The sequence below is a fragment of the Ursus americanus genome, chromosome 10, assembly GCF_024610735.1.
Source record: "Ursus americanus isolate L20-20 chromosome 10, mUrsAme1.1.p, whole genome shotgun sequence".
Classification (NCBI taxonomy): domain Eukaryota; kingdom Metazoa; phylum Chordata; class Mammalia; order Carnivora; family Ursidae; genus Ursus; species Ursus americanus.
The window spans coordinates 18,925,440-18,997,528 of NC_142136.1; the positions used below are offsets into that span (position 1 = coordinate 18,925,440).

General features: G+C 37.2%; 1 long non-coding RNA gene and 1 pseudogene across 1 annotated transcript; one reads left to right on the plus strand and one right to left on the minus strand.

Moving 5' to 3' along the window:
• Nucleotides 1-11,340: 11,340 nt before the first annotated feature.
• Nucleotides 11,341-48,226, minus strand: LOC148109335 (uncharacterized). The gene is made up of 3 exons (XR_015725853.1): nucleotides 48,074-48,226; nucleotides 17,578-17,695; nucleotides 11,341-14,929 (listed from the first exon to the last, which is right to left on the minus strand). It is a non-coding gene; the product is annotated as an uncharacterized LOC148109335 (long non-coding RNA).
• Nucleotides 32,916-35,463, plus strand: LOC123801022 (heterogeneous nuclear ribonucleoprotein A1 pseudogene; annotated as a pseudogene).
• Nucleotides 48,227-72,089: the final 23,863 nt, after the last annotated feature.

Sequence of the window (72,089 nt, forward strand, 5' to 3'; positions counted from 1 at the left end):
GTAATGTATAGCACATACAATGAATAGTATATTGCCTCTTTGAAAGTTGCTCAGATTACATCTTAATTTGTCACAAGAAAGAAATTTTGTAAATAACGTACATTGATGGATGTTCTGTCTAGGTTTAGGCAGGTAAGTGTTAGTAGGAAAAACTTCCTGGGCTTCTGAATCAATGTTTTCTTGCTTTTCAAATTAGGAGTCCTATTTCATTGCTTTATTTTGTACGTCAAAGAATGAAAAATAACCAATACGGAGACAGTTGCACTCATTTAGCAATTATGTTTGGCAAGGCAATTGCCAAGGGATATTGTCGGAAAAGATACTGTACCTTCACACGCAACTACATGCAAGTATAGTATTATAGTACATAAATATGCTTGTTACCACTGGAAAACATTTAAGTCTTTTCTATGTATCTAAGCACAGTTGTCATTTTTAGAGCATTTTTAGAAACATCTCTATTGTAAGTGTTCTTATACAAATTCTCTACATGCATATATAGTGGTCGGTCTTTAAGCTCCTTGTGTGGTACATTGAAAATGTTATGTCAGTGAATGGAAGTTATACAGACTGTGCAATACATGTAGAGGGAAGAACATTTGCGATAAAGATGCTTCTAAGAACGCTACTTGCTTACTCTCTTGAGAGCAGTGTTAAATTGGGCATTCATTCTTCACCGAGGAACTGATCTTTTAACCATGAGTGCTTGCAAATAGTGCTAGCCAGGTTCCAAGGTCTCTTGTGTCATCATTTATTGAATCTATGCAAAGCTCCTGGTCAGTTTTCTTTTACAGGCTAACATCTCTTAAACAACACTCCCTGTAGAGTTTGGTTTAAATGTTTGAGTATAACCATAAGTATTGCCATTGTTGTGGTTCTCATTGTTGCTGCTGGAGCAAGTTCTGCTAGCGTTGTTACACTAGCTCATTTGCTTTCTTCCTCTATTTGTTCGTGATACTCGTCTCCCAATTAGTGGCAACCCACTTTAAGAAAATAACTTTTTAATATGTTTAAGCTTTAAATACACTATGGCGCATCAATGAAGGTCAAGAAAAGAGATCAAAATTCATGCCCTTATTTTGGTAATCTAGGTTCAATATTTTCTATATATATAACAACTGTGGCTAAGCAAGTGAAAGGTTGGTGAAATTTTACGGGAGATTTTTAAAATAAATGTATGTGTAATTTAATTTATGTCATAGCTTATGTGGTTCATATAACATTTTTGCCATTTTTAAAATTTAGTATGTTATGCCCATTGAGTTGAACTTAAGATAAATTTATAACATTTTGTATTTGCCATAGTGCTTAATAGTTTTAAAGTCTAAAAAAAAAAAAAAATCGATCAAGGAAGGAATTTTTTTTTTTTCCTACAGAGTTAAAAAAAAAAAACTTTGGCTTCCTTCTAGAAGCTGCTATTCATATTGACCTATCATCTTAGGCAGACAGAAATCTTCTGGGGCGTGAGGAACGGAGGATGACCAACCTCTCTGGAAAAACTCCCTTCTTCGTGGTCTTTTGCTTCCTTTTAAATTTTTGTTTATATGCTTGAGTGGTTTATATGCCCACTTCCCTCTTTTTACAGTAGTATGATACAGAGCATAATAAATGAAGTCATAGCTAATATTTCAAAGGTGGATATGAAGTTTTTCCAGTAGTACAGATAAGAGGAATTTTCAGGTATATTAATTTGGCTTTTTACAATTATACGTAACTTCAGTGTGGGTCCATGAAGACCTACTACCATTCGAACATTTTGAAATCTGTTTCATATTGAGTAATTTCCTATCAGTAAATTACCTTATTTTTCTATTAGACACATATTGACATTAATTTCCTATTGCCAAGAATTTTATTGGCTAAAATATGGAATTTTGAGAGTTTGCATCCAAATAAATCGAATTTATTACTTGTAGCCTAAAGCATGATTTCTTATGAAGTAGGCGTTAGAGCAGTGATTCTCAGCTGGGGCAGTTTTTCTCACTAAGGGACATTTGACAAGATCTGGATGCTTTTTTATTGCATACTTGTGCACGTGTGTCTGGAAGTGCTGACATCTAGTCCATAGAGGCCAGTGATGCTGCTAAATGTCCTCTGACGTACAGGTAAACTCTCTACGAAGTTGGTCCCAAATGTTAATTGTGCTGAGGTTGAGAAATCCTGTATTACTGTGATTGGATATTAAATTAAGTTTTTAATTCTTAACTCAAATATTTTCTAAGATAAAAATATTTAAGGCCTTTTTTGTGGCATGAAAAATACCAGTCAAGAGTGCAGATCTAAATTTTCTACTAACTAAATTCATATAAAAGTATAACACAAGGATAAATCACTTAAACAGCATACTCTAAAGAGCAGACTTCTTGGACTTGGACTTGGTATTAAGGGAAAAGGAATTCCCTTCCCTAATGAGAGAGAAAAAACATCCCCCCCCCAGCCACCCCAAACAAACAAACAAAAAACCCCACAAAAACAAAAACACAGAAACCAACCTAAATATAAAAGACATTACGTTATTTCTCTCTGTGGCCCAGGGATCGTTTCATAAAGCTGTTATTTGTTACAACCTATTTTGATTAAACATATCTTGACCTATCTTGGAGTAAAATTTCATTAGTTTACAAAACACACACCCTAAAATTGATAAAGCTTGAGAAGAAAGGTTTAAAATTATCATGTGGCAATAACCCTGACAAGGAGTTAAAGTATCTGTTCAGTCTTTCTTCAAAGAACTTACGAGTTAACTGATTATTGTTTAATAGAAAATGTTAAGCCCAGGGAAAGAAAACGGAAGGCAAAACTACTTTTAGTGATTTTGAGTTACTTTTGAGTTTACATATGTGAAATTCAAGAGTCCATGTTTTGAATCATTAATATCAAGTAAAAGAAAGTTATAGGCTGTATCTTCTGTCAAAAAATAACACAAGAATAATTGCTGTGAAAGTGATGAATTGACACCAAGCCATGGGAATATTTTTACAGCAAATGAATAGATTTCCAAGAGCTTCTGGTATTTGCTCATTATCCACATCTTCCCAAAATTCAATCAAGAACTATTATGGAACACACACAGTAATTGTCACTCTATTAGCTATAATATTTATATCTTCATCACAATTATATGGCCAGCTTCACAGTATTGTAAACTTTAGTAGTTCAGAAGGAAGAATCCCAAATGTTAACTGATAAGATGTAATCAAAAAGTACTCTCATGGCTGTTAATTATGTCTTTTCTCTAAAAGGAACATGATCCAAATGTGATGTTTTTGCCAGAGAATATAAGTGAGTTTTCCGGTGCCAGTATAAAACTCCATCAAATACTTCTCTGAAGTAACTGGATTAATATGCTTCCTTCAAAGGAAGAAATGCAGTTACTTCTACACTATCATAGGATATTTTATTCTATTTCTTGGTGGTTTTTTTTGTTAACACAACAGAAAAGAGTTTTACATTGCAATTTAATAGTCAATTTGTGTCTCTCCATTGCTGGACCATATTAGCAAAGTAAGCTATGTTTCAATGCTATTTGTCCAAACAGCCTAATTGAAGAAAGTAAGTTTCAATTGAGAATCTAGACTGCAACCGTATGTAGCCAACAGAAAGTGATCTGAGAAGCATAGCAAAGTTTGAAATTACATCCAATTGTAAAGAAATGCTCCTTCCTCTTGGCATTATAATCTGCTTAACCAGCGGTTTTTATTCTGAAAGCAAGGGAATGATTTATCAAATGCAATCTTTCTGAAGTCTCAGTGTATCTACTGAGTGATTACAGATGCTGTAATACAAACAGGGTCCTAGAGATACACCAGATCAATCTTCCCCAACCTGTCTTCCTTCCAACAGATACACAAAGGATGTCCGGAAAGGTTTCAGAGAACTGGTGTATTGGCCTCATAAGAGTTTATAAGATAAATACAGAGCTATATAGTACACCTAGAGAGCAGTTATTTATGGTCTTTGTCTTCTATTTCTTACATTTCCTTTTTAAACTGATGTAATCATATCAAATTGTAATATTTGGGATCACTATACTACTTCTGTATTCTGTAGTCTTTATTAATACTTAGAACTTTAGTCTGAATTGGTGAATATGTACTCTAGGAGGGTGTTACAGGATCTGTTTGTGTTCTTAATCTTAGGATTTCTAGATATTTTTATAGCATTCTTTAAAACCTTGGTTTTACTATAAACATATGTATTCATATATGAATACACATAATGAATATACACAGATGGGAGTACACTTAATGGAAAATCAGTCTTTGGGTGTGAAGGTTTATGTCAGCATTCCCAATACTAAGTTCAAGTTACACATGAAGTACCCCCAGCCTACCTTCTAATCTTATCTCTATACTCTTCTGGATAAATTCCCTGCATCTCTCAACACATGCCACACTTTCAAACTTCTGTGATTTCCCTAAAGCTGTTCCCTCAACTTGATTTGTCTTCATGTCCATCTCTTCCTGCCAACTTTTCCTACCCAGTTTGCAAAGCTTTACCTCACATCATATGTAATTCCTTTGAGGAAGTTGAAAGAGTCTCAGAACTATGATAAAAATAAACATCTTAGCACAAGAATCTTGTGCAAGTTACATTTCGCTGTGATTAGCCAAATGGGCTTTCAGCAATGAGTACTGGAAAACAGCAGGGGACGTTAGTGTGTGCTAATAGCAGCTTCTGGAATCTCCCATGTTCCTCGCTAGACACACACTTCATTGGCCATGGAATTCTGCCTTTCCCAGATGAGCTCCTGCCGACTTGAATAATCTGAGTGCATACATACCAAGATTTTTCATGAAGTTTTGAATTAGGACTTATTAAGGCAAATCATCTAGACCTGACACACAGGTTTGGGTTCAGTTTCTTACCACATCACTGGTCATGGTCAAAAGTAAAACTAAGGATACATGATGAACATACCATTCTTTTCCTGTTTTCTAGCCTTACACTGTAGTTCTCTAATGCTCCTTTCAAGCTGGAAATACTTAGGATATAATGTATATTTTGTCAACCTTGTCTTACACATAAAAATCAAGTAGAAAAAACTATTGTTCACATTTAATATAAAAGGTTATGTTATGTTATATATTATAGCAAGAATTATACAATTTTAACTCAAAAGCAGGAAAGTAGAGAATATTTCATTTTTAAAGATGTTTCCCTTTATAATACCCTGGTTCTAATACGTTACTATATTATATATGGCACAGTACCGGAGATCAGAAATGCTATTTTTAAGAGGGAAATTCTGAAATTATTCTTACTAAAGACTTTATGATTGTAGATTTCACTATTGAGCTTCTCACATTTCAGTGTGTACTAGAATATAGTCTCTACATAATTACAGGCTTTGTATTTTTGGTATGACTTTCCTAGTCTTCTGTATATCTAATGAGCTACCGTTATTTTCTGAATAGATCTAGCTCTTTAGAAAGAGGGAAACCCCTCAAACTCTAAACACTAATATTCTGCAATAACAAAAGAAAGGCAAACTTTGATTGCCTAAGTTACACCTTTTTTCCCCCATACTTGGTTAGTGAAAAAGAATGAATTATGGAGTAAGTCTGGAGGCTTTTAATTTCTGTACAGTAATTCAAACTAACAAAAAGGTTTAAGTTGGGAAGAATGAATAACTTGAGATTCATAATTGGCATTTTATTTATATATTTTAAAAGATCATAAAGTACTTAAGTTAATTTAGTCTCTTGAATAGGCATAAGTATATTTAATATTATTTGTTTTATTTAATATTATTTGTGTTTTAGGTTACCAGGTTTTACTTTAAATCTCAGGTGCAGAGAATTGATTGAACCTTCAGTCCATGTCACATTATCTAAGATGATCTATAAAGGGTTCCTCTTGCACCCCAATGCTACTTTATGCTACCTCACATGCATCTACTCGTAAAATTCACATATAGTTCATCTAAGATTTAGGTACATTTATTTACGCTATAAATCTTGTTTTCTTAATACTTTTATTCGGTAAATATGGATACATCTTAAAAACACATTTATTCACATCTGGCATATTCCATCTCATTATTCCATAATAGTCTGAAATATGTACCTATTGTCTTCAATCTCTAGTGATGAAAACATAAATGGGTCCAGGCTACCCAAGTGCCCCTGCAGTGAAGATCCTTATATGTGATCTTTCACTCCTTATGAGAGTGACCCCTGCAGTCACACTGGAAGAAGGCTAGCTGAGCCCCAAGGTCTACACATTCTTAATTTCAATAATTACTGGCAGATTGTTCTGTAGAAAAGATGTTGCAATAGAAACTCCCACCATCGGTGACATTTCTCCAGATTTATCATTTGCTATTATCGGACTTTTAAATTTTGTCTATTTGACAGGTGTGATGTAGTTTATATTGTGTGACTTTTCACTTTGCTAATTTCAGCCTTTTGGGTTTTTTTATATGCATATTAACTCCCTCCATTTTGGATTTCCTGTCCTTTTCTTTTAGATGTACAGTAATTCTTCTACTTCTAATATTAAAGACTATTAGATGTTGTAATTATCCCTCATTTCCATATATCTTATAAATACGTTGAGGCATTCTCATGACAGGAATTCCTAGTTTTCTTATGACATTTAACAATTTTCTTCACCTGGGGTGATATGCGACAGAAAAAGATCATGGCTGACTTATCTATATGATGCTATTATCTGCTTTCTTCAGACATTTCAGCATTCCTTGACATTAGCTCCTAGACTCTTTCCAGAATCACTACAGTATACTTTATCCCATCAAAGTGTCACACTGGCCATTTACCAGGGAAATTGGGGGCGGGGGTGGTCATAAAACAAAAGCATCTCTGTTTTGCAAGTATTTCTCATTTTTTATCTGCAATTTGGAAACTTGTATTTGCCTCCTATAATCACCAGGGTTACCTTCTAATGAGGGAGCCAAAAACCCACCAATAATTTGAGGTCTTTATAGAAACTACCACAGATTCATATGCATTTTTTTTAACCCAACCACTGTCAAGGATACATACAAGCAGTAAGTCCAAATAATGAAATTTTACTGTAAAATAAAAGCCCTTGTCATTTTCTTTTATTCTCAGTTAAATGTAATAAATTCCAAAGCTCCAAGACCTAATTAACCAATTACTTGTCCTCTGTTATGTGTGAAGCTGAGTCACTCATAAGTAGTCTTAAATACAAACTGAAATGAATTTTCCGTAGATATCTACAACTTATTTTAGTTAGAACACCTTTGTGTACTGAAAACTGGGACTATAATATGACTTAAAGGGATAGTACAGAAAAGCATTATTTAAAATAAGATGTAGAGATCTCTGTAACATAATTGATATTCAGTAAGTTAGAATATTTCATTTCATAGTTTTCCATTGGTACTTAAGTCAAAAACATGTACGTAATTATTTGAATCACACTAAAATTTTCTTTGAAGACATTGGTTTTACAGAATTTGTGCTTTGATTTCTATCTGCTACCTAGAGACATCCAATTTACGATTAAATGTTTAAGAGTTCATATGTCTAAAGTAGTACATTTTAATGAAAAATAGGTTTGTTAGAGAAATCACAGAAAATCTAAAGGATTTTTAAGAATTACTTAGAAAGTTATAACTTGCTTTTTAAAGTAGGACAAGAAGCTATTTAAATAGGATGGGAGGCCTTAGGGTGCAGTGAACATTTTAATTGCATATTTAATTAGAAATATGCTAGAGAGGTAGTGTTTAGTTTAGCTGAAGCTCATGGGCCTTGGCAAAACATTTTTTTTTCTAAGTAATATTTTCTTTTACCTTTATAGAAATTAGATGGAGCTGAATAGAATTTAATTTTGTTGCTATTCGTTATGAAAGGATTAGAACCTTTTATTTTCTTATGGAAAATAAGTTGACAGGTTTATTTTAAAGGCTTTTTCTCTTTTAATTATCCTTGAAACTTAGTACCTGAACATTTGACAGTTCAGGAAAGATTAAAATAGCATCTTGACTGTATAAAATATAATGTCTTTTATAGGTTTTTACTACTTAACCCAGAGCTTCAGTATCTGGGTGGTATCGCCACAAAGAGTTGAGAAGGTATGAAGCCTTTAAGGTGAAACTACCTGGACTGAATGGCTTTATGTGAAGGAGCTGTATTATTAGCAAGGCCTAATTAAAGATTCCTAGGTTTATCACATTGTACTGGACAGAAGTTTTTCCTATGATACGTTTAAGCCTGTTTTCTGCACTGTTTAATGCCACCTATTTCAATGGAGAACAGAAGCCGAGTGAGTCCATCTCTGCACGGTTTTTACTGTCATAGCATTTTCCATTCTGGGCAACGTTGGAAGCGTAAAACTACTCAAGGGGCTCTAGACTGTACCCAGTTGTACTTTTTTTTTTTATATTTTATTTATTTATTTGACAGAGAGAGACAGCCGGCGAGAGAGGGAACACAAGCAGGGGGAGTGGGAGAGGAAGAAGCAGGCTCGCAGAGAAGGAGCCTGATGTGGGGCTCGATCCCAGAATGCTGGGATCATGCCCTGAGTCGAAGGCAGACGCCCAACGACTGCGCTACCCAGGCGCCCCCCAGTTGTACATTCTTTATGTTATCCTGAGAGTTCCTCATTTACTGGAGGCACCTGTGTCAACTCTTATCATTATGATCTTTCAGGGGGTGTTATCTTTTCAAATGCATTGCTCCTTGTCATGAGCTACTGATAGGCAGCTGGGTGGTTGAGAAGATACACTTTCCTTCCATGATTATTGGCATTCCTCTGTCTCCAGGAAGTAAGTGTGCTCCTGGAGCATAAACCAAGCTACGTGGTACTGGGAAGCGTCAGAAAGGAAATTCAAGAGGTAGAATGCATAGCAATGGCAGAACTTAAAGAATTTGGCTCAATTTCAGTGGATTAAATAATGGGTTTCTGGGTTGTTGAGGATGTGTTATGGCAGGGGGTGTTAATTATGTTGAATGGTGTGTTAGGTTTCCACTTGCACAGACCGAGCAGCTTAACACACCTATTGTTATCTCATAATTCTGTAGGTGAGAAGTCCAAGTATGGTGTGTGTCTGGGTTCACTGCCTATGGTCTCCAAAAACCAAAAATCAAGATATTGACTGCACTGCACTCTCTCTAGAGCTAGGGGTCCTTTTCCAAGCTCAGGTGGTTTTAGCAGAGTTCTATTCAAGTATGTAGGACTAAAGTTGCCTTCCTTGCCACGTGGCCCCCTTCCCTTTTAAAGACAGCAATAAATATGTCCGTTATGCCCTTTTCCTTTGCCCAAATCTCTCACTTCAGAATCTGTCTTCACAGAGAACCCAGTCCCTTTTAAGAACTCAACTGATTGGGTGAGGCCCAAGATACTGCTTAAAAGTCAGTTGTGACATAACTTCCCAATCATCTGAGTAAAACTCAGTCCTGGAGATTATACAGGGCATGCACAGTAGGGGCAGCAATGCTGAAAGCCATTTTAGTATTTTCACTACTAAAGGAAGGTTCATTGTATGACATTTTAATAAGCTATACTACTATCTATATTCAATGAAAGCACTTAAAATGCATGCGTACATGTAAAGGGATGAGAATAAGGAACTCAGAGACTTAGAATTTCAAAGGTAATGTTTTCTCAAGGCCCATGAGCTTCAGCTAAACTCTACTGATCTAGAATTTTTCTAAAATACAATTAAAACAATTTGACACTTATTACCAAGTTATAATTGTCAACGCATGGTACTTAAACACAACCTAGTATCAGACTTATGAAGACAAGGAGTTTCAGTGTAGGAGGCCAGTGGCACTGTAGATGAGTAAGGAAAATGGGACTCAGTAATCGTAGCAGAACTCTTAGTTCAAAACAAGCAAACGAGCATGTATTAACCCCCTCTGGCATGCCTAAAACTCTGCTAACACTATAAAAGATACAAAAAGCCCAAGTCGTGACCTTTTTTCCTTAATATTGACTGGAATAAACCATCTCTCCACAAAAGTCACAAGTGCCTAATTATGCAGTACTCAGTGTAAATGCAGTGCAAAAGTAGAAAAAAATTAAGAGTTGAAATAATTTTGTTTCAGAGGCATTAAGTAATAAAGAGTGTGATCTGGGCTTTGAAGGATGACTGATACATAAACACACGCAGTGGAAGAAGGACAGTGTTAGAGGTTTTAGCCTCAACACAGAAGTGGGTTTTTCTGAAACTGATTGGACAGAGGATATATCTTGTGGACAAGTGTGTTTGAACAGAATGAGCGGGGATGGTTTGTCACGTGCTTTGAAGATCCTAAGAGGCATCATACACCAGAGAGCAGCCAGAGTGTGACATGATGAAAGTGGTGTTTCATAAGGATAATTTGGGGGTGTTGTGGACTTTATAGAAGCCTGTGGAAATGCCAAGGGCAGGAAAACTAGAAGGCCATCTCCACAGTGCAAGTTGAAAGCTCTTTACACGGGTAGTAACTGTGGAAACAGAGGAAACTGAAATATCACCAAGACTTGCTCCCAGAAGAAACAACTGGAACTGGGGACATCTAGTCTTTAACCAAGTTGGGACATGTTATCAACATCTTCCTGGTTGTCAGCCTGGTTGGTCAGAAGAAGGTTAGCACCATAAAAGAACTAGCTAGCTCCCACTGTAATTCAGTTTTGAAGACCAAGAGCCTAGTTATAAGCAGGCATGTTGAGCTTGAAAGGATGGCTCTTTATTCAAACATACACGCTCCACCCTAAGTTTCAAACACCACCAGAAATAGCCAAGTTCATGATTAGAGGTAAAGATTTTTAAGTAATTAGAGATAGAAGCCACAGGGACGAAAAACTTCATGGTGAACCTAAGTGAAAGGAAACACCATTAAAGATTTAAGGAAAAGATTTTGTGAGGCCATTTCTGTTATGAAGAGCAAGAAGCATCAAAAACCATGAGTGCAAAGGGAACAGGCAAATGGAAATCAAGAGGTAAGACCTAAGGCAGAGAAAGTAGTCCATTACCAGATGCTGAGATAAGATGGGGAGAACCAAGAAAAACCATTTGTTTCAGTTTTTTGAAAAAAGAGAAATTTTCATGTAATAAACATGTATGAGAGCCTTACTATCTAGTACTGATTGGGCCCGCAGATGCTCAAGAACAAAATTTAACAAAGATTTTTCAAGAAATCCTAGAAGTGGTAGGGTCTTGAGGTAATAACTGAGAATATATACCTACCACATGGTCTTTTTTTCAGTTTATTTCAACAAAACAACCCCAAGTTGCAAGCTTATTTACTACACCTATGTGTGCATGAAGCTTGCTCATTCTAAGATTCTCGGTCCATTTTTTTTTCTTAATACCACACCAAACATGCAGACCTGTGTTAGGCTTTTAGTGACCATGAATAACTAAGCAAATAATTTTTCTCCCATAGGTTTACATCCCTTTTGATGCCAGAAATTTTATTTGAGTACCATAAGCTACATACACCAAGAAATGCAAAGATCATTTTTAAAGGAAGGGAAACCATAGGCCAGCTAAAGTCACACCAACAAACCAAATCTTCAGGCTATTCGAACACAAGTGTCAAATTTGTCCTAAGTCTGTGTGCAAATCCCTAGGATTTATAATACTTACAGCAATGATTAATATATTTATGGAGCAATTAGAAGATGCTATTTACTGTTCAAAGTCCTTTACGTGTATCTTTATTGAATCCTTGCAGTGACATTAGAAAGCAGCAACTATTGTCATTTTTATTTTACAGATAAAGAAATTGAGGCAGATTACTCAAGTTCACACAGGTAGAAGACCTAAGATTTAAGCATTTTGTTACTATAACTGATGAGTATTAGCCAAAAGAAATTAGGGAGCTTTGTCTTCAAAGAGACTGCTTCTTTTGATGTTCACAGAATGCTTAGAATGAATTTGTAAACATTAAGAAATTAGAGAATTTAATAATTCAGTCCTTCCTTTCACCTATCCCCAGGGGGAGGGGGATTACCTAGTCCAGCATTGCCAAGAGACAGAATGGACATAATCAATTGCTCCTATTCACTACCATAGGTTTCCCTCACTCCCTACCTCCAAAGGGTAAGGCCTAGAGGATTATCAAGGTCCTTCTGAGGAAGATTTATCTGTCTAAATTAGAGTATGATAGCTACAGAAATTCTACCACAGAAGAGCTGGCCTTCTGGGCTGTATCACACGCACTCACACACACACAAACGCACGCACACACTCACACCACCTTTTCCCATTTCTCAAAGCAACCATCCACCATGAGGGAAACTTAAACTTGGCTAAGAACAACTTCCGCACACAAAGCCTAGCTCTAACTGAAGGGTGAAGATAGCTCCCATATTTAAGTTTTCACTTTAAAGCAAAGAGGGATGGGAGGAAGCACCGAAAACAGGTCTATTCTAGCTCCAGCAGCTTATACTGGAGTTTTTGTTGTCCCACATAATATCAAGTGTGCTTTTCTAAAACAGAATTGGATCCATTTTTTCCCAAAAATTTAAAAACCGTCTTGTTACCATTTTCCCCTGAGGTTATCATAGATCAAATAGATGAAAGTCACACTTCATTCGTACTATCACCTAAGCATTGCAAGGAATGTACATAAAAGATGAAATACTGGCGGGACAGGCCTGTAAGATTCTGAAAATAGAGTACTGCCAGATGATGAATGTCTGAAACAAATTTCTTATGATTTTGACTGTTCTCACTTGTATAGTTTGTATTATCATTGGAAAGTTTTTCTCTCCCTATTCTTTCAATCCTAATTCCAGCTGAAAGAGTAGCTATTTTCATTTCAAGGTTTAGAGCTTCAAAAACATCGTTTCTTATTTGAAGGCAAGACGGTTTTATATTCAAAAATCTGTAATTTAGGCTTCCAACAGACTCCAGGCAATAAACATGCTATTCTTTTCTCTGAACTCTTTGCCCCACATTTGGCTTTCGAAAATTAAGTTTGCCAGTGATGTAGACAGCTACAATGAACTTTAAAGTAGTACTTTTTCCAGGCAACTTTGAATGCCTAAGAGAAAAATCAGAACCCTACTTCTGTCAACTCACTGGGTTTCCAAAAAGTGTCAGGTACTGTGTCATTCTAAATCTAAACCATTACCGTCCTTCTAATAGGCTTTTGTCCTTTGACCCATTGCAGTCAGTTATGCAGTGAAAAACATCATCGGTACTGTCTCAGAGACACCAATCTAAGAAAGGCACTGCTAAACTGTTCTTATTCTTACACGCTTTAAGTGTAGATGAAAGCCCTTGGGCCATTCTCACTCCCCTCACTGCACAGGGACTTCGCTCACTCAGATTAAGCCTAAAATGGTGCTTTCCTTCAGGCTATTATTAAGGGATTCTATAACTTGAATAAACAATGACAAAATGTAGCACCTCCAAAACTGGAATGCATTTATTTTACGGAGGAAGTTAAAATAAGTCATGAGATGGTATTAAACAGCATTCTGGAAAGGCCACCAGGGGTTTCTGTTGGAAGGATAAGGACTATTGAATGACTATTGTCTGCATTTGCTCACTATATTCTTTCAATGAACAGGTTAGTATTTCTAAAACTGAAGTGTTACTTTATTGGAGAAAGTCAAAATATGTTATGATTTAGAGTTTCTGCTTTAGTATTGAATGTTAAGTATCTTAGAAGAAATGTACATCAAGTACTATGCACATACAAGCAGCTAACATTTGGCCTGAGGTCCTTTAACTCGGCTTTCATAATTGGGATGCCACTATTGTAATGTTTGCACCGTTATCAGACAACAGCTGTGCTGATAAAATCTGCTGAATCAAGGTCGTGATACCTAACTGAAATGACTAGTTACTAAGCTAGCAGAAACGGTTCCTAGTTTAAATCAAACTGATCCATTGCCCCCGGTTTACAAAGCAAAACAATCTATGACCCCAGGCCCCACCCCAAGTAGTTTATGTTATTGTAGTTAGGCTAGTGTGTGGTGTGGGAAGTTCTGTGTGGAAACCGTTACAGTCAGCAGAGTTTTCTGACTGTTCTATGAAGAATGGAGCCTGGATTAAGGCAATGCTTAGATTCTGAATTCAAAGAAAACATTTTCTCTCTTCAGAATATCAACGTAGGATGACAAGTAAATCTTAAGCAATTTTTCAATCCAACTTATTTTTGAGAGACAACAAAAAGCCCACTTCCAAAGTAACAGGCTTTGGAGAGTAATACTGACAGTATTTGAAGAGACAGTTTTCAGAAGGATTGCAGCGGAGGAGACAAAAATGACGTTAAGTGAAGCTCATACCTTAAGTTTCTGTTGATGTCACCTGTCCAACAGAAACTCCGACTTGTCTAAAGATTAGTTGTCTATTAAATTGAATTCCAGGATCTAGGAGGTACTTTTTAAAGCCAAGTAAACTTCAAGGCTTTTATCCTGTTTTTACCAGTTTGGTTAAAACTAAAAATTAATAGAGCTGACATTCATCACCTTTATGTTTTACAACAGAACAGAAATACTTGAAATTCTTGATGCCAACAGCCGTGTAACATTCGTGTTACCTTGGCAATGTTCATGTATTTGCAATGATGGTAAAGAATGACTGGTTAGTTATGTATGGAGGAAGAAAGTCTCTGGCTCGAAGACCTTTCCAGCAGAAGAGAGTTGGCATCATTATTTCTGAAATATGACCTTCCCCAGCAGCATTTCTAATTATACTCCCAAATTAGAACGAATACACTCTGAAAACCAGACTCATCATTGTGACTTACACTCTCAGTTCTGTTGGAAAGCGAACACTCATTGCAGCAAAAATGGTGTTAAGAATGGTGGCTTGAAAAAAGGCAGCCTTTTGAATATACCAATTCCCCTTGTTAGTAAATAACAGTGGCAGTAATTATGGGCCATAGAGATCCACATTCTCCAGCATGCTTTGAGAGAAATCCATCATCGTCAGCACTCTGGCCTTGGTAATGTTCTCCTTAGCATCAAGAGAGGGAGTCTGAACAAAAGTCATCTGTGGAACCAGAGCATATGTTTAATAAATTTCAAGCAGCTGTATAGCTTCTCCAACAAGCTCCTTTAGAAAGGAAAATAAAGGACATCAACGAATTATTTATGTCTATTTTATAAATTGGCAGTCCTCGGCAAGGTACATTTGAAAGGATAAGAACCACTACCAGAATAACATCACAAACTGGCTTTTAGAGCTTTGGGATTTATAAAATCTTTCAGTATTGTCCCCTAGAATTTTGTAGTCCTTTTTTTCTTCTTTTATTCTACTTTTTAAACCTCCATTAGTTCCAAGCTTCTTTTTTGCTATTTTTTTGGTATTTCACTAACTTTCATATGTGTTTACCCAGGTAATTTACATCATGAAGAAAAACTGGTGTCACAAGAACACAGAAAACAAAGGAAAAGGAGTAATCTAAGATTTTCCTTGGAAGTTCTCAGTGTTCTCATGAATTGTGTGTCTGGGCCTCATTTCAGAGGTCCCTGATACACAGCCATGACCTCAGACTATGCCGGTATTCAGAGCATTTTCAAAACGTTGATAGTTGTTATAACCTCTCCTTTTTCAGAGTGATAGTGGCAGATAGGGAATTTCCTTTATTTCATTCCCTTTAAAAGCACAGTGACATATAAACCCAGGATAAGATACTCAGCTGTTTGAGAATGATGCCAAATAGTTAGCATTACTTAGCATGCACTATGTACTCATGTTCATTCATGAAATCTTCACAACTCTGTGGTAGGTATCATGGCTATTGCCATTTTTCACATGAGAGAATGGAGGCACTGACAAGGTAAAAGAATTTGCCAAAGGTTACACAGCTAGTGAGTGGTTAAACAGTTCAGCCATCTACACCTATACCTTGAACTGCCTCCAAGCTACCCTTGGTTGCCTCTAAATAACTCCCTTGATTTCGGCCAAAATAGTCTTCCTGCTCTTACTTTAGAACAAATACCCAAAAGCCTTTTAATCATAATTGGAAAACACATTCATTCTGAATGTCATACTTGAGCTACTTGAGGTCAGAACCCTTGTTCTTGTTTGAGATTCTCTGGTATGAGGCAGGCACTCTACTGGACACAGGGGGATGGTGGTCAACTCAAGAAATCTCGTCCTTGCCCTCAAAGGGTCTGGTCTCAAGGACGGTACATTAGATTCTCAGCTTTAGCTATCATGTATCAGCATCATCTGGGAAACTCATTTCTGAGAGCCAGACACACCCCCCAAAATAATGACATCTGATTATCTAGGAATAGAATTAGTAACTAGAATAGGCTTTTTTTTTTCTTAAAGACCCCTGACAATTTCATGTGCAGCCAAGACTAAGAACTCTCATCTTCCACTCTATTGGTCAGACAGATGATACAGTCACAGCAAAAACAATTACAAAACTCAGTATGAAGTATGAAAAAGTGTGATGGTACATTATAATAGGTTTGGGATGGATGTAAAGAGATTTCTCTAGAGAAGCATCCATTAAGCTAATGCTAAAATAAAGAACTGAATGTAGTGAGATGAAGTCACCCTTGGGAGAGTTCCTGGAAGAGGGGAACATGTGGTTGCCCAGGCTTTAGCGTGTTCCAAGAATGGACAAGGGCATTATTGCCCGAGTGTGATGCAGTGGGTATCAAGCCATATGAAGTGAGTCTGAATATCGTCTGGTAAAATAAGGTGAAGGAGATCCTTGGTTTGATGGCCCTCTCCTGTATTTTTAATTCTCCTTCTTAAAAACTCTGTAGATAGCGTGCAGAAAAACAAAACTGAAAAGGTAGTTGCAATCTCAAACGAGCTTACTCCATTTCCCTCGTAAAATAGTCCTCTTGATTGGACATTTCACAGACTCTGCTTTGTAGGAAGCACAGAAGAGGTAGCACAGCGGATCCTAGAAGATGACACCAGAGATGCTTGGGTGCAGCCTGAGGGGCTGTGTGCAAACAGTAGAGGGCTGCTATCAAACAGCCTCTGTGGACTTCTGTCTCTGTTCCAGTTTCGGTCTTAAGAATGATTTCTATATAAAAACCCCTTCTCAGTAATAGCCATCGACCTGAATCCTTGGTTGTGTTATTGTCATCATTGCCCTCTACCCTTCAAAAATACCGTTGTCCACTAAAATATTGTTATGCCTCCCTGGAGTTGACCTCCAACCAGGTGACTGGGGCAGCCTTGCATTACTTTGGTCACCAAGTCATGCACTAAGTATTCTCAGCCTCCTGTCTTACCATGTAACAGAAGACACCATTCCTCCCTTATTAGCAGCAGGAACATATTGCAGAAAATTACTGGCATCTTGTTTGAGTCTTAAATCTATGGCAGGCAGTCACAAGTCTCCTTGATGTATGTAATCATTTCAAAGTCAGATGCCATTTTATTTTAAAATTTAGAAATTACCTAAACATTCCTCGCAATCTCAAAATATACATATGTGTAAGATACATACATATCTGTAATATATAGGTGAAAATTCAGTTTATGAAGAAATTTGATGCAAACTACTACATTTTAAGTTAAACAGAAAGGAACCAAGCATCAATTCAAGAAAGAAAATGTAGAATTGGCACAAAGTTCTGTGAACCGCCCAGAAATTTCATGTACCAGTTTATTCAAAACTGGAGGCCAAATGGGTTGGGAGGCATCATCTTTGGGGCTCTCACCTGCCCTGGCTCCCCTGCAGTCAGCATTTCTCAATGACCGGAATTTACAGTATTTCCAGGTGGAACTCTGTTGAACATGAAGCCCACGAACACTGGTGTGGCACAGGAGGACTGGATTCTGAGCATTTGGGGAAGACATATGTATGAGAGTTCTGGTGAGAGGCTTTGAGGACATAATCCTTCTTGGCTTGTAGGCTTTTGCCTGCTAACTAATCTTCCCCTCTCTCAAATTCTGCCTCCTTTCTCACTCATCTAAAATGCATGTTCCTTCTGTTGGGAAGGAGTTTTAGATCATGGACAGCTGTACCTCTCAGGAGTTTCAAAGGTCACAAGACATGGGATGGCTCTTCTAAGTTGAATCATAAGAAATAACCGCTTATTTTAGGTCAAAGAAAGGCCAAGTAACAGTTCCATAAGCTTCAAACTGTTATTAGTAAAGTAAGAATGAGGTTTAGTTTTCCAAGTTCTGGGGTCCTGTTCACCAATATTCAAAACATGGGATTCAGAATAGTTCTCTATGGATAGAGAAAGTGTTTAGGCCCTCAGATTATAGTGTGTACTTGGGAGCTTGAGGTCAGAAAGCCAGAATTAACTTGACCCCCAAACCCACTTCCATTTTATTCATACATCAACATTCATACATCAGCTGATGGCTCCTGATCTAATCAGGGTAGGAACCTAAGAAATTCAGGAAGCACCTGAGGCAGGAAGACAAAGGGCTAAAAATCATAAAGTACACGTAAATTGACGGGTGTCCTTTATGTTCCTCCTGATGGCCTCAGGAGCTCTTGTCAGCTCACTGTTCCCACATTAGGACACATGACAAAAGTCTATTTTTCTATACTCATGAACAGTTTTAAAGAAAAATGAACCTGCTTGTTTATATAATCAGTTCTTTTAGAATACTTTGTTTAGAATTAAGATTCATATGTGCTTCAACTTTCGGTGACCCTTTCAGACTGATCTGGTCTTCATTTTAGTGATAAGATCGATTACATTAGCTAAAATTTATTAGCTAAAATATTAGATTCTAACCTGCATGATCTAAATATTTCTAGAACCTTGCCTGTAAACAAGAGTCATTTGATATATACTTTTTAGTATTGGTTTGTCATGCAGAATATTAAATAATTTATGCTTAAACCCTAGGCAAGTGATTCAGAGGTACTAAGCTAATTTTCTCTCCCAAATATGCATGAAGTAGATTCCCCACTCCCACTTATAATACCTGCTAAAACAGAAGTGCAAGTTAATACTTCAAGTAGGTATTTTAAAGATATTTTAACTATAACCAAAGGAATAGGCCTCATTTTCTCATTTTATGCTCTTCATAAAGAAGAAACTTTGGATTTTGTTTTGAACTTTAAACATTTTAAGTCCAGAATCCTTTAGCTTATTTCAATAGTTAGCAAATATAAGCTAGTTGAAAAAAGTGACCTTTTAGAGAATTTTAATAGTTAAAATAGTTTGTGATGTCCCAGAGAAAATACAAACCCATTCTTTAACAATGTGAATTTGCTATTCTAACATTCAGCAAAAATTTCAACTTGGGGATATAGACATATTATGTTCTCCAGAAAAAAAGTTTATCCTAATGATCAGCAGTATTACAAGTTACAGTAATAGTATGATCTTGTACAGAAAATATGGTTAAAATTTGATATTTCAATTGAAAAATAAGGTATTTCAAGGAAATAAAGCAAAAATATCAATTACAAAAAATGTCATGCCTGGATTGTGGAATAGTATGATGTTTTATTATTTCTTCCTTGTTGTGGTGCTATTTTCTAATTATTTGAGTTTATAAAAAATAGGTGATTAGGGACTTTAGTCCCATTTATTTTCAGTCTTAGAAATGATAATAAAAATTTAATCTAGCCAACTTGAATTGCTACTTTTAAGACAATGCTTTCTCAATTATATAAGTTGTTGACAGATTTGTGTTTTAGTTCAGAAACCATTCTGTCACACACTGACAAAATTTGTAAAGGTCATGAAAGATATGTACCTACATGTAACAGGAAAATATTGGATGAGAACAAAAAAATTCATAATGCAAACATTTAAGAATTATTTCCTGTTATAGGCTTTTTGGCTGATTATCCATTATCTTCACAAATGAATGAAAATAAATTGTCCAGGAAAGAAATCAGGTGGGCAGGGGGAATGTACATCGTGCTCTTATTTTAAAATTACATTTAATTTTGATACCAAGTTAGCAGGTCATGTTTTGAAAATACTTCAATATCCAAATTCCTATACAAAGATCACAGGGTTTTAATAGGTTATGCCTGACACTGAGAGAATAATGTGTAATTTAGTACATAAATATAAATGATATTGAAGTTTGAGCAATGTCCCATATCATTGACTAGCCTGGTTATTGAGGACACTTGGTAAATTCTATTTGAATTTTACTAAAACTCTTAAAATATTTATATTTTCAATTGTATTTAATGCAAATAAATTTCTGGAACACATACCCAACTGTCATAAAACCCATGGATATATTATGGTATAGTAATTTAGAGACTTCCTGCTACATGAACCAGTAGCAACTGGGACTGTAGTAAAAATGCAGAATCTGAGGTGCCACCTGAGGCCTGTAGATTTGTACATGCATTAAAGCTTGAGAAGCACAGACATCATAACTCAGCAGTGAAAGGCTGAAAACTTTTTCTTTAAGATCAGGAACAAGACAAGAGTACCCACTCTCACCATTCCTAGTCAGCATGGTACTGGAACTCCAAGTCAGGGCAATCAGACAAGAAAAAGAAAAGGCAACAGAATTGGACAGAAAAATTTGTTCATATGACATTCTATAGACAAAATTCTGAGGAGTCCATCAAAAAAACTTAGATGCAATCAATGAATTCAGTAAATCTGCAGGATATAAAATGGATATTGAAAAAGCAATAATATTTTTAGATACTTATATCTGAAAAAGAAAGGATCCCATTTACAACAGTATCAAATAGTGAAATGAGGAATAAGTTTAACCAAAAAGGTGAAAAATCCCTATCCTGAGAACTATAAGACACTCATGAAAAAAGTCAAAGACAATACACATAAATGGAAATGTATCCCACATTCATGGATTGGAAGAATGTTGTTAAAATATTAAAACATCCATGCTATCCAAAGCCATCTATATAGTCAATGCAATCTCTGTCAAGATTCTAATGGCATGAAAACAAACCAGAACAACGATCTTAAAGTTTATATGGAACTAAGAAGATCCCAAATAGCCAAAGTTATCCTAAGAAAGAACTTGGAGGTATCACACTTCCTGGTTTCAAGCTTTGTATATATTGCATGCATATACATATATCCAGTATGGTACTGGTATGAAAACTGATACATAGGACACTGGTATAAGACAGTGTGTACTGGTATATAAACAGACACATAGACCAATGCAATATAATAGAAAGGCCAGAAATAAAGCCATGCACATATAGTCACTACCTGGGGAGTCAAGGCTCAGTGGAGGAAAAAAAAGTCTCTTCGATAAATTGTCCTGGTAAAACTGGTACTCACATTGAAGCCTGAGACTTGACCTCTATCTTATACCACTCACAAACATTTAAATCTTTAATCCATTTTGAGTTAATTTAAGACCAAAACTACTAGATGAATATACAGGAAGACAGATTCTTGATATGGGTCTTGGCAATGGATTTTTGTATAGGACATCTAAGGCGTAAGTAACAAAATCAAAAACAAGTGGGATGGGGCACCTGGGTGGCTCAGATGGTTAAGTTTCTGCCTTTGGCTCAGGTCATGATCCCCAGGGTCCTGGGATCAAGTTCCGCATCGGGTTCCCTGCTCACTGGGGAGCCCGCTTCTCTCTCTCTCCCCTCTGCCTCTCCCCCAGCTTGTGCATGCGTGCTCTCTCAAAATAACATCTTTAAAATAAAAATTAAAAAAAAGTAGGACAAATTAAACTAAAAAGCTTCTGCACAGCAAAGAAAATGATCAACCTATGGAATGGAAAAACATCTGTAAACCATGTATCTGATTAAGTAGTTAATATCCAAAATATGTATAGAAGGCATACAACTTAATAGCAAAAAAATAATCCAATTAAAAATGAGTAGAGGATCTGAATAGACATTTTTGCAAGTAAGATATACAAATGGCCAACAGGTTCATGAAAAGGTATTAACCGTCACTAGTCAGGAGAAATGCAAATCCCAATCAAAGGGACATAGCCATTCTAACAGGTGGGGCATGCTGCCAAGATGTGGAGAATCCCACTGTTAGTGGGATTGTAATTTGATATAGCCACTATGGAAAACCGTATGGAGATTTCTCAAAAATAGAGCTGCCGTATGAACTAGTAATTCTACTTCTGGGAATATATCCAAAAAATGAACACTATTTCAAAGAGATATCTGCACCCCCATCTTCACAGCATTATTTACAATAGCTGAGACCTAGGAAACTGCCCCATCAATGGATGAATAAAGATGGGATACAAAATGGGTACTCATTCAGCCATAAAAAAGGAAATCCTGCCATTTCCAACAACACAAATAGACCTTGAGGGAATTATACTTAGTGAAGTCTGACAAATACTGTATGATCTCACTTATATGTGGAATTTTAAAAAAAACAAACTCATAGAAAAAATATCAGATTTGTTATCAGAGTTTAGGAGCAGGTAAGTGGATGAAGATGGTCAAAAGGCACAAACTTCCAGTTATAAGTATTAGAGATGTACAACATGAGAGCTATCACACTGATGTATATTTGAAAGTTGTTGAATAGATTCTAAGAGTTGTTATCACAAGGAAAAAAAATCTTATCTGGGAGAGGAATGTTAAGCATATCATGGTAATCATTTCATAATAGAAGTCAAATCATTATAGTGATACCCTAAACCTATATAGTGCTATTTGTAAATTACAGGTCAGGAAAACTTGAAAAAAAAAAATCTTGAGAAGCACTGGCTTAGAGCTTGGACTCTCAGGTTTGAACCGAACTTCTAAATCCTGATTTCATCCCTTGTAAAATAAGACTAAGGATACCTTCTACCATTTTGCCTATTCCATTTCGGAGATTAAACAAGATGTATACAATCTGTATACAATTGATTAGCATGATGACTAGCTTAAAGTTAACATTCAATAAGAAGTATTAGTTGGTAGGCCACATAGCATAACAGAATCGTAGGCCTGTAAGTCAAGTGTTTTGTTTTGTTGTTTTTTTTAAAGATTTTATTTATTTATTTGACAGAGACAGCCAGCCAGCAAGAGAGAGAACACAAGCAGGGGGAGTGGGAGAGGAAGAAGCAGGCTCCTAGCGGAAGAGCCTGATGTGGGGCTCGATCTCAGAATTCTGGAATCAAGCCCTGAGCCGAAGGCAGACACTTAACGACTGCGCCACCCAGGTGCCCCTCAAGTGTGTTTTAATTTGTTGAGTTCGTAAATACTAACAGCAACAACAACAACAAAAAAACCTTCAGCAGATAACATACATGTTTTAGGCATGAGTTGAGCAATGACCAGTCACAGCTGAAATAAGCATTCTACTTTCTCTTAGTAAAAACAAAACACATTTGAATATGTTCCTCTATATATTTTTAAGTCTCTTCAGAAACTTAAGACTAATATAAACTACTCTCAGCCTCTGCTCTAATAACTTATATTTCTAAACATTTTGTCTTGTATTTTCTATGATTTCAGTAAATCATTTCAATACTGTGAAATGTACAGTTTTAACCAATATAAGAAATACCTTGCATTATCATGTTCTGTAGGACTTTAGGCGAGATAGGGAAAAGAAAATGCATGAGTTCATTCATTCACACACTTCTTGAACGTTTGCTATGTTTCAAGCACTTGTCTAAGCAGTGTAGCTACAAAACTGAATAAAAGAAATGGAGTTATCTGCCCATATAGTGGCTACATTCTAGTGGGTGGGTTGCTATGCTGCTATCCTGTATCATACAGCAACGTACAGTCATGCATATATTCTTGCGTGAGTACCTACACGATAGGCCTATTCCTTCCTCATATCGGAGATTGTAAAATTTAATTTTGGGTGGTGAAATTAGAAATGGACCATGCGTCTTGGCTAAACTGGATAGTATAAAATACAAGCCATAAGTTATGAAGTCTTTTGTTATTTTCTTTCACTTATGCCTTCCTTTACGGACAGCAATCTGACAGAAGAGGTAGTCTAGGATATTTAGCATGTGAGTATGTCTAAAAATCAAACCCACATTTAATGTTGTAATTCTTGTCTCCACCACTTTGTACCTTTTTACCCTTGAGTAATTTGGTTAGTATTTATGCCTTAGTTTTATTATAAAAAAATAAATAAAGGAATAGTACTGATTATCCAAGCTTTGAGAATACTGAATGAGGTAATACATGTTTAGTACTTATAGTGTCTAATATTTTGATACTAGATACGTATTGCTTATAATTATTATAATGCATAATAGCAGTATTCTGTTGGCCAGTATTCTTTAATTTTCACAATTTCATCATACACTGATTTATGCTTTTAGTTCTACAAAATGATCGTTCTTTGGACGCGAACTCCATCTAATGAATAACCTGTACGTTCAGCAACATAATTTTTCATACATGTACACACTTAACTTCACATCTTTACACACCCCCTTTTTCAGGGGGCCAGTTTCTAGCTGAAAACTCAAGGTGGGGGGGATTGTTTGGATTTTTTAAGAATGTGATTTGCATAGTCTCAAGCAAAAGGTGAGTGCCTTATTTCTTCCTTCAGAGATGACTTTAAATTTGATGTATTTTAAAGACAAGAATATAGCAAAAAACGTACAAGGAAAATGCTGCCAACATGTTTTTGTTAGCATGTTTAAATTTCACTATCGCTCTATATCTGGACCTCAAGGACTACTTGTTAAATCATGAATTAAAAAGTGAAAACTTAGATAGTGAGAGGGAAATTAACTTACAAAGCAATAGGACACGCCATTGCAGAATCATTTAAGTGGTCTAGGTAGAAAACACTAGCGTTTCATAGGAGACCCACTATGGGATAAAGAGGTTGTCAGAGTGCTTTGAGGACACTACTGGGGATAGATCAGTGATCTTAGACATGGGGCCTAAACCATGAGAGGGCACTTGCACTCAGGATCACTGCTTGGCATCAACTACTTGGAAGGGGTCAAGAAAAGAGGGTGACGTTCTTATATATAATCTTCCCAGTTACCTATGATATAGTAGGGGTCATTTCCTTTCACAGATGAGAACACAGAGGAGATAAAACTTAAGATACCAGTGTAACAGAACGATAGAATTTCAGCTTCTGTACCTCAGATCAAAAGCTAAAGTCCAGGTTTCATTTTACTTCACATTACCCTCACAAAGACAACTAGAGATAATTCTGAGAAAGTTGGATGGGGTCATAGTACAGGTCATCCTGAATGCCCTGTAAGAATTTACATTTTAACCTCGAAGTAATGTGGAGTCACTGAAGGTATACAAATCTGGAAGTATCAAATAAATTGCCTTTATTAAGTACCAAAGGTCAAAAGCGAAAAGGATTATTTTCCAAGCTTCCTATTCTTTATTTGGGTGACACAAAGGCTTTTTCACAGGTTTTCCTGAAACTAAATATCTAACTTAGTTCTTGAGGCATTTATTATCCTCTGGTTTGAATCCTGATTAAACTACTAACTGGTATGACCTTGGGTAAATTGCCTCAGTGCACTTTAAAATGTGGAGAATACTTATTTTAAGAGTGTCGTGAGGAGAGGAGATAAGCTAGTATGTGCAGAGCGCTTGACATATTCATGTGTTGTTTCATACCATGTAGTGTAGGTTTTGCTATTTTTGTCAATGTTATAATATTTAGTACAACTATCCTGTTACATTTCAAAAAAGGATATCAAACACCAGGGGAAAAAATGTAATAGTGGAAGGAGAAATTCTGGCATAAAGGGTAAGGAATTCCGGTAATAGCCAGTAACGAATAAATGCCTACAACAGCTTACCTCTACTGTTGGGATTGCCATAACCTGGTACAGCTACCATAAAAATAATGAGCTTAATGTTCTTAATGGGAGACACGTGAATTATTCAACAGTCCTCTTTAAATCACTATTTTTAGCATTGGCAAGTACTGCTATTACACGGTTTGTGTTCAGATAGTAGTCAACAAAATTTTAACAAAATGTAACAGATGGTGGGGCAACTGGGTGGCTCAGTAGGTTAAACTGCCTTCAGCTCACCTTGTGATCCTGGGGTCCTGGGATGGAGCCCGCATGGGGCTCCCTGCTCAGCAGGGAGTCTGACTCTCCCTTCTCCCTCTGCCCCGCCCTCCCCTCCCCCCTCCCTCCTGTTCTCTCTCAAATAAAATCTTAAAAAAAAAAAAAATAACATGTTTTTGGTTAAGTCATGCAGCCAAGAAAGCTGGAGCTCTTGCACATCTTATGCAAATCTCAATTTATATATTACATTTTCAAAATTAACAGAAATATACCCTAAAACAGTACGTGTCATTTCTGATTTTATAAAGGTCATTTTGATAATGATGACAAAAATACGTTCAGTGTGTTTTGGAAGCATGGAGTAGGGAGACCCAAATGCAAGTCCAGTCAGGGAAGACTCATTATCGACAAACTGGCAGCTACCAATGCAGAAGTGGGACGTAGAAAAAATATGTATGTACACAGATACAGCGGGGTCACTAGCGAAAGCCTCCAAGTATGGTTTTAACAGTAACCTATACGTTCAGGGTTTTAATGTGACTGGGACAAAACATTAAGTTTATAATGAGCTCTATCTTTTTCACTAGAGTTAGTACCTTAGATGTGCTTATTTAAAATTGAGTAGTGATGTGTAATGGAAGACCTCTATATTTGTTTTGACATAATACCTAAAATAAGAACACTGGACGTTGTAGATTTGAAGGAATGGAAAATGAGAAACAAAACAAAGGGGAGAGTTCTAAGGACAGATGAGCCAGTTGCCAAACTTTCAGGAAGTTTAAGAGGATTTGGGAAACATCATTATTTACGTACCAACATCCATTCCTCATTACTGGCAAACAGATCAACCCCAATTTTGTTCAGGTGGCAATATATTCAGGAGAGGTAGGTTTCTCTAGCACTCCAGGGAAGGAGTCAGTCAGTCAAAACTGATCAAAGCATTAGTGTTTAAACTAATTACTTCCAGTAATTGGTTAAGGAGTGGGTATATTACCCTGTCCAGATCAATGAAACTCAAGGGCAATTCTGCTGGAAGCATAGGGTGATGTGGCTTCCAAAATAAATAAATAAATAATAAAGATTCTCCCTGGTAAGGAGAGACATGCAAAGAAACCAGATCTTCTTCCCTTAGATGGTGTCATAAAAGGACAAGGTACCTAAAGATGTGTCCTCATGTGACCAAGAGCTTAGAGGAAAAAAAGATTTGGCCATGAGCCTGGCTAAAATGGAGCCCCAAGATTCACCATTGCTGGGCTGTCCCACTTTCACCAAGGTTGTATAAGGTCAGCTATATCCAAAGGAGTGAAAAGTTTATGAAAGACCTCTCAAGCCATATTAAGTTAAAACTTTCTACTATAACCATATGGGAATCAATTTAAATACGTGAAATGATATGGTCAGGGTTGCACTGTAGGACAGGGCAAATGGGGACTGCAAAGGATTAGAGAGGGACAAGACTTGTGTCAAGAAAAACAGCAAAGACAGAACTTATAAAACTCAACGACCCCCCAAAAATAATCCAATTTTAAAAATGGACAGAAGGCACTAACAGACGTATCTCTGAAGAGGACATCCAGATGGTCAACAGACACATGAAAAGGTGATCATTATTTGTCAGGGAAAATGGAAATCAGAACTACAATATCACTTCACACGTGGCAGAATGGCTAAAATTAACACCACAAGAAACAGGTGTTGGTGAAGCTGTGGAGAAAAAGGAATCCTTGTGCACGGATGGTGGGAATGCCAACTGGTGTGGCCACTATAGAAAACAGTATGGAGCTTCCTCAAAAAGTTAATAGAACTACTCTACAATCCAGCAATTGCACTACTGGATATTTGCCCAAAGAATACAAAAACACTAGTTCAAAGGGATACATGCACCCTGATCTTTATAGCTGCATTATTTACAATAGTCAAGATATGGAAGCAGTCTGAGTAGTCATTGATTGAATGGATACAGATATGATATACACACACACACACACACACACACACACACACACAGCATTATTCAGCCATGAAAAGGAATAAAATCTTGCCATTTGCAACACAGATGGAGCTGGAGAATATAAGCCAAGCAAAATAAGTCAGAGAAAGAAATACCATACGTTTTCAGTCATAAATTCAGTGGAATTTAAGACATAAATGAGCAAAGGGAAAAAAGTACAAACAAGAAACAGACTCAGTTATGGAGAACTGATGGTTACCAAAGGGGTGGTGAAGGGGATGGGTCAAGTAGGTGATGGGAATTAAGGAGGGCACTTGCAATGAGCACCAGGTGATATACAACAGTGATTCAATATTTCCATACACCTGAAATTAATGTATGGCTTAACTGGAATTAAAATTAAAACTCAAAAAAAACCCAGCAAATAGTTATTGTAGTCAAATATCAAGACAAGGTAAGAGATGGGTGGGAAAAGGAAATTTCATAAAATGTGTTAATAATAGCATGCAAAAGCAATTTGTTATTACAAATAAAGATGGAGTTAAAAATAACTCATATTTAAGTACTTTCATTTTCAGGAAGTGCTTGAGATTACCATCCCTAAAAAAATTCATTTTTATCTAGGATACACATATTATTGTAATCAAAATTAAGAAGTCACTGTTTAAAATGTATTTTTACCAATAAATCACAGCATGCTATATTGAATAAACAGAAACACACCCAATTAAAATTGTGTGGAATAGGTTTGTTACTTTGTCATTATATGTAGACTAAAAGGAAAGTTGTTTTCTTGGATTTACCTGAAATGGAACAGGATTTTTAAAGAATTGACTTTGAATTAGATAAAGCATCTGGAGTTACACTCTGATAATATTTAGAATTCATACCAATGGAATACCATTAAAATATTGAACAATACCAAGATAATTGTGTTTACTTCAAAGTGTTCTCATTTTAATATGTGAAAATTACACTTTCATACATTTTTTATACTTTCTTTAGCGTGCAATAAAGAGTTCCATTTAGATGCTAAGAAAATCATACTTTTCAGGGCTAATAAAAAAGTTGGATCTTGGATGCCTAAACCAGTAGAAGTTTTAGTTAATGTTTACAAATAAGTGTTGCTCATTTAAGATATTTTAGATCATTTAAAATACAGCATTAGAAGCTTATTAGAACTTATTTAATACACATCAACTTGGGGAATTTACAGGAGGTGGAGAGAACTCAGTGGTATACTTGCAATCAGAAGGATCCTGAATATAGAGAAACAACCATCAGGCAACAAAATATTTAAGAACTTGATAAGAGCATCTTCTATTAAGCTGATCTTCTTATATCAGTTTAATAAAATGTTTTGTTAACTGATATCCAATTAAGGTTTATCCCCATTTGTCTCCCAGTTGGGTATCTATCAAACCACACTCTGGAAGAACATATCACTTTATTGGATTATGTAAGCACTCCAATTTGCGGTTGCATGTGCACATTTGTATATTTGCATGTGTCAGAAACTGTTCTGTACCTAGGACTGTGGTAGCAATGAAGAGTAATGAACAAGGTGGACCTGGACTCTAAGCTCTCAGGCCAGGGGCCAAGAGGGAATATGGATACTAAACAAAGTTAGGGTTACAAATAAGATGGGGATATACGAAGTTAAGTTTTTCAGAGGATGCGTTTCTCTGGGATCAGTCTTTTCTGATAAAGTTTAAGGATTAGTGGAACAAATCAGAAAACTCTGTATGAGAGTGTTGGAGATGGAATAGGATGCTGCATGTCAAGAACATAGTACTGTCATGTATGTGGTATCTTTGAGGAACAATTTGAGTCTGGTTATCATTTAGATCGAAGAGAATTCTGGAGAGCTGGAGAAGGAGGAATGAGCCAATTCAGGAATGCTAAGTCCATTGTGAGCAGTGTTCATGGAGTTTTGTCTTGTTTTAAGGGCACTAAAAACCCTTTGAATGATTTACATGTAGGAACAGACACACTTTTATATTTTGAACACTGTTAGTTGAGATGTAGAGCATAGACTGGAAAGGAGTAAGATTGGGTAAGGAAGCAGACATTAGCTAAGAGCTGCTGTAGAAGTTTAGGAAGACGGTGACCTAGACGGCCTCACTGATCATATTGAGTAACTGATTACCATCTGAGAGACAGAATCTTGGTGCCTGTGTTTCTACCTGGGCTTTATCATTTTCTACATGCGAATAGGCAAATGGCCTTCTTTATCTGAATAATGAAGATGAAAATACTGCCTCATTAGTTTGCTGTTAATCTTGAAGGTGATCAGTGTAAAGAATTCAGGGTTAGTCCCAAACAATGTAGTAAGTACTTTAAAATATCAGCATTTTCTACATGTCATTGATTAGATTTTGGAAGGGAAGGCAAGAGCCATATATAGGACTTAGGTTTCTGGATCAGGCACTATATAGGATATTTTGTTATACCAGAATGGGAAGCATTTGAGAAGAGACCCTTTGTTGGGGGGGGGGGGGTCAGTGACATTCAAAGATGGTGAACTTTGATACATCGGATCTTCAGTGGAACATCAACCAATATGTAGGACACAGCAATTTACAACCCAGAGTAGAAATCAGCAACAGTAGGCCTTTATCAGCATACATTTCCCATATAAAGGGCAAGGGGTTAAACATGCACATTAGATCAGACCTGGAAACAAACCCCAACTCTGTTAACCTCTTAGTTGTCCTGGGGAAAATCTTTCAGGTGTAGTTCTCCTATTTTCAAAAAATGATTAGAACAGCTTCAAATTATATGCAGTATTTGAAGCTATAGGCACCAATTAGTCAGAGGTAATGAGCTTCCAGGGATTTTGCCCATTTGTCCTTGACCCAGCAGCTTCTGCCACCACTGAACAGTGCATGGACACCAGCCAGTTACCTGCAAGCAGAGCCAAACAATGTTTTGCCTTATGCATCAATCATGCAGCTTTGCTTCCTGCCCCAGGAAAGAAGGTATATTGAGGTTTTGATAGAGCAAGACTCGCTTATATGTACAACTAGAAAGTGCAAGGGAATTCTGTTTTTCCTTCTTCCTTCTCCAGATAACCCTACCCTGGAAAGTAGTGGTCTTCCCAGAAGACAGTCCGTTGGTATCATACAGACAGTCTTAGATAGCAATCAGTGGCCAATTAAGTAACAACCTATTAGATTTGTTTCCCTGTCTGCCTCACTCACCATTTTATGTGCTTGCTTTCTGCAATTCACGTAACATGAAACTTTTCCTCAGGCTTATGGTTCCTGGGACATCTAGGCATGGCATTTTTCCCGTGTGACCCTAGCACAGGGTAATGCCACTAGGTGACTCTCTAATGGAAACAGGGGATGTCCTTGTTGGTGTTAAGTGGGCAGGGATAACTGAATTGCCATCATAATCGCTAAGACTTCTACTAGTGGTAGTTCTAGTTCAAAATGGTGACCCTGGAGGATCCTGAATCACTTCCTCCCATGGGCACACAAACCTACAGCTATATGGGGAACAAGTTTCTTCTGAAAGAACTTCAATAACTGAGGTACTCTTACAAACTAGGCAAATGAAGGGGGAAAAAGAACAAATACATCGAAGTCAGTAGGAGCTGCTGACACCCAGTCCCACAATAAACCCCACCCCTGGTATGGCAGGCCACCATTGGGAGGGCACTCATAACCCCAGGCTTCTCCCTAAGGAGAGAAAATTTGAACCCCACATCAGGTACCCCAACTTATAAGACTTATACCTGACAAATGAGACCCCCAAAACATCTAGCTTTGAAAGCAAACAGGGTTCACATCCATGAGACCCACAAAGCTATAGCAAACTGAAAAATGTTCCAGAAGGACTTGTGTGTAGAGGCAACCACAGAAAGCACCTACTCTTTTTGTGACACTTAATTGCTCATCTTAAAGACTTGGCCTGAGGAGCAGGCATCTAACTTAATGCTTCTAGGGAACTCTAATCCTCCCCAGAGACCTCAGAGGGCAGGCACTATCATCAATTTTCCTCGGCCTTGCTCTAGGTCACCAGTATGTTCTGAGAAAGAGCTAATGTACACATGATACTCCAGTTTTTTGTTTTTGTTTTTTTAAAGATTTTATTTATTTGACAGAGACAGAGACAGCCAGCGAGAGAGGGAACACAAGCAGGGGGAGTGGGAGAGGAAGAAGCAGGCTCCCAGTGGAGAAGCCTGATGGTGGGGCTCGATTCCAGAACGCCGGGATCACTCCCTGAGCCAAAGGCAGACGCTTAAGGACTGAGGCACCCAGGGGCCCCGATACTCCAGTTTTTGCAGCTGCCACCTGATGGACACAACTTGATCACCCAACTCTGTTGGCCAAGTGGGGCTTACATCTGTGGGCCCCACCAGACTGCAGCAAATGGAGGAATAGTTCTTAACTGGCTACCCATCCTCAGGGCACAGCACAGACAGCAGACTGAAATACACACCCAGGCTTTCCATGAAGAAGGCTTAGTAGCTTAACTTTTAGAACTGTGGTCTGATGGTCAGACTTCTTATTAAATACATCTCAACAGTGACTAACCTATCCAGGGATCAGACACCACCAGGTGCCACCTTTCCAGTCTCCCTCTGCCCTATCACAGGTTGGTGTTTGAGAAAGGAGCGTGCATACACATCAGGCACTCTGGTTTCTGTGGCTGCTGCCCAGAGGAGCCATCTCCTGACAGTCTGGCTCTGGTGTCCATCACAAGCAGGGCTTGGGTTTGCAGGTTCAATGGGACAGTGGCAAACAGGCAGTTCTTAACTGGCTATCAAACCAGGATTTCGAGCACAGGCAGCAAACACGCACCATCAAGCAGTCTTCCCCTGACAAAGGTATATTTGCATACTTTAAGAGCAAACTCTCACTGCCTGAGAGTGTCTGGAGCTCAGATGGAGGTCCTCCCCTTTGGGACACTGACCAGTATTGGCACACCTTCACCTACTGCGAGACACGAAGATTAAAGTAGACTTTTTAGACAGTGAAGAAGGCTTGAGAGCCAACCAAGAGCTAGGGCAGAGTTGACCAATAAGGTCCATCCCCTGCACGTGGGCACTCCTTCAAGACTGCAAGTCGTGGCTATTTTACATCTGATACATAGAAACTCACAGTCCAGCTAAATGAAGAAAGAGGACTATGTTCCAAATGAAAACAACATAAAACCAAAGAAAAAGACCTTAATGAAATGGAGAGAAGTGATTTACCTGATAGAGCTGAGAATAACCATCAGATGATCATGAAACTCAGGTAGAGAATGATTAACAAGTATCAAATAGACAGAATACACTGAACTGAATACATTCGATAAATTAAACTAGATGTAGCAGGGATGAAAAAGGATCAACGAACACTCAAACACAGTGCAGAGAGCCTAAAGGATTAATGGGACAGCATCAAGCAGAACACTTGTATTATAGAGGTCCCAGAGGGAGAAGACAAAAGGGCAGAAATTTTCAAGAAATAATTTCTGAAATCTTCCCTTAATCTGGAGAAACGGACATCCAGATCCAGGAAGTCCAGAAGGTTCCCAGTAAGATGAACCCAGAGAGACCCACACAAAGATACATTATCATTCAAGTGTCAAACGGTAAAGACAAGGAATCGTAAAAGCAGCAAGAAAAAACTCTTGTTACATACAAAAGCAGCCCCAGAAGTTTATTGGTTATTTCAGGGAAACTGGCAGGCCCAGAAGAGAATGGTACAATGTATTCAAAATTCTGAAAGAAATGGCCAACCAAGAATTCCCAGCAAACTTGTCCTAGAGACCATTTCCCAGAAGTTAAAGGAGTTTACCACTAGACCAGCCTTCTAAGAAAGGTTAGAGGAACTTTGTTGAGCTGAGAAAAACGCTGATTAGAGCAAAAATTATAATCCTTACTGGTAAAGATATAGTAAAATTTGGAATAATCTAATGTTGTAAATGCAGTGGGTAGTCACAAAGCTAGCATGAAAGTTAGAAGAGAATAGTAAAAATAACTACTGCTGTAATAATTGGTTAATGAATTCGCAAGATAAAAATATGAATTGTGACATCAAAAATATCAAATATGGGAAGAAAAGTCTGCAAAATTATAGATCTTTATAATGCATTCAAACTTAAGCTGTAATCAACTTAAAATACACTGTTATATACAAGTTGTTTTACATAAGCCTCATAGTAACCACAAAGCAAAGCCTATAGCGGATACATGAATGATAAAGGACTAAGAAATACTGTAAGATTTCACATGCGGAATGAAAAAAAAAAGCTCATAGACACAAAACAGATTAGTGGTTGCTGGAGGTTGGGGTGAAGGTAGGGGAGAAAAAAAAAAGTACAGCCTTTGTTATAAAACTAGCCCTAGAGAGGTAATGTAGAGTATGGCGACTATAGTTATTACTGTATTGTATGATCACAGAAGTTACTAAGAGCAGATCTGGAAATTATCCCAAGAAAATAAAGGATGAGTGGCGAGGGATGTTAACTAGACTTAGGGTCATGTAGCAATATGTACAAATATCAAATCATTATGTTGTACACCTGAAAGTAATACAATGTTATCTCTCAATTGTAACTCAATTAAAAAAAAATCACAATACCTTCCTTCTTGTGTGCTAAATCATGCCACAACCAAGAAAACAAAAACCACACAGCTATGTTTAGGTAGTGGCATGATTGTATCAAAAGGATCAGGTAGCTTTTCTGCCCATGGACGCCATGAGTAAGCATCATTAAAGTCTCCCCACCCACCACTGTCATGTCTAAGAGTGTCCTAAGGAGCCCGAGCGATTGTGGAAAGTTTGAGCTTTGAAAAACCAGTGAGAGTCTGAGGAGCCATTGTGAGCAATGGAGAACACTCACAGACTGTGTGGTAATGAGAGCACCAAACACCAAACGTACGCTTTGGATAGGTCACATATGCCACCGTGGAGGAAGTGGATGTAGCCACGAATGCAAGGCCACACAAAGTGGATAGAAGAGTTATGGAACCAAAGAGGGCTGTCTCAACTGAAGATTCTCCAAGACCTGGTGCTCACTTCACTGTGAAAAAGATTTGTGTTGGCGGCATTAACGACAACACTGAAGATCATCTAGGAGATTATTTCCAACGCTATGGGAAAATTGAAGTGATTGAAACCATGACTGACCGAGGCAGTGATGAGGAGAGGGATTTTGCTCTTCTAACATTTGATGACCATGCCTCCATAGACAGACTGTCCTTCAGAAACACCACACTGTGAATGGCTGCAACTGTGAAGTAAGGAAAGCCCTACCTAAGAGATGGATAGTGCTTCATCCAAAGAGGTCAAAGTGGTTCTGGAAACTTCGGTGGTGGTCATGAAGGTGGTTTTGGTGGGAATGACAACTTTGATCATGGACGAAACTTTAGTGGGCAAGGTGGCTGTGGTGGCAGTCGAGGTGGTGGTGGATATGGTGGTAGCTGGGATGGCTAGAACAGATTTGGTAATGATGGAAGCAATCTTGGAGGTGGCAGAAGCTATAATGATTTTGGTAATTTCAACAATCTTCAAATTTTGGACCAATGGAAGGAGGAAATTCTGAAGGCAGAAGCTCTGGCCCCTAAGTGGTGGAGACTAACACTTCACTAAACCACAAAAGGTGCGATGGTGGTTCCAGAAGCAGCAGCTGTAGCCATGGCAGTGGCAGAAGGTTTTCATTACTGCCAGGACACAAAGCCGAGTGGGAGAGGAGAGCCAGAGAAGTGACAGGGAAGGTTACAACAGATTTGTGAACTCAGCCAAGCACAGTGGTCGCAGGGCACAGCTGTTACAAAGACACCATGTTCTAGACGACACTGTCTGGGCAAAATACTCGAGGACTGTATTTGCTGCTAATTTTCTAACAGGTTATTTTAGTTTCTGTTCTGTGGAAAGTGTAAAGCATTCCAAATAAACGGTTTTCATGTAGATTTTGTGGGCAACTATTGGTTGCTAAATGTAATGGTCTCATTGTGACGCCAAATAAGTGTGTCTTTAAAAAAAAAAAAAAAGAGGACCAGGTACGGTCTATATTTTGATGGTTACTTTCTGACCTACACTCTTTGAATATACTAAGTATACAACTAATTCTAAACCTACCACGGAAACCCTCTTGTCAAGAGCACGAGCCAGTTATGCACTTAATGATATGACTTTAAACTTTAATTTGCAATTCTGAGCACTGTTTTAAGTTAGTTAATATAAAAAACTGATGTCCAAATTAGGTAAGGACCCTCAATTTTGGAAATTCAGTATTAATAATAACCATGTTTGGTTTTGGGGGTTTTTTTAGGCGAAAAAGAAAAGACTAGATATTTCTATATGAATAATACTGTCATTGTGTTAGGCTTCCGGGAAGCTTTGTTACAGGTCTTTAATTTTATGCAATAAGCTTAGTTTGAAAAAGGAAACTAGATGCATCAAGAGCCCTTCATTTCACATTTAGGCGCTGTTAACCAAAATAGTTCAGCATTCCCAATTAGTTTTGGTATGAAAATTTTAAAGATTCTGTAAGACCTAATTTTAACAAAATTGAGGTTTTCTAAATTTGTTATTCAAGTTTACAAAATGATTATGTAGAATAAAATTGTCTTTTAAATATCTATTCATTTATTCATAGTTTTATCAATACTTCCTTTCTTTAGTATCCTTACTCCAAAAGTAACCCTATACATAAATGGTCAATTACTCTACAATAAAAAAGGCAAGAATATACTATGAGGAAATGTCCCTTAAATGGCATTGGGAAAACTGCACAGCTACCTGCAAAATAATGGGATGATCACTTACACCATACACAAAAATAAACTCAAAATGTATTAGCAATCTAAATGTGAGACCTGAAACCATAAGACAAAAACAAACAAACAAACAAACAAACACACAGGCAGTAATCTTAGACCTAGGCCTTAGCAACATTTTTCTAGAAGTCTCCTCAGGCAAGGGAAACGAGCAAAAATAAATTGTGACTACACCAAAATGAAAAGCTTTAACACAGCAAAGGAAACCAACCAAATGAAAAAGCAACTTTCTGAAGGAAGATATTTGTACATGATTTATCTAATAAGGGGTTAAATATCTAATATATACGAAGAATCTATAAAACTCAATGCCAAAATAAGTCTGATTAAAAGATGGGCAGAGGACTTGAACAGACATTTTTCTAAAGACACAGATGGCTACTAGGCACATGAAAAGATGCTTCCCCCATCACTAATGCTTCAAAGTTGCAAATCAAAACAAATCTAAAACAAAATAAAGAGAACTGGTGGTTGCTGGGGGATGGAGGGGGGATTGAGGTGATGGGCAAAATAGGTGAAGTAGATCAAGAAGTTAAACTTTCAGTTATAAGTCACAGATGACGAGTACAGCATAGGAAATATGGTCAATATTGTAACAGTGTATGGTGACTGACCCATGGTGACTACGCATACCATAGTGGGCATTGAATAATCTATAGAACTGTTGAATCACATTCCTGAAATGTATACTGCAGGTCAATTTCAGTGAAAATATTAAAGATAAATATTTAAAATACATTTAAAAGCCATACTGCTTACAGTTATAGACATTTATACAAATATCAAAATACCAAATCACACAACTATCACAAACACATAATCTAGAAGCTGTTTTAATTTTGTATTTATAGTTTTATAGGCAGATAAAACATAAAATAGATCATGTTTTATAATATTAAATCCAAAGAAATAGTAAATGTTACACTTCATACATGCTGTAAGTTTGATATTAAAGTCACTGCTCTAATTACTGTATTAAGCTGATGTGAATTTCTTTGAATACGTTCATTCTACTTACATTCCAAAATTTTGTAGCATTTTCTTGACCATCCAAAGAGCTAATTTTCATTGTAGACTCATTCCGTTACAGAAACAAGCAGAATAGAATACTCCTTTTCCCAAAACAACTTTGGGCAGAAGCCAAATCACCAAGACAAAACTTAAAGTGTTTTGTCTGGGTCCAAGAGTAGGTATTGGATATAAATTTTAGCATTTGTTATTAAGTGCCATTAGTCCGTATTCCCCCAAAACTATTCCTTATAATGACTATTTCTACAACTTCCTCTTTTATTTGGCAAGAAAATGATTAGGGTCAATTGAATCAGAGTTAAGACCACTATCCCTCTATAAGAAATCTGCAGGAATCAGTCACTCATGAACTATTCTCTCTGATGCTCTCAGGTGGGCTTATTATCTGAATAGGTTTTAACACCTTGGATATGTTTTGAATTATAGTATCCGTGTTGGCACATATGGGGCCTGAGAATGGGAAAAAGCCCTGGGTCTCTGTCCTTGGATATTAGACCTGATGGAAGGATTAAGACACTTCTATCTATTACTTATTACTGTTAGACTACCCAAAAGCTTATGGCTTTAAGCAATCACCAACCTGCCCCCTCCCCAATTCCGTGGGTTGGCTGGGAAATTCCTCTTCTGGTTCACTTAGCCTTCCTTTGAGACTGTATCTAAATTGACAGGTCAGCTGGTCTCTCACACCTGCCTACTAGTAAGTGTAGGATGTTGCTTAGGGCATCTTCCTTCACATCTTCATATAAGTCTCTCATTCTCCCAGAGCCTAGACCACTTTTTTTACATGGTGATCTTAAAGTAGTGGTTCAAGAGGCCAAGGTGAAAAGCTGCAAAGCCTCTTAAAGCCTGCTTTTCAAATTCACAAAAGGTCACTTCTGCCATATTCTAAATTGGTCAAAGCAGTACATGAGGACAGTCCACATTCAAGGTTAGAGAAACAGACTTCACCTTTTGAAGAGAACTGCAAAATGACCCCACTTTTAGATTTACAACCACAGTCCTCTGGGCTGACACAACATTGAGGACTATTGTTCATTTTAGAAAAAGAGGCTTCTGGCTCCAAATGTACCTAGCTGTAGAGCCAGGTACAAGAATGAAAAGTAGAGGGGAGATAAGCTTGAGTTCTGAATGTCCTCTTGGCTGGACGTCTTTGTTCAATGTACAACCTGTACAACTGTATTTGATGGCTTAGCACGTCCCCTTAATTCTGGAAAGTCTTGATGGATCATATTAAGTATTTTCATGAGGATAACTAGAGAACAAGATAACTATAGTAAAGCATCTGGGGACAACAGATGATAAACTAGCTTTATTTTGTGCTAATCAAGTATTTGGAATAATACTGTTTATATTTTCAGGTGTCAAGTTTTCTTTACATATAGATCAATGGAAAAGGCATTCAAATATACCAATAATTGAAATAACTGAAAGATTTTATAAAACACTCAAGTGGCTATGTAACATAGGATTTCAACATGAGGTTTTATCAGTAGGCAAAGTCATTAAACCAATCTACATAGTACACAGATTACTAAGAAATGCAAAGCAAATATATGTTTAGTACTCATAGTACTTGATGTATAATAGGTGTTAAATTAGTACTTGAGGATTGAAGAATTAGTGTGGGATTCCTCAGCAACATTGATTTTGATTCAGCACTTTATTACATGTGGTAAGCTTTATAAAGACTGATGAGGATTTGGGGAAGGTAGTTTCCCAACACCATCATATGAATATTTCAAAAAATAATTGCTATGGAGAACGCCCACCTTTTTATATGCCAAAAGATTCTCTGGAAGAATGATCAAGAACCTGATACAGTTGTTAAACTTACACACAGAGGGAACTGTGTGGGCAATAAGGGGGAAATAATTTTCACATATACCTTTTGGAAACTTGAGATTTGTACCATAAACATATTACATAAACATATTTATTGAAGTAGTACTGAGATTCTATGATTGGGATTACAACTGCACTGTATTTTTTTTCCAAAGCATTTTAGCTCTTCATTTTCCAATTTACACCTATCCAGCACAAAAGCAAGCCACCTGACCTCTTCGAATGTTTCTTTTACTCAAGAAAATTGGCCAATACACAAGACGACAGGAACTTGAAATTCCTCCCTCCTCCCTCCTCCAGCTAATGGTGGAAGGTTTCTGCTGACTCATTGCATCCTAATTAACTCCATCTTATAACTTTTGGCCTAGGTAGAAACACCGTGGGTAGTCATGGGATAATATATTTCTATGCATAAAGCTAATTGGCATGTGTGTGATTTTACTCCCTGACCCTGGCCTCATTAGAGCGGATCTCTAACCACCTTAGTGGGTTGATTACTGCTTATCAAGTGGAGTTCTGCCTTTTAATGCAGAGAGGTAAGGTAAAGAATATAACAGTTGTTGACTTTCATACGGGGAAAAAATGGCAGTAAGAATAGGTTTTCCCAGTATAAAAATATTTCCAAGAAAGCTCAGATATTGACAGATCTCTAAAAAGCTACAAAGATAGGAAAAACCCAGTTTCCTCTACTTAGTGCCCATGCCAACAATAAATTAAGGTCCAGCTGGAGAGGTTTGAATTCCTACTTTTTCTGGATACCTTGTCAATCAAGATTTATTCTTTGATTTTCGTCAGCTGGCTCAGTATCTTCTTACTGATTAAACAGATGTTATAGACTGACAATAGGGATGAAAAGTCAAGCTAACAAATTACATACTCTGCTTGTGAATGTTGATAACCACATATCACCATCCTTCCGAAATACACGAAGTATCTTTGCTAAGGCCGAACCAGCACACACGTGTACCCCAAGTGCAGAATATCAGCCATGTTTATACAGCCAGTATAAGGATCAGAGAATTCAGAAAGACTACCTTTCCCATATTTGCACAGAGTCCAAACCCACTCTATGAAATGAGAGCTATATAATGTAGAGCAGGAAAGAAAAATAATCACAATGATGGTATTGGGGATATTTTGTCTAGTCCTTTTTCTGGCTGGATGTATAGACGCAGTGGTAGCAATGGGTAGTGGTGGGGACAGGGCTCGTAGAAGCAATTCTGGTAGGAGTATTATTTTGGCAGAGCTCACTTAGTTTCCACTCAATAGTCAGCATTTTATTTTTGCTACAGGGTGCTAAACACTTGAGGCAGAAGCTAGCTGTGGATGAGTTAGCTACATTTGTTACTGTGCAGCTTACTATGTAGTCATTTACTGTAATGGGAAATTCTTGGGAGTGCTGGATCTCTAGGTTGATCAGACATCAAAATCCTATGCCCAGTGGCAATGAAATAAAGGCAGGACAAGCATCAGCCGAGAGCCTCCCAGCGTACAGTGGCAATTCCAAGACAACCCTGGGTTTGAGTCCCTGTGCTGCCATTCAGCCGGTGTGTAACTTGAAGCCCTTTTTTCTCTAAGCCTTAGTTATATAAGTAACAGTATATGCTTTGAAGGATTGCTGGGCTGATTGAGAAAACATGTAAAATGCTTACATTAGTATCTGGTTCAGCGGCTATCAGTCTTTTCTATCGTATTGCATGGTAATCAACTATTCTAAAGGTTAGAGTGAATATGGTATTTCGTACTTTAATAACCTGTGAGGGTTACACTATATAACACTATATAACATTCTAGGTATTGCAAAACGGAAGTGTGTGAAGTTGATGGTTTTAGTTTCCATTTCTCTAATTGCTTGTGAGATTGAGCATTTTTTCTTAGCTATTTAAGTTTCTATTAGCATGAATCAACTGTGTATCACTTATGTTTTTCTATGGTTTTCCTACAACCTATTGATTACAGAACACCCTGACAGGTTTTAAGTATCAAGTCCTTACTTTCAAGTATCAAAAATATTTTCTCATTATAGATTTTATAGCATGCTTGATTGAAAAATAAAACTTTAATCAAATACATTTATTTACCTTTATTATATGTACTTAGCATTATTTTAAGAGCTACCTCTCATCTTTCCAGTTATTTTTAAAGATTTTTATTTATTCTAGAGCTAGAGCTCGAGCACGTGTGCAAGAACGGTAAGGAGCAGAGGAAGAGGGACAGAGCCTGACACAGGGCTCGATCCCACAGCCCTGAGATCACAACCCGAGCTAAAATCAAAAGTGGGGGGGGGGGGCGCCTGGGTGGCACAGCGGTTAAAGCGTCTGCCTTTGGCTCAGGGTGTGATCCCGGAGCTCTGGGATCGAGCTCCACATCAGGCTTCTCCACTATGAGCCTGCTTCTTCCTCTCCCACTCCCCCTGCTTGTGTTCCCTCTCTCGCTGGCTGTCTCTATCTCTGTCGAATAAATAAATAAAATCTTTAAAAAAAAAAAAAATCAAAAGTGGGGTGGTTTAAGCCACCCAGGCACCCCCGGTTTCTACTTCTTTAGGTCATGAATTCACAGGAGTTTCATTTGTCTATTAGAGACTTCCTCTCATTGATGGAGCCAATTTTCTCCTTCCACGAGTCCTTCCTTGCCCTATACGGATTAATACCACCTCTATCATACTAATTTCCATATATACACTTCTGTTCCAGGTTCTTTCCAGCTGCTCTGTTCCTTCCTGTGGTTATGTCACACTGTTACTGCTTAACTATTCATGTCATATCTGGCAGGACAAGTCCCTTCTATTCTTTCTGGATATTTGCATTTTTAAATTTTACGTTCAGTGTGAGGATTTAAAATACTTGCTAAAGTTTAGCACAGGATTGGATAAAATTTATAAACAGTAAAAATTCACATCTTAATACTGTGCATTAACATTCTTTTAAGTGTTATAAGAGTTTTAAATGTTAAACAAACATTGTGTCTTCTTTGGTTAACTTTAATATAGTAATGAGTGGTATTTTAAGCTCTATTTTCTAATACTAGTTGTATATAAAAACTATGATGACTAACCGTTTTCCTGTACTAGGTTGTTTGAAAACATTTTCGTGTTCGATCTATTGGATTTTCTGTGCAAGGATGAGGATCACTTAAAATGCTGAAGTCCCATTTTTTTTTAAGTATAAACTCCTGAGACCACTCCAGGATAAAGTTCTTTTAATGTACTTAGATAATTAGTATTTCATTTAGTTTTCATACCTATAATTAGGACTATAACCTTACTTTACACCATTCTTATCCAGTATTAGAATTAAGATCACTGTAATCAACTGAAATTAGTATCAGTGGCTTAGTTTGGGTTCCCCAAAAAGTAGAGCCTAAGAACAGGGTTTACTTAGTGTATTTGGCAAGAAATCCAGGATCGGAAAGAAAGCCAAAGAAGTGTTTCAAAACTACTGTTGTGGGAAACGGGGACCAATTCTGCTCTAGGCCCCCAGAAACCTGTGTGTAGAACAGCCCGGTGGAGTGCCTGTCAGGCCACCTCTTTCAACTCTGGGTGCATTAGGTTGCCAACAATACTTAGGCTGCATTTGTGTGTGGATCAGCCAGCACTTGACGCCTTGGCAAAAGTCAAAAGCCAGCAAAAAGATGGTTAGTGCAGGAGGTGGTGGGAGGGTCAAAGATTGAGAGAAATGGTTTAACATCTGCTGACATCAGATGGGGCTGAGGGAACAGACATGGGGTGCCAATGTGGGGTTTACTACAGTCCATTTTTCTAAGCAGATCCACTTGTGTTCTTTGTTATCACAAGAGTCTTTGATTATTAAGGCTGACTTCAAACAGTCAAAATGCAAGCCAGGTTGTAAGCTGCAGTCAATACTTCTGCAATAACTAAAGGCTATTAATTTGTATTGACCTTGCTCTTCAACCCATTTTAGGCTTCTTAGCCATTACTAGCATTTCTGCCGGTCTAGGTAACTGGAGATCAGACTGGAGTGGTATTGGCCTTTGATCTTATCAGTGCATGGTTCCTATAATTGTCCATTTATTATCACCAGGCATGGAAGCACTAGGAGATGCCCCAGAGTTTCCTTATGAATATAAACTTACAAAATGAAACCTATTACCGGATAATGTATGAAGTGTACGTAGTTGTAACACTTTTCCAATAGGATTCCCTTTAACATAGCATGAGAACATTATGAAGTTTGTTTAGAGTTTAATGGCTGCTATTTGTATGAAATCTAACTTACTAGTTTCAGCGTTTGTATGTTAAAACATTCATAAGTTATAAGTGTTTTTGTATTTCCTTTATATATTTTGTTGTATAAGTCAGAGAATGGGTATTTCTAATACATATCATCTGTCAGACACTTATCCTTCCACATTTTAAGAGAAATGAAGTTGAAAAGGAAAGTTGGTACACAGGGTGAGTTTTTGTGAGCTCATTTCCTCATGGAAACTTGATGGATAGAACCCAGCTCTCTTGGCAATGGGGGGTGGGAACAGCACTCCATTCGGCAAGCTATGAAGATCTTCAGTCAGGCTTAGACTTGGCACCAATAGAACTGTTGAACATCACTGCACGGCCCTGGCATGAAGGTTAATTTTACTCTTTTATTACTTTCCACGGATTTTCATGGGGGGAAAAATACCTTAGAATGACAATAATTTTACAGTGGTTTTTCTCAAGTCCAGAAGTTATTTCCTGTTGCCTCTTAATTTCAGATTTTATGGGTGAAAAGAAACATCACCCAAGAAGTACTGATTAAAAAAACAACAAAAACAAAAACCTGTTTTAAGTGCTCTAGTTCACATCCTTTTAAACTCAGTAAGGTCATGCCTCGGAAATTCAGGTAACACAAGGACTCGAAGTTTCTAACTATTTCTACTTATTTTTATTGAAGCACTTCAGAATTTCAGAAGCACAAAGACCCAGAATTAGTTCTAAATTTCTATCTAGATTTCAATAGCATGAAAAATGCCTCTTTACATGTTTTAGCCACTAGTAATTTAAGACCCATCTCTTGGTCTTTAGGAGATCTTGGTCTCTTTCAGTAAATATTGTCAGTTGTAAAATAAGGTATTTAAGAGTTCTTTCCCAGTATTTCAAGAATTGTTACAGCCAAGAGTTCTACGATGTGCCAATTTCACGAAGTTAGATATTGAAACAGGAAAGTTGTAATCATGTACCATATTTTCTAGGTATTAGAACAGTGCTATTCAGTATTACAAAAATCTAATGACAATTGATGCTCCAGATATCATAAGGGGGCATAAAAACTTACTTTCCTTAGATTTGCAAAAATTTAAGCACTTTAGATCAGATATTATACTAAGACCTCAGTGTAAAAACTCAGTGGCAGTTTACCCCAGTTTGAAGGTTGCTTTGAGTTTGATTTTATTGAGGATCTAGACGAATAAGATCAGTATTTTACATTCTCAGATCTTTTAGAACCAGTACACGTTTTAAGGGTCAACAAATTACATAAAGAGTGCAAGAGATTTGAAGGTTACACATTTTCTAGAAGAGCTTCTGAATATCAAGGTAGGAGAAAGATTTGCAACAGTTCACAAAGGAAATGCATTTAGAATTCTCCTTATAGATTACCAGCTATCCCTTAAAGCTGTAAGGGTTTGAGTGATTTATTTGTCACAATTACATTCAACTACTTTTGTGCTTTTGACTTGTCAGTATTTTGAGGAAGCTTGATATAGAATAATTTAAGTATAGTCAACTATGCAGTTACAACTCAATTATGCTTGCATTTCTCTATATGGAAAAACCTCTAACAAGTTCTACTTAACATAAATAATGCTACTTTCATTGAGGCTACTAGAACCATCCAGAAAATCCATGGTATACAGAAGTCTATAGTGATCCGTAAATCATTGCTTCACTGACAGTTCAGGAAAGCATGTTGAACTTTTAGGAGGTCAACAATCGCAACTTCTCCCAGGTTTGGAAAGAATAATCGAGGATAGTATATAGAGGCCAAAAGATACTGTCAGTTTTCTTAAAGTTAGAATAAGTGATATAGTCCTATCTGTGCATGAACGATTGAACTTGAGAGTTAGATTCAACTATCCAGTACTAAGGTGGTTGTGAAATGGGACCTACCTCTTCATATCAGGAAATACCACATTGCTCTTAGGAAAGGGACCAGTGAGCAGCTTAGATTTTTCTCAGAATGGTTGTGGGTGAGAGTACATTAACTCCATCTACCCGAAGGCACTACATAACCACCTCCTTTCCTTATTTTCCACCTCAAATTAGGTGGTCACGTTGTTCAATCTAATGAAAATCAGATTTTATAGGAGGTTAAGGGACATCAAGATATTCCAATAAAATGTCTAAATGTATGAAGACCTCCAAAGGAAAACAGATGTGTTCTAAGGAACTTTCCATTGTCTTATTCCCAGGAACAAAGTCCAAACATTAAGTGCCCTTGAAAATAATTCTAAACATTGGAATATATCACTTCTATCCTTGTATATTAGGATTCGAAAAAAAAAAAAAAAGTCTTCCTTCTTATTCTCTACAAGTTTCAGCTGCAGATGTTCTTATGGTTTAGAGCAGATTGAAACTATTTTAAACCCTAGTGTAGACTATCTTTTACAGTAAAAGGACTAACTACACTAATATCAGGAAGCTAGATGAACACCATGGAGCCTCATTTTAGAGTCCAAATGGTGAATAGGAATTACTACACTGGTTTCATATTCATCTAGAGAAATACCAAACTTCTAATGGCACTGTCTCAGGCTAATGTAGGTTTCCATAATACCCAGCACACCGCTCCATCCAAGCCCACAGTAGGAAAAAGTCCTGTTTTGAACCTCATTGGAACGCTTGTCAGCCTAGGCCTTCACACAGAATGAGCTCACAGAAAAGAGTCTTTGCACAGAGGTGTTCCAGCATTACTGTGTCCCGGGGTGCAGAGTTTGGGGTGAGTAGCACTGAAGTAAGGTTTCCTTCTCGAAATGTTTATAAGCTGGTAGAGGGAAACATTCTGCAGGAGTAAGATACTACCGCTTTCTCAACCCCTTATGCCTAAAAGAACATCTTTTGATGTTGCTTAAACGTTTTGCTCCGGCTCCTCAGGAAGTCATTGGTCTAGTAACGACAGCCTTCACAAGATCCTGAGGCTCAGCTCTCCTAGCTCTGGGCTGCAGAGCCTCCCGCCACCGCGTCTTGGCTATGGCAGCCCAGGCCAGAGCTTCTCCCAAAGTGTGCCTTGCCATCACCTGAGAGAGTCAATTGAGCACCTCGAGACTAACACCAGCCATTTTTAGTTGGATTGGTTTGGTGCCGCGAGTACTTAGGCTTCCCCAGGTGATTCAAACATGCACTCAAGTCTGAAAGCCACAGGTTTGGGCTTTTAAATCCTGCCCTGGGTGGTGTTCCTTGCTTGATACTGATTTCACCTGGAAAATACTGACCGGATTCCCGAAATGGAGTTGCTGGTACTTAAGTCTGACTCGCTCCTCCATTTTCGAATTCCACACATTTTCAGGCATATTTGCCCAGACAGGAAATGCCTATACACCCACTTGTGAGACCGGCAGCACACTGAAACTACCGATTGCGTTTTCCCACTCAGACTCCATCTCCAGCCAAGTAAATCCAAGGTTTATTACGAACCCCTTTCCTGGGACTCAAAGAACCTGAGCGGCCAGCTGAGCTGGTGCTTCTCTTCGGGTCTCAAACTAGTAGTTCAAGCCTCAAGAACTCCCTGGCATTGTGTATCCGACACCATCTTGGCTGTCTAGCCATAACGAGTTGTTTTCTATTTCTTGCCTAAAAGGCCTACAGACTGTTCTGGCCTCTCAACAAGCGGTTTTCAATTTCGCCTGCACATTAGTGTCACCTGGAGCTCTTAAATAGGTCCATGCCTGTTCCACGTCAGCCACAGAGGTCAGAAGCTCTGGAGGAGCGGAACCACGGTTTCTTAATCTTCTCCACACTCCTCCCCACCCACGCCCCCAGGAAAGCCAGTAAAATGAAGCCTTATTTTAAATGGAGTCCAGAAGCTCTGAGAAGGGAGCTCATACACATACCACCCGCGGCAACTTGCATAACAAGCCGGGAGAAGGAAGAGAATTCTTACCTTAACAGAGGAGGACACTTCTCATGCAGAAGTTTATCTTGCTTGGGGGGGAGGGGGGGAGACGACCTCCCCCAGCCCCAACAACTACGCGCAAGTGACGTTTTGCAGCCAGCGAGAAACCGCCACGACCTCGAACTCCTGCGGTTCTCCGAAGAATTCCTGTTCAAAACCACCCTCCCTGATTTCCTCATAGAACCCGTAAGAGCTGACCTTCCTCCCGGTCCTTCCGATAAGCCTGTGGTTTTGCCCGGGCTGGCAGGTCCCAAGTTGAAATTTTCTATCCCTAAAATACTTCCGTGTTTGGCGCGTAACATGGCTACTTTTAAGGTCTTCATCCCCCACCCCAGATCTGTGACTCAGCCTTCTGGGCTTACTAAAGCCTTGGGGCCGCTGTCCTAGCCCAGCCCAGGCCCTCCTGCGGCAGGTCCTGAAAACCCCCCCGCTGGCAAAACCAAAACCCCACTAGCTTTAGCCCACCTACTAAGTTCAACTATTGCACACAACAGGCTTAAAGACTTTGTGACGTAGTTTCCCACTGTTGGCTGTAACAAGTTACTAATAAGTTAGTGCCTTAAAACAAATGAAATTTATTCACTTACGGTTCTGGAGGTCAGAAGTCCGAAGTAGGGCTCCCTGGGCTAGAATCAATGCGTTGGCAGGGCGCGTTCTTTCCGGAGGCTCAAGGGGAGAGCCCCTCCCCTCCCCCAGCTTCCAGAGGCTGCTTACACTCCTCCGTGTGGGGGAAGCACCCCGATCCCGAAACTGGAGACCGTCTCACTCCGACGTCTGCCTCCTTCAATTTATAGGGACGCTTGTGATTACTTACATTGGGCACACAGGTAATCCAGGCTCCTCTCCCCATCTAAAAGTCAGCTGATCAGCCACCTAATTCCATTTGCAACCTTAATTCCTCTATGCAGTGCAATATAACGTACACTCAGGTTCTGGGGATTAGGATGTGTTAGCTTTGGGGGTGGAGACACCTGTTTCCCTGTACCACACCCAGGCTTCAGAATTACAAACACCTGTGCTACTATAAAACTGTATGTCTGGCTTCAAATCAAATGCCCTCTACCGAATACCAAGTCCGCAATACCATGCCTCTCAGGTCCCCCAAATGCCTTGTCACTCCATGTATTTCACTCCCTAGTATTTGCTCCATTTCTCTCAGTTCTGGGTATGTGTCTGTTCACATGCACTATTGGTAATATATTCCCAACTGCAAGTTCTGCTCTCCTCCTCCAAAAGTCTTAGCAAAATGAAAGAAAGTATTTTAAGTTCAATATGGTGTTCAGGATACCGGGAAGTTTTAATATCTTTCATCCCTGTTCAAAGAGCTTTTGTTTAATTTCTTAGAATAATATCAGATGACTCCAAAACAGTAAAACATTATATTCCAAATATAATATCCTTGGGATAATACTACAAAGGTGTATTTTTTATTCATGGTACATGTGAATGAGAGGGAACCCTGCTTCCCATAGTCATTCTAGGACCCGGGCTGATGGATACCCTGGTAGCTCACATGACATTTGGTTAGCACTCTGCACACATGGCAATTCTAGAACCTAAATCCTATAAATATTCAGTTTTTCCATGTGATTAAACCCCCAAGTTATTTAAAAGCTAGGAGTTATCCTTTCTTTCCCACATATAATTCATATTTATTAAAAGTCTTGGCAGTCTTACATACCGGTTACTCCAAATTCAACCACTTCATACCACGTCCACCAACACCAATCTTCTCAGGGAATTTGGGAGTATACATTATATACACAGTGAAATCCTCTTTTTTAATAATTTTAAATGTCTTAAATGGCATATGTCTTTTCCAATGTGTGTGTGTGTGTGTGTAGTGTATATACAAATAATACATACAAAACACTTCCTGGTTATATAGCTAAAGTTATTTAATAACATTTATTCATATATGGGTACATAGTATACTTTATAAAGCAACATATTGCTGGTATAGAGAATCCACATAAAATGCAATATTACATTTTAAAATAGTATTTTAAACTAAGCGCCACGCTGAAAAAATATAGATGGAATTAGCAAATAAATAAATAAAATTGAACAAAAATTCACTTTATTACATCAGTTAGTAGGAAATATTGCATTTATATCTGACTGACAGTATAATCAGGTTCACTCTTCTGTAGAACCAGAAGCAGTTCAAACAATGGAAGCACTCGTTCTCATTGATAGCTCAATTTATAAATAAGCAATGTTTCTCAATAATAAAATTTTCTGATGAAAATTCGTCTTACATGTTTTTTTTAGACTGCATCAAAATAGGAGATAAAAAATTTTATAATATGCAAAAGATAATTACCTATTCAGTTTGGGGAGTATTAAATTAATCATTACATATAAATGTTCTAGGAAAAAAATGCAGGCCTGTAGTATGTACAAATCTTAATATTGTAATTAGTGATATTATAGCAGTTTTCATAGACTGGTAGTGAGAGAAAACTGGTGGCAGTGTGTTCCCATACATGGCTGGAAAGAAAAACTCTTAAAAGACATGGAAGTCACCCACAATGAAAAAAATTTCATAATGTTAATGAGTCTTGCATGGCTAGAATACTCTCTAGCACCAACTTACTTCAGCTCTCAACATATGTAGAAGTATGGTCCACCTTTTCACAACCCTTATTTGGAAGAAGGGATGAGCAATGTCCAAAGAAGAAAGTACTGGATTATGTCAATTCTTGAGATTTTAAGGAGTGTTAAAACCCTGTTCCCCAACAATGTGGTTCTCTCCTATATCTGCCAATCAGACTTTTTCAAAGAAGAAATATGACGTGGGGGAACAAAGGCAGAAGGAAATGTAGATAAAATTGTCCTTATAACCTGCAGCCCACTGACAAGGACTTGAGGCAGGCAGAGTATAACAGTCCCCCAGGACCCACCCTCCCACCCCCGCTGTCTTAAGGTTAATGCCTTGCTAGAGGGAAAAACACCTTGACTTGACAATAGCCAGGCCTCCAGGATCCTGTAAGTCTTCTTTAGCATATGAAAATCCTTTTGGAAACTTCCTCCTGTCTTTACCTCCCTCAACTCCATAGTATCTCCTCAGTTGCTCCTCGAAGTCACGGGTCAGCAGCTCTTTCTGCCCATGGGTCCTATCCCCATGTTTTAATAAAACCACCTTTCAGCACTGAAGACACATCAAGAATTTTTTCTTGGCTCTCGACTTCGAACCCCACCAGATCACGTCAGAATATATTATGATGACTGAAATTCAGGTGATAAAATCTGAGTGGATAAAATTCAATTATGTTACATTTAATTCAGTTTACATTAACTCAGCTCTTATTTATCTACTGCTGTTTACTAGACATTTATAAAGATGAAGCGCATCACCTGCTCTTGAATCCCGCTGTGGGGAAAAGAGGTGTATTTATGCACAATTTAGAAAACTAGATTGTCATGCATGCCCCAACAATGGCGTGAAAAGGTATTTTTACCAGGAAATTATTAATAAGACAAGTTACCATTGAGTTCATCCCTAAACAGGAAACAAAATGTTGACTATATAGAGAATAGAAGAAAAAATTCCAAAGAGGGGAAAAACAGGAAGAAAGGTTTCAAGTTTCAAATAAGAATGTAAGTAACTGGACTTCTCTTCCTGTCAGCTAAGATAACAACTGTGGCCCAATCAAAGAATGAAAACAGATCTTAGGATTCGTCTCCAGCTATATTTTATCTCCTAGAACACATTTATTATCTAATTCTGTAAGATAAATGGTAATGACTTGTTATGATGACTTTTCTTTTATTCGTGCATTTATCAACCCCAAATTTTCGATTCGGAGGATGCTTTTATAGCACTGATCAATCAAAGGCTATTGCTCAAGCGGCTTTGGCCTCTTCAACCATAATGTTACTTGTTCAATTTGTTTTTATCAGATTGATTACAGAAAAGCTTAGCTGTTTTTGTGTCTGAACATAGAGCAGAGACTGGCTAGCTCAGAAACTTGTTTAAATCTGATAAATTACTTAAAGGACCCTGTTGGGTTCGTTTTCCGAGACGCATTTTTATGTTTATTTTACACTCATTTGTTGGACGGCTTTTAGGTTGTTTTCAATTACTCTCCATAGTAACGCTAAACATCATTGCCATTTTATGCATGTTTCTCCTTCTACTTTAATTTTTTTTCCCTTAAAAGTTTTCCTTAGGAAAGAAGTACAATCATGTCAAATTGTGTAAATAGTTCTAATATCCATGGTACACACTGCCAAATTGCTTTCCAAAAAAAACTGTGCTAATTTCCACTCCCAGTATAAAGGTAATTATGCCTCTTTCTCTGTCCCCTTGTCTCAGTCGGAAGTGTTGTACAGGGTCAGATAACCCCTCCCCAAACTCTGAGATTCAGACCAAAGTGTCAGAAAGCTAATACAGAAAGTGAGTATTTTAATTCTAATTTACAGATGAATTGAAATATATAGGACAAGTATAACTATGTCCAGAGGAACTAAGAATAAAATTAGATATAGGAGAACCTTTTTTGGGGCACCTGGATGGCTCAGTTGTCTAAGCATCTGCCTTTGGCTCAGGACATGATTTCAGGGTCCTGGGATCAAACGCCGGTCAGGCTCTCTGCTCAGTGGGCAGTCTGCTTTTCCCTCTCCCTCTACCCTCCACCCTGCTTGTGCTCTCTCTCTCAAATAAATAAAATCGTCAAAAAAAAAAAAAGAATTAACTTTTTTTTTGTAGTTTCACAACAACTGCATAGCAGGATAAGTTACCAAGAACTCCCCACCCAGTACAAACAGCTAGGACCCCTAAACAAAAATGGAAGAACAAAAACAAAGTTAAATTCAAACTTGATCTTGGAAGAAAGGACGATTCCATTTTTTGGAAACTCCAGAGCTGCTACCACAGCAGCTTTGGATAGAGAGAGGGAAAAGTAGGAATTTTTCTCAGAAATGGGCCTATGTTCTAGGTCTTTAGACAGACCTGGAGGCAGGAATTTCAGGTGCAGATGATTTATTCAAGAATGCTCTTCAGAAAAGCCTGTAAAGAGCAAAGGAAAGCAAGGTGGGAAAAGGAAAAGCCCTGCCATAACCCATAAGGACGACTCTGGAATATAAAGCGTATCACAGAATACTCCATCCCTTGGGGCAAGGGTTTACGCTTTTATAGTCTGACCCCACTGGTGCATTAGCTGTGGCCTGGGGCATGGCAATCAGGTACGCTCGGATCAGAGGGCTCCCTGAACCCAAGGCAATTTGTTAAGGAAAGGTGGCAGTGGTAAGTCTTCATCATTCCACGCTTCCAGCAGCTGGGGGATTGATAGCCTGGATGGATAAAAGGTATCGTGGGGAACTGGAGCGTTCACTACAAGAACCTAAGGTTGGAGCTGTCTCTTTGGAAAGCTCATTGTCTCATAAAAGAAAGCAAAATATTCTACTGTTGACTCAGAAAATAATGAAGCTTGTTTCATGCTGTGACTGGTTGGAAAACAGAAAAAAAGGTCTTTCATGAAAAATACAAATTTCAAGCCTCCTCTTTGCATAGATATGAGCAACAAATCTAAATTACTCACATGTTAAGGTAAATGACAAGCCCAGAAATTAATATAAAAACTGAGGCTGGTTCTGTAATACCCTTGAAAAGCCCAGCAGGCACGAACACCATGTTTCTTCTTGATTTTTCCAGTCGCCCAAACACATGGTTGGACTATGACTGAGGCGACATTGCAAATGAGCTCTCCAAGACGGATCAAGTCCACATGAAGCAACAACTCCTGTGTGAGATGGGTCAGTAGAGACCGTTCTAACAAGAATTAGAAGTGAAATATTAGCTAGAAACAGTGAAGAGCAAGCACATTCCCCGCCATGAAGAATCTCTGAGGGGCACCTGGGTGGCTCAGATGGTTGAGCATCTGCCTTCGGCTCAGGTCATGATCCCAGGGCGCTGGGATCGAGCCCCGCATCGAGCTCCCTCCTTGGCGGGAGCCTGCTTCAACCTCTCCCTCTACTGTTGCCCCTGCTTGTGCTCTCTCACACTCTGTAAATAAATAGAATCTTAAAAAAAAAATCTTTGAAATATTTGCTTTTGCAAACCCCTCCCACTATTTTTTAAAAATAACTGTTAATTGATTATTGAATTTCCTATCTACTGTGTGTTTATTTGTGTGTGTGTGTATATATATATATACACGTAGGAGTATATACAAGTTTATATGTGCAGACCTTGAATGCATCACCTTGTGTCAATTTGCCTGCTTTTCAGAGTCCAGAGCTCTAGTGCAACCCAGACTTTGATCAAGGTGAAGGCAACTGTGTCTGGCTCTGGGGAACAGCTAATCTGTTTTCTGCGTCATAATGAAAAGAGAAGAATCTGATGTCCTCAGTTCTAGAGCCTTCTCAGAATTCTGGAATGTAAATTGCCAGTTCAAATTTGTTCATCCTTAGCTGAGATTCCATCTTTCCTTTTCTCTACTGTTGCCATTCTCTACTGTTTGCTCGTGTGTTAGCTGTGTTCAAAATTATGACATCACTCTGTCTGCAGTTCCTTTGCTTGTTCTTTCCCTTCAGTTGTGTGTGTGTGTGTGTGTGTATGCACGCATGTGTGTGTGTTTACTCCTTTATTGTGATATTTGTGGAGTTTTAAGAGATTAGAGATTAAAACATGTACTTAATGTGTCGAATTGAAGTGGAATTCATTCTTTTTATTTTCTGGATCAATATTACCAGAGGGCTATTATAAATCATAACAAATCACTAGATTTTGTTTGTTTGGGCTCTCCTCTAAGTCACCTGTATTTCCCAGTTCATTAACCTGTGATTTTAATTTTATTGTTTCTATCCTTCCACTTGTAGTGTCCTTATCCTACTTTTGTCTCTCTTCTTATATTGAAATACTAGCTCATGAATTTTGCCCTTTCTTCCAGTTATAAATGTAATGGTTTAAGGCTAGAAATTTCTAAGCTCTGTGTATATATGTATATATCCCACAGTTTTTGGTAACAATATTTCCACTACTGTTCAGTTCTAAAGAATTTCTCATTTCTGATACAATTTCCTTGGTAACTAATAGAATATTAAAATATGTTTTCATCCACTTAGGTAGTTATATATGAATGTATTGTTTTTTTTAGAATCCCTGATTTGCATTGTACTTAAAGGTTTGTGGAGCGTATGAAACCAGTTTTTTCACATTTGTTAAAATTTACTTTGTGCTTTTCAGGTGGTCGATATTGAAAAATATTTAAGGGATGTTTAAAAATGTATACTTTGGGGGCAACTGGGTGGCTCAGTCAGTTAAGCATCTGCCTTCAGCTCAGGTCAGGACGCCAGGGTCCTGAGATCGCTCCACATCGGGCTCCCTGCTCAGTGGAGACCCTGCTTCTTCCTCTCCTTCTGCTGGTCCCCCTGCTTGTGTTCTCTCACTCAAATAAATAAATAAAATCTTTTTAAAAATAAAAATGTATATTTCTAATGTGTAAGTGTAAAATTTTTGTTTATCTATTAGGTAAGAAGATACTTCTTAATGTTATTTTTCAACATTTTGAAATCATTACTCTTTTTTAGGTGGCCAGCCTAACAATTATCAGTAGAGGCATGTTGTAACTTTCCCTAACTCTGAATTAGGATTTGTAAAATTATCCTTGTAATTTTGACAATTATTATATATTTTAAAACTGTTTACTACATCATACAAGATCATATTTTTCCGTCTTCTTTGAGAATTGTTCCTGTTAACATTGTCTTCAGCAGTGTTTGGGATTTTCTATATAAGCAATCATGCTATTTGAAAACAGAAGCTATTTATTTTTTGTTTCTGAAATTTTGGCTGTTACCTGTTTTATTTATTTATTTATTTATTTATTTATTTATTTATTTATTTATTTATTTAATTTTTGCTTTATCATACTGGCCAAGTATTTCAGCCAGATATTCAGTAAGTGCAGTAACAGTGAACATTTTTGCCTTGGTCATAATCTCATGGGCAAAGCATTCATTCTTTTACTGTTAAATGGACGACTGTATTAGCTCTAGTTTTTCTGTACTTGCTCCTAACCAGTTCTAGGAACTTCCCATCCATTCTTATCCAACTGAGAGTTTGTAACATGAGTGAATGTTCCATTTCATTAAAAGTGTTTTTCTGCAAATAATGATATTGTCAAATATCCCCTCCACCTAGAGTTAGCTGATGTGTGGAATTATATTGAAGGGTTTTTAAACATTGAGCCAGGCTTGTATTTTCTAGATAAACCCCACTTGGCATTGATGTATTATCATTTTCACATATTGTTGGGTCCTGTCTGTTAATATTTTGAAGAGTTTTGCCTCTTCATTTATGAAGGATAGTGTGGTTTTCTTATGTTTTGTCCACTTTTGGTATTTGGGTGATACTGGCCTCATAAAGTGAGTTAGGAAGCATTCTCTGCTTTTCTATATTCTTGAACAGTGTGGGTAGAGTCAGTATTATTTCTTCCTTAAGTTTTTGGTATAACTTACAAGTAAAGCTCTCTGGATCTGGAGTTTTCTTTGATTGAAGGTTTTAAACTATGAATAGAATTTCATTAATAGATATGGGATTATTCACGTTATCTCTTCTTGAGGAATATTTAATAGTTTGTACATTTCAAAGTATTTGTCAATTCATCTAAGTTGTCAGTTTTATGGGTATAAACTATTTTGCAATATTCCATTATCATCTTTTGAATGTCAGTCTTCAGTGATGATATCACTTTCATTTCAGAAACTTGTTATCTGTGTTTTCTCACTTTTTTTCTTCATCACTATAGCTGGAAGTTAATCTGTTATACTGAGCTATGTTTTCACCAAATTCGAAATGAAATAAAGTCTCGATTTATTCATATCCTTCAACAATAAGGCCAGATTGGCAGGTGGTTGTGGAAGCCTTAGGTGGTTCCCTTGGTCTTTAATTATGAATCTGAAGCTTGAAAGTGTTAATGTGCTATAGTGGATAATTGCATCTTAAAAGAGCACTGTTTTTCCATTTTAATGCCTGATGATTTCAGTTGGTAAGAGAGTGAAGTAATCCTGGAAAATACTAATGGCTGTGGAGAACCTGCATTAATTCCAATGAGATTGTTTGTATTCTCCAATCATTTCTGATGAGCCAAGAGAAAATGTAAAATATCTACATTTATTACAAACAATTTAGCTTACTGATTATTGTGATTTGCATTCTATTTACATATTTGCTTTTCAGAGCTAAATTGATACCAATATAAACTACAACAATTTCTGGTAATTAAGTTACAAATAATTAGTACATCTCCTATTACCCTATGTGTTAGTATGTATCTCCCGTTTAGGCTGGGAAGACAGCATTTTACTGCATTTAGCTTACAATACTTAATCCTCATCAGGACTCTTGATGAGGCTGAGGCTATGGTGGGGAAAAAAATCACCATGTCTTTGGTACTCAGAGGAGAGCAGACATATCTGGTCAGAAAACGGCTTCATATGCTATGGCAATGTTTCTGTACTGTACTGTATTTTAGAATCAAAATCATTGTGTTTACTTCATTGAAGTTACAAATTCAATGACTCCCTAGGTCTGCCCTTAAAAGTTTAGTACTTTATCAAAGCTATAATCCTAGAGATGTGAGGACTCTTTAGGGGACCAGGTCCAGCCCAGTCCACCCACTTATCCAAGCAAAACTTAACATCCTCAGGTTTCGTGTGGGCCACATCCCCGGACCTTGTCACAGAGCCTGTGCTTATTAAATGTTATTTTGAATCTAATGGAGGGATTAGCCACATCTGAAGACTTCTTCTAATAAGATTACTGTCACACATATTTGATTTTGAGCCTGGATATCATAAAATGCATCATTCTTTACACTGTACTGAAATTTGTCTCTCCATAACCTTGACCCTTCTGTGCTATTTATGCCCCCTAGAGATGAGCACGGTTACTCTAATCCCTTCTCAAATCACCCCCATGTCAAATCTATCCAAAGACAGTTACCAAATAACTCCTTTTTTTAACTCCCTGATTCCTCAGATTTTTCTCCAGATATAACGCTTTCAAGAACCCTCATTATTTGAATTCTTTTTCAGTTATATTAGGATTTATGATTATTATATATATATGTATATGTATATAATACAATAGCCCCTCCCAAAGTAAAAAGGTTAAGTTTCTGAAAACTCCTCTGAAAGTTTATTAAGAATATGTATGACTGTTATAAAATGAAAAGGAAAGGTAGGGCTTAAGCAACAAAAAATAAGCTTTTATCCAACCCAGAAGAAGAACTTTATTCCAGCAATTGTATTTTGCAGCTCATTATCCAGAGTTATTTATTTTCTAAAACTACAGTGGATGTTTCTCTGAAGCTGCTTTTCCAAGAATAGTGTCTGTTACGGACAGATTCGTATCCCTGAAAAATAGATATGTTGAAGTCTGAACCCTGGTACCTGTGAATTTGACCTTTCTTAGAAACAGGGTCTTCACAGGCATACTTGAATTAATATGAGGTCATTGGTAGGGGAGATAATTCAATATAACTGGTACTTTTATAAGAGGGAAATTTGGATACAGACACACAGGTAGACCACCATGTAAAGACAGAGGCAGAGATTGGAGTAAAGAAGAATCCATCAGCCAAGAAACACCTGGGGATAATAAAAGCTGGAAGAAACAAGGAAAGATACACTCCCAGAGGCTTTGGATGAAGTAGGACCATGATGACACCTTGATTTGAGACATCTAGGCTTCACAGCTGTAAGAGATTAAATTTCTATTTTAAGGGGTGCCTGGGTGGCTCAGTCGGTTAGGCGTCTGACTCTTGATCTCAGCTCAGGTCTTGATCTCAGGGCTGTGAGTTCAAGCCCTATGTTGGGGCCCACATTGGGCTCCATGCTGGGTGTGGAGCCTACTTAAAATAAATTAAATAAATAAATAAATAAATAAATAAATAAATAAGTAAGTAAATTTCTGTTTAAAACCACCTCCTGTGGTCATTTGTTACAGCACATTGCTATGGTAATCTAAAACAGGGTCAAGATATTCATTAGCAAAACAACTCAATTGCTACAGTAATTTGGGTTCGTGTCTTCAAATTAGATTTATGACACTACACTCTGATTTCATCATCTTTTAGAGGTAATTGGTTCAGGACATTTTCTAACTGGGGACTTTTATATTTCCGAAGTTGGCTATAAATGGCTAGTGTCAAAGCCAGAGCAAGACAAACCTTCACAGCAGAAAGCTGGGTAGTGGAACACAGAGCTGAGACCCAAGAGGCAATGTCTTTCTAGGTTTCCATCTCGTTGGTCTGATGTACTAGGAATATGACCATGGTTGAAGGTAGCCTTCCATTGTTTGAGGCTAACAGTATCTCTTCAGTTTTCTAGGTTTTATTTGTTTACTAATAATACTGAATAGGTAAGGAAAAAAAGAGGGACATTGCATGAAATAATGATATTTTAACAAAATAAGAAATAATGCTCTGGCAGTGAGCTATAGGATAAATGAGAGTAAAGAGACAGTGGAATCAGGGAAACAAACCCTTGGATTGTCGTTGCAATACTCTGATGGTATAAAATGTGAACCAGAATCTATAGGAAAGAAGATATAGGCTATCTGATTGCTAGAGAACACAAATTTAGTACTGGAGGATCCATGAACTATTTTCGACATATTAAGAAAAAGAGTGAGAGTTGCTTCACATTTATCCATAATAAGACTGAAGCACTGTTTTAAAATTTTCAGGTTTATTTGGTTTTATCTTAAATGAGATGAACTTAGTTTTTAAACCTTGAATAACTAATGGGAAAAATAAAATGTCTTAATACCTATTCATTTTTAACGAGCAAAACAGTATGTTAGGGGAAAATTACATAAAGGGTTTTTAATGATGGCAGCTCAGGGTCATTGCCTTAGGGCTGGTTCATTCTCCACAGCACTTGCTCCTCGGTGGCCTGATAGCCTGCTGTCTGCTCAATCAGCAGTCTCAATTAGAGGAAGAAACAGAACCAAGGTTATTTCTTCTTGCTTCAGAATTGAGAACAATTTTATTTTCAGAGAAATACAGAACCACTACTCTAAATTCTCTGAGGATATGTGCATCTAAGAGTTAAAAGAATTCCAAAAGTGATGTACTCTATTTATTGCCAAAATATGAAGCTAATTTATATTCATTTATACTGAAAGTAGGACACACTTGACAGCCATTAATCCATACAGTAATTAACATTAGCTTTGCAAGCTGAAGATAATATAAAAAGCTTATGCTGTGATATAAAATGTTTCAATGGATCATAATTAACACACAACTTGAGTTTCTGATTAATCATTTTTCTTAGATTGTTTTATAGGTTATGCCTAATTAATGAAAATGAATATAAAATTTTGGTACTGCACACTGGAAGTCCAAAAAAAGAATTATTATAATTTCACTTTGCTATTATTCTTCATGTATTGATTAAAATTTGGGTGGTTTCATATAAGATTACTATTACCACAAAGTCTTATTTCATTAAAAAAAACCCAGCGTCTTTTTTTCTTTCTTTCTAGAACTCTAAAGAACATAATAAGAGTGCTACTCTAGAAGAATTAAATTCTTAAATCATACTTAATAACAACTAAATATGTGCAGGACTGTCACTGACTAGTTTTTTATAGAAAAGTATTTAAATTTTTATATTCTCTATCAAAATCTATGCCAACCTCTTAGGAAAACATTAAAAATGTTGATGTTGAAAATCATGTCATAACATACTAATCAAAATCCTTAAATAAGTGTTTTTTTTCAAATGAAAGATATGTGGTAATTTACTACTAAAATTGCTGTAGTACATTTCTTGTATCCAGAATGACCCCTTTAAAACACCTAATACAACCTAATTATTTTATTTGAAATATTATGAATGCTAACCAAATTTCTTTTGAATATTAACATGCTTTCGTAAAATGGCTGAAATAATGAAGATATTGTCTGTGAAAAAGTAACTCCAATCCTTTTACTTGTGCTTCCATGGATGATAGATAATAAGCCAAGGTCTGGATTCCTTTCCTACGTGGGACAGATAATATTATTCTATTTCATGAGTACAAATTACATTCCTGGTCTATTTAGTCATATTCAATGAATACCACTTTTTCAAAGAATTTATATAAAGTCATAAGTTATTATTACTGCAGAACAACTCAAAACCCTACAAAACACCACTGATTAGCAATGAATTTGAGGTATTACAAATTCTTATCTTTTTATCCTTTTAATCAAATTAATTTTCAAAGATTTCAATTATCTATTCATAGCTCTCTGATTACCATTCAACCTAGATATTAATTTATACACTAAAATCAGTAAACCCCTTCAGGACTCACATGAACATCTGCAGGGCAAAAGTCTGCAATGCATTTTAGCTTGGAGTCAAAGGCTACTGCTGAAAGAACATTATATGCCTTTGGTTTGAATTTATATTATACCTAGATTTTAAACAACCATAACAGTCTCATTCTTTCTAAAATAACCTTGTGTAAGCAAAAAAAAATCTGTATATCAATTTACTGGTAAAATTTCTGTGATGGCATTCTTCATATTATATCAGCACGTGCCAGGATTTATTGACCATTTCAGTGCAACCCAGTCGGTGAAAACAAAAAATCATAAATGTACGAAGAACCCCAGCATGCCTTCACCATCAGTGAGGGTTTTGTTTCTGGAAAGCATCACTGAAAGATGAGAGTAAGCGAACTCATCCCAGGGGAATGTAGGTGAATATGGAGCTTTCCCGTCCAGAAGGTGGGGACATCAACACAAGTTGTGCCCTCGGGCAGAGTGTATCCCCTCAAGAAACTCTCTTCCTTTTTCACATCACAACCTCAGTTACTGCATTTGGTTCTCTGGTTCTTTTAACTTCCCTTCTCTACCTGAAATCTCTGCCTCTCTTCCATTTCCAGCACCTCCCGGATCTTGACAGTCTTCACAATTGCATTGTGGGAAATAAGCTAAGCCTGTTCCTTTCCCCATTGGCTTTGACCTTGGATATACCTATACCAGAGGGGTATGCTGGATTTCCCAAAGGGTGCATGGACTCGGACACCTAAGATACCCAGTTTCCACATGACCTCCTTCCCACTGGTTTTCTCTCTCACCTCACCCTCCCCAGTTGCTCTCTCTCACGCTACTCTACAAAAGAAGTACAGACCTCTCGGCCACCCTGAGTCTTCCTATGCTACATTTTTATGTGCGTAAAAATCCCCAAGGCACCTAATAAAGGGGTAAATCCAAATCTTTTCCATTTCAGTAAGACCCATTTTCCATCTTTTGAGAGAGAATAAATTTTCTCTCTCCTTGAGTGGAAAATAAAAGAGAACTGGTGGTCTTAGGGCTTGTATTGATAAAAATATTTAAGTTGAAAAATGTATTCAGTCTTTTCAAGATAGAGAGCAATTCTAATTTGGCTTCTTGGCTAGGAAATGAGGACTGGGTTTGCCAATTAGCCTAGATGGTGGATATATTTTATATTAATTGAGCTAATCCTGCAGCTCCAAAGTTTTCCTGAAAATATATTTAAAGCATGTGATAAAATATATACCTTTAAAAAATATATAAACTTAGAAAATGGGTATTGAGATTAAAAACAGTTTGATTTTCCAAATTATCTAAATATTTTTAAAAAAATTCTCAGAGGAAACTTAACAGGTATAGTATACTTCCAAGAAACTAAAAACATGATTGACTTTAATAATTGGGGAAGAAATCTTTTTACATTTCTTTGCTTCCACAAAACTAAAAGGAGCGGCAAATGGAATTGTCAGAAAATAAATTAATAAAAATTAACTCGTAAAGATCAATCACTGTTTGATTTCTAGCTTATAACTCCAAAGGCATTGAAATCCTGTAATGAAATATTATAATGAAACACCTTCTATTCTCATTTACATAAACATGTTTTCTCAGGGCTGACATCTAAAAAATATATTGCTATAAAATTTATTATGCACTTGGGTGTCATTCTAGCAATAAGTATTAAGGTTTTTCCTGTCCTTAAGAAAAACATTTCCAGTGATGAGTCATTAGCAAAATTTATAGTATTTTATGTTGTTTTTTATTAATCTACTATTAATAATTGAAATGAAAACCCAATTTACATAACATCTTTTAGAACTTGGAGGCTTCTAATCATAGAAATAAAAATTGCATTTCAAGTGTAATGTGGACTATGATGAAGCGTTATTCATTTCCGGGATGCATGATATGGGGATTAGTGAAAGATGCTGGCATAAAATTCTGTTTTGGAAATCAAGTGTTGGCTCAGATTTTAAACAAAAAGGAGACATCAAAAAATTGCCACCTGTTAAAGAAGAGCTTGTTCAAGTATTCTTTTAAATGGATGATTATTATTATCAGATATCACTGTGTCATTACACTGCATCGTATACAGGTAAAATCTAAACGTAGTCTTTATATGTCAGAGAGAATGTAATATGTTGGGAATTCTAGATTTTCCGAGTATTTAAACTCATGATTAAACTTGTTAGATGGTAGCCTAAATTGTGCACCAGTGTGCATACTTTTTCTAAATTGTTTTGGTCACTATTAAGTAAATTGCTTGCCTGCTACTGTAGGATCCCACCTGTTTCCTCCGTGAGTGAGAGATATGGAGGAAGAACAGTAGATGTTCTGGGTGGCCCAGCTACCCTCCTTCTGAACCTTGATCCCTTTCTTATCCCTTGTCTCCCTCATTCCCCTCTCCTTCTTGTGTTTTTTTTGTTTTGTTTTTGCCCCAGCCTACCTTATTTTTAAAAAAAAATTAAAATCAGACACATGGAATTGCAAATCATTTTCCAACAAGCGGCTATCACAGGGTTACAGGCAAGTTTTTTTTTTTTTTTTAAAGATTTTATTTATTTATGTGACAGAGAGACAGCGAGAGAGGGAACACAAGCAGGGGGAGTGGGAGAGGAAGAAGCAGGCTCATAGCGGAGGAGCCTGATGTGGGACTCGATCCTCGTATGCCGGGATCACGCCCTGAGCCGAAGGCAGACGCTTTAACGACTGCGCTACCCAGGCGCCCCGGGTTACAGGCAAGTTTTATAACCCCCGCAAAGATCTAGTATAATTTTTGAAACTTACTTTGATGTAGAGTAACCGTCTCCTTCCTAACTTTAAGTCAAACTATAAGACCATTTTTAATTTAGCCCCAAGAAATGTCATAAAAACGACCAAGGCACCTCTTTTCCTTTCTTTAATTTTTACCATTCTTGTCTTTAAAAAAAAAGTTTTATTGAGATATAGTTGATATAAAGCATTATATTATTTTCCATTGTACAAGACAATGATTTGATACATTGCAAAAGTATCACTACAGTGAGTCTAGTTAGCATTTATCACTACATGTAGTTACAACTTTTTTTCTTTTGATAACTTTTAAGATCTATTCTCAGCAATTTTCAAATATACCATAGAGTATTGCTAACTGCAGTCACTATGCTGTACATTACATCCCCAGGACTTATTTATTTTACAACTGGAAGTTTGTACACTTTGACCCCCCCCCCCATTTTGCCCACTCCCACCCCTGCTTCTGGCAACTACCAATCTGTTCTCTGAATCTATGAGTTTGGTTATTGTTGTTTTTAAAGATTTCACGTAACTGAGATCACATGGCATTTGTCTTTTTCTGTCTGACTTATTTTAGACTTAACTGCAAAAGAACAGTGAAGGTTTACTTTCTTTCTCTTTCCCTTTGTCTCTCTCCTCTTCTCTCTTCCCTGCCTCCCCCTTTATAAATGGGACTCAGCATGGAGAATGCATATAGAGACTACATTCTAAACAAGAATGAATTTCTTATTACAGTTCAATGCCAGGTGATTAGCCACTTATTAGCACGGATTTCTTTAATTATTAACAAAATTAAAATGTACAGTACAGAGTTATTTCCTGGGGTTCTACTTTATGGTGAAAATGTGGGCTTCGTGTGGGGTTTGTTAGATAAATGTAATTATGATGCTGGATTCTGTCCTTAGGCATTTCCTAAACTCTTTAGAAGAAAAGCTTAATATTAAAATAAAAGCATAAAGGAAGTAATTATTTGTTCTCAAGGCAGATTTGTGTCTGTACCTTTGTACTTTATTAGAAGAGATTAGCTTGCCAAGGAGACAGTTTGTATGATTATTATATTTCAAATTTGCCCTCCTTAACCTCGGTTGCTATATGCAAAGGAGGTGTTGGTAATGAAATAGTAGATAGGACCCTTCATATTTATAAGTATTGCTTATTATGTAAATTTTGGGCTAATTTAAGAACCATATTAGGATAATTCATCTTAATAGAGCCACTTAATAAGAACATCTTAATAGCGCATTGGCCTGGTTTATAAGTAAGATTTAAACTTTAAACTCTGTCTGATGGTTTTACATTGATTTTCTTCCATGTTATGAGTAAGTAGAAGTGGAATGATATTTTCATTATTGTAAAATTTTACAAGATATTTACATTTTCATTTAAAAAGTAAAAATTTAAAAACGAGTGTAGTTAAATTGTTTTGCAAATAATTATTCTCAACATATGCAACTGAACATTTTTTTGGAGGTTATTTTATTTTGTGTTTTCATACTATCGGTTGATTATATTCAATTGAAAAAACAAACCAAAACTCAAACAGATCATGCTGAATACTTTAGCTCTCTCTTGCTTCAAAGGGAGAAAAAAAAACATAAACAGCTTTTTTTTTTAAGATTTTATTTATTTATTGACAGAGACAGACAGCGAGAGGGAACACAAGCAAGGGGAGTGGGAGAGGAAGAAGCGGGCTTCCCACCAAGCAGGGAGCCCGATGCGGGGCTCGATCCCAGGATCCTGGCATCATGACCTGAGCCGAAGGCAGACGCTTAACGGCTGAGCCACCCAGGTGCCCCAAGTAAACAGCTTTTACACTGTTGCACTACGCAATGGATTTTCTTATCTTCGAGTTCCTTGCAAATATCAATGGTGTAATTATTAGTATTAATGTTCGCCAAGCGTATGGCTTAGCACTTTATAGACATTTGGTCATTTAATCCAAATAATACACCATGACTTTGGTTCTCACGTAGCAAATTTAAGTACATTGTTCGACATCGTACCACATGTTAACAGGCATATCTAAGATGTCAACAAATGCTCTGAATGCTCTGAAGAGTAAACTACACTTACAAGTTTCCACTATAAAAAAAACAATTTGGGGTTCAAAGGTCAGAATTGGAGGTCATGTATTCATAAACACAACAATTTAAAGATGTACTGTTTGTGATCTCCTGATATGCTTCAACAAGAATTCAGATTCGGTGCTTTAGCGCAGACATCTTCCTCTTTTTCTTTCTGTCTTATATTCCATTGGGTAATTTCTTTAAATTATGGGTGACTGAAGAAATATACAGAAAATTCTTCAATAAAATTGATAATCGGTCCCTTATCACTGACTTTTTTGTATGGTAAATGCAAATGGCCATGATCTTTTCCCCCCTTCAGATCAATCTAGGAGAATGTTAAGCAAAAGAACACTCTTACAGCCATTTTACCCCTACGCACCCAATAATTACAATGTTGCAGTTTATGTACAGAAATCGATTCCACTCAAGTCAATATAATTTAATTTGAATAAAATGAATATCCTTTCATTTGGATATTTTATCATTTAATAGAATAGAATAGAATGGAATGGAATGGAATAGAATAGAATAGAATAGAATAGAATAGAATAGAATAGAATAGAATAGGCAGACCAGACAGTATTTTTAATAAGCAAAATAGGATAAAATTTTTAACCACCATGTGGAAAAAGCCAGTCAAAACTTTCATGTTCGCTTCATTTTCCTTCAGATGCACTGACAAGTAGAATTCATATATCACCTGTACTCTGTTCAGATGGCCACTAGCAATGTCTCTGTGCGACAGAGCTACGGGTGTTATTTAATGACTGAGGGCAAATGAGAAATTGTTACTGTAGTCTGCTGAGGTTAACATGCCAGGAAGCGTGAGACAGAGTGTTCTATTTAATTACATTTCTAGTGCAGAATTGGGCTTAAGTTGAAATCCAATTACAAGTTTCTTTCTGTTTAGGGAAAACAAAAGACATATTTTTCTCTTTTTTTTAGTGGAACTCTAGGGAAGAAGGTTCCTAAACAAAAGGAGGATTATCCAGGAGATTAATAGATGTTATTAATTTCCCTTTAACATAGGCTGACAAAAAATGGCCCAAAGATCTTTACCAAAGCTACTTAACAGAAACAATTTTAGTTGATCTTATTAAAAGGAAAATATCATAGTTAATTTGAGGCATGATTTCATTTTTCCATCATCAGCATGTACCAATTTACAATCTCTTGAGGATTTGGGGGCACTATTTATATTTTATTTATTTATTTATTCATTTGTTTACTTGTGTACTTATTATGACTAGGAGATCATATAGTTTCTCAATTACTATTGAGAATTACCTTGTGAAGATGTAGAAAAGAAAAAGCGTTGACGATACAAGAGAAAAAAGAGAGAAAAGGTAATAGTTTCAGGTAGAAAATCCTTGAAGAGGCCAGAATGAGTGGAATCCAGTAGAGCAGAAAATAGGTTAGCCCGCTGGTAGATCTAAGAGGCGAAGGAAAGACTGAAGGGTTGGGGTGATATTTGAACTTGGTCTCATAAAATTATCCCGCTCACTGGTTCACATTTGAATGAATAATAAAATATTATGGTCAAGAATGATTAATTATTCCATAAAAGGACATGTTTTTAAACGTATTTGCTTGGATGGCTCTCTGGTTAGGATTCTTCACAATACTGAAAAGTTGAATCACAGAGGAAAAGGTATCATTGCTGTTAATAGCAAGAAATGCCTGTTTTACTAGGTAAATTTTCACTCACATTAAAAACTAAATTACTTAATTTTACAATCTATATTATAGGCTTTTATATGTTATTTTAAAATGTTAAATAGTTTTAATTCAAGTATGTATTGTTTTATATATTTTAATGTTAATTAATATATCCAGACACCATGAATCCGAAACTCTTTACGTATTCCTCAAATACACTATGTTAATCCGATCATTGTCATCTCTTTTTTGCTTTTGTTACGTGTATTTGAGTGTATTTCTTCTAACAGTGCTACTAAACCCTGCCTTTCTTTTTATGGCTTCTCGGTTATTTTGTCAACATCCCTGACAGTGGTTAACCCACAAGTAATAGCATTAAAGCTGTACCAAAAATCACCGTCAAAACACTGTTACAGCCCTGAGTGTTCAAGGTTTCAGTTGTTCATGCTGATTCATTGCCCCATTGCAGAGACAGGTTATACTTACTTGACTGCTATGTTCAAAATTTAAGTGACCAGCTGTTTTTCATAGTTACTAAAAGGAAGAAAATAGCTAAACTTATTATAATACAAAACTTTCCATTAGAATGATTTTGTAAAAATTCTTAGAGAAGGATGAATAAACAGAACTTTGAAGCCTTCATTCATCAAATCAGTTAGGTCTGTGAGAGTTTTTATCCTCTCAACTCTGTCTTGTCGTCAATACTAGAACATCTCCTATGAGTCAGCCCACCATCTACAGCAGGGGAATCTGGAATGCTTTCCCTGGAGAGAGCTTCTGTAAGTCCCTAACAGTCTTGATAGCTATAAACAATGTAATTTCAATGCTGAAGTGTATTCCTAGGTTTACTCAGGACTGGGGAGTTGCTTGGAACCAGAACTTTCAGTGCTAAAACCGGATAGTCCCTAGCCAACTGGGATGGGTGGTCAATGGATGAAATAATTGTGAGTGTTAAGTGTTTTAAAGGTGTCTTGGTGGTAATAATGTCAATAATTGATACATTTGAATTTTATTAGTGTAATAAAGTGTATTTACAATATGGAGAAGACATACTTTCCTCTGTACTGCTGGCGTAACCTCTGGTAAGGTTTTGGGGTTTTGGCTAATACAGAAAAAAAATCCATCTGATTGAGGAGAACTGGCCCTTTTGAAATAGGGCGCTCAAAATCCTAGAAGCTTATATTTCTTGCATTGTGTCCCTCTTCCAGTGAAACTCTCCTTTCTCACCCAAGACTCCTGAACTTTCGTAGTTATCATTTCCTCGCTTTTCTTCATAGTTTACTTCCTATGATTGCCTCCCTTAGCAAGAGAGTTTTGTCTGTTTGTGAACTTTATAGAAATGGAATGTAGTTATTCTTTTTTGTTTTTTACATCTTGCATATTTTATATTTTTTTTTCATTAAAAAAATGTACTCATTCATTTATTATACAGAGACATTCGCTTTCTTTCCAGTTCAGGTCCCTTATGAACGCTATGAATGTCCTTGTACATGCATTCTGGTACATATGCACATGGTTTCCTTTAGACTATACACCCAGGAGCAAACATACTAAGTCATCATGTTTGCACATGTTTAAATTGACCAGTAAATGCCTATTTTCCAAAGTCTTTTCGCCATTCACACTTTGGCCATCAGTTAATGCAGACTCTCTTTGCTCTACGACTTTGCAGACACTTCATCGTCTCAGACTTCTTAATTCTTGCCAGCTGGTGGTATCCCATTTTGGCTGACGTTTTTCCTTTCTCTGATTACCACTGAAGATGAGCAGAAGGAATCTTACCTTATCCACTCCTATTTACCCTTCACTGCCTCTGGATCAATGACTTAGTGTCAGTTCTCAGAATAGCCCTAGCAGGAAAAAAAAAATCTCACTTAGCGAGGAAATATTTTCTTCACTAAATGAACTGTAGGATCTGGCTAACATGTTTGGTAGAATAAAAAGGCAGCATGAAGAGACCATTTTGAGGGTGTTGTACTAGAAGGGTGAGGATGCAAAAATGTAGGGCTGACAAGTCTTCAGTGACTTGGGATTTAGCCCTGGAAAGAAATCGAAGCTGGTCCCCATACTCTCTTGTGGTGCCTTCTTGAATGAGGTCCCGATGTCAAACTCACTTAGCAGGAAGTCAGAGGCTCAGAGAAGTAGAAATGTAATGAAACCATAAAACCAGAGATATACTGGACAAATATATTCCACCAGAGGCTCCAAAGAAAACTCCCTTCTCTATGCAATAAGCGAAATACTACATGGTGAGCTTTGCTTTTCTTCTCTATCGACACTGTAGCTTTAGGGGATTTTGCTGTGGAGCGACAAGGCACTAGATGCTTTGCATCTGACAATGAGCTGGACTTACATACTGAGCTGTAGATTCGTATATTCTGCTGCTCGTTTGTCATGACTTCATAGAGTTACAGCCATTAATCTCAATTAAATATGGTAAAAGACAGCAGTTGGGTTATGTCTCACAGTCTGTTCCCCTGTTAAATGGCACCACCAGGCACCAATTCCTCTGACCCAAACATAGAAGATACAGTATCAACTGTATCTCAAACTTTCTCTCAAACTCTATATCTAATTCTTCGGTATGTTCTACCAGCACTGTTTCCAAAATATTTAAAAATCAATATTTCATCCTTATCTACCTCCCTATAGCCTTGATCTAAGGTCACGCAGTTTCCTGCCTCTATTACAATAATGGTTCCCTCAATTATCTCTTTGCTTCCACTTTTTCTATTTCCTCCTATAGCTCTCCGTAATGTTTTTAAAGTATTACTGGGTCACATCACACCTCTATTCTAAAGTGCAAAGGATTGTCATTAATTGCAGAATAAAAAAAAATTCTGATCGTCATCTTCGAGAGCCTATATTATTCACCCCTATCACTTTGACTTCTTTCTCTTCGTGATACTCTTTTTTTCTCCCCCCCCAATTTGCTCTAAAGTGTCTGGTCATCTTCCTGGGCTCTAAACACTGTTAGCTGGTTTGTATCTCAGGTCTCTAATTCTTCCTGTTCTTTCTACTTGGGACACCATTTCTCATATCTGAACTTGGTTGCCTCTTTTTCAACCAGATGCAAAGCCTGATTTCAATTTCCTGAAGCTCTCTCCTGCAAATTTTACCACATACAGTATGCTTCTGAGTACCAGTCACTTTTCATCATATTACATTACCTTGCTTCTGTAGAGTTCTTTTCAATATCTGAAATTGCCTTCATCATTTATTTTTTTATTACCCGCATGCTACAGTTAGAATGCAAGCTTCTGATGGCAGGAACCCTGCCTGTCTTGTATCCCGCTCTACTGGGTGGGATAGCAGCGCTTGTTACAGATCCAGTACTCAGTGGTGACTGGGTTCTCTAATACAGGCTGCCAAGTGGAGTGTCCAGTGGAGTTATTATTCCTCTAGTTGTGGAGATTATACTTCCCATGTAGAGTATCATTGTCAAGTGTGTGTGAGAGGGCACACATATGTTCTGAAAAGGGCTTCTGATGCTGTGCAGGTTTGTCATTTCTCAGCCTCCTTTTTTAAGTAGTCTCTATACTCAACGTGGGGCTCAAACTCACAACACCAAGATCAAGAGTGGCGTGTTCTCCTAACTGAACCACCAGGTGCCCCTGTTTCTCAGCCTCTTTTAGTGAAATTTCCACATGAATGACTCCTTTCCAGAGAGATGCATTTGGTAATTCTTTAAACTTATGTGGAATCCAATCACCTTGACCCCAGCTGATGGGGTAGGGGTGGACATCTCCAATGGAAGATAAGCTGTAGTCTGATTTGTGCCATATGATGTGACCTGGCTCAAAACCTCAAAAACTTATGTGTAAATTCATTCTGGGTGATGCCTAGGAGAAATGACTGTCCTTTCTCTTATGGAGCTTAAGGGTGAGACTTATCAAGGTGGTGACCAGTTGCCAAAGGGATCAACTGAAAGTAAGCAAAAACTTTTAGAATGAAACTTAAAATATTATGTGAATCTTCTTGGCTAAGACAGATATGAAATAGAAAGAGTATGAAATAATAAGTTCATAATATAAAATAAGAAATAATATTTTTAAGTAGAAGAAAATATTGTTGGACAAACGTAAAAGTTGATTCTTCAAAAGAAATTCATCTTACGTTGTGATTCGTGTCTATGGTCACTTTAGAAAAAAAGATAAACTATCTTAGAGACATGAGTTGCACATTAACTAACATATCAAACCAACACTTTATCAAATCTGGTTAGTAACTTTTTTCTTATTTCTATTATATGAGTAGCTCTCATGTAAAGTGCTTTGTAAGGAAGACAGTTTCACTAAATTCAACAAATAATTAAATTACACTCTAAAGGTTGAGATTTAATTATATGTGATTGATCATACATTTTCTCAGCTTTACACAAATAAATTTTAGCATTTATCTGGTCAATGTTGAATTCGTTTAATCTCTAAAGTAAATTAACTCTGCATCCCAGAGGCCCCATTTCCAAATGGGATCACATCAAGGCTTCAGCATATGAATTTGGTGAGTACACAAACATTCAGTCCATAACAACTTTTTCCTGGATGCCACCATAAGTGGTCGTGGTCTGTCCAAATCTATAAGGATCCTTTTTCTCCATTCTTCAATGTACCAACAGAGTACATGTTATAGTAAAAAAAATAATATGCGTGGGGCACCTAGGTGGCTTGGTTGGTTGAGCATCCGACTCTTGACTTTGGTTCATGTCATGATCTCAGTGTCATGGGATCAGGCCCCACATCAGGCTCCATGCTCCACACACAGTCTGCTTGGGATTCGCTCTCTCACTCTCCCTTTGCCCCTCCTTCTGCTTG